This window comes from Brienomyrus brachyistius, chromosome 5 (assembly GCF_023856365.1).
Source record: "Brienomyrus brachyistius isolate T26 chromosome 5, BBRACH_0.4, whole genome shotgun sequence".
Classification (NCBI taxonomy): domain Eukaryota; kingdom Metazoa; phylum Chordata; class Actinopteri; order Osteoglossiformes; family Mormyridae; genus Brienomyrus; species Brienomyrus brachyistius.
Genome location: NC_064537.1, coordinates 5,422,368 through 5,494,456, shown reverse-complemented (window position 1 = coordinate 5,494,456; position 72,089 = coordinate 5,422,368). Strand labels below are relative to the sequence as shown.

Sequence of the window (72,089 nt, the reverse complement as noted above, 5' to 3'; positions counted from 1 at the left end):
GCCGCTTCGCACTCGGCTGCGAACTGCTCCAATGAGAGCTGAAGGTCACGGCTCGATGAGGCCAACAGAACCACATCATCCGCAAAAAGCAGAGACCTAATCCTGAGGTCACCGAACCGGACGCCCTCAACGCCCTGGCTGTGCCTAGAAATTCTGTCCATAAAAACTATGAACAGAATCGGTGACAAAGGGCAGCCCTGACGGAGTCCAACCCTCACCGGAAACGAGTCCGACTTAATGCCGCCCATGCGGACCAAACTCTGGCACCGGTCATACAGGGACCAAACCGCCCTTAAAAGGGAGCCCCATACTCCCGGAGCACTCCCCACAGGACCCCACGAGGGACACGGTCGAATGCCTTTTCCAAGTCCACAAAACACATGTAGACTGGTCGGGCAAACTCCCATGAACCCTCCAGAACCCTGCTGAGAGTATAGAGCTGGTCCACTGTTCCACGGCCAGGGCGAAAACCACACTGCTCCTCCTGAATCCGAGGTTCGACAATCCGGCGGACCCTCCTTTCCAGGATCCCCGAATAGACCTTACCAGGGAGGCTGAGGAGTGTGATCCCCCTGTAGTTGGAGCACACCCTCCGGTCCCCCTTCTTAAAGAGGGGGACCACCACCCCGGTCTGCCAGTCCAGAGGTACTGCCCCCGATGTCCACGCGATGCTGCAGATGCGTGTCAGCCAGGACAGCCCCGCAGCATCCAGAGCCTTGAGGAACTCTGGGCGAATCTCGTCCACCCCCGGGGCCCGGCCACCGAGGAGCTTTTTGACCACCTCAGCGACCTCCACCCCCGAGATAGGCGAGTCCACCCCCAAGTCCCCACACTCTGCTTCCATATCGGAAGGCGTGTCGGTGGGATTGAGGAGGTCTTCGAAGTACTCCCTCCACCGACCCAAAACGTCCCGAGCTGAGGTCAGCAGCGCACCATCCCCACCATAAATAGTGTTGATGCTGCACCGCTTTCCCGCCCGGAGCCGCCGGATGGTGGACCAGAATCTCCTCGAAGCCGTCCGGAAGTCGTTCTCCATGGCCTCACCAAACTCCTCCCACACCCAAGTTTTTGCCTCAGCGACCGCCAAAGCCGCATTCCGCTTGGCCTGCCGGTAGCCGTCAGCTGCGTCTGGAGTCCCACAGGCCAGAAAGGCCCGATAAGACTCCTTCTTCAGCTTGACGGCATCCCTTACCACCGGTGTCCACCAGCGAGTTTGGGGATTGCCGTCGCGACAGGCACCGACCACCTTGCGGCCGCAGCTCCGGTCAGCCGCCTCCACAATGGAGGCACGGAACATGGCCCATTCGGACTCAATGTCCCCCGCCTCCCCCGGGATATGGGAGAAGTTCTGCCGGAGGTAGCAGTTGAAACTCTCCCTGACAGGGGATTCCGCCAGACGTTCCCAGCAGACCCTCACTATACGCTTGGGCCTGCCAGGCCTGGCCGGCTTCCTCCCCCACCAGCGGAGCCAACCCACCACCAGGTAGTGATCGGTTGACAGCTCCGCCCCTCTCTTCACCCGAGTGTCCAAAACATGCGGCCGCAAGTCCGACGACACGACTACAAAGTCGATCATCGAACTGCGGCCTAGGGTGTCCTGGTGCCAAGTGCACATATGGACACCCTTATGCTTGAACATGGTGTTCATTATGGACAGTCCGTGACGAGCACAGAAGTCCAATAACAAAACACCGCTCGGGTTCAGATCGGGGGGGCCGTTCCTCCCAATCACGCCCCTCCAGGTCTCACTGTCGCTGCCCACGTGAGCATTGAAGTCCCCCAGCAGAACAAGGGAGTCCCCGGGAGGAGCGCTCTCCAACACCCCTTCCAAGGACTCCAAAAAGGGTGGGTATTCCGAACTGCTGTTTGGCGCATAAGCGCAAACAACAGTCAGGACCCGTCCCCCCACCGGAAGGCGGAGGGAGGCTACCCTCTCGTCCACTGCGGTAAACCCCAATGTACAGGCGCCCAGCCAGGGGGCAATAAGTATGCCCACGCCCGCTCGGCGCCTCTCCCCGCGGGCAACTCCAGAGTGGAAAAGGGTCCAACCCCCCTCAAGGAGACTGGTTCCAGAGCCCAAGCCGTGCGTCGAGGTGAGTCCGACTATATCTAGCCGGAACTTCACAACCTCGCGCACCAGCTCAGGCTCTTTCCCCATCAGAGAGGTGACATTCCATGTCCCTAGAGCTAGCTTCTGCAGCCGAGGATCGAACCGCCATGGTCCCCGCCTTTGGCCGCCGCCCAGATCACCTCGCACCCGACCCCTATGGCCCCTCCCATGGGTGGTGAGCCCATTGGAGGGGGGACCCACGTGCCTTGTTCGGGCTGCGCCCGACCAGGCCCCATGGGTGTAGGCCTGGCCGCCAGGCGCTCGCCATCGAGCCCCACCCCCAGGCCTGGCTCCAGGGGGGGGCCCCGGTGACCCGCGTCCGGGCAAGGGAAACCGTGAATCCAAGATTTTTCTCATCATAAAATAATAAAATTTGACGGTAAAATGACATAATTTTAGTTAAGCTTTATAAGTATTATTGCATCACATTTCATATGAATCAGTTTTTGTGTCACTCTCCCATTACATTCTCTCACTGTGACGCTCTCGTGCACAGTAGTACACAGCTGTTTACACACTAAACCTGCCACATATAGTAAAAGGAAGTTTTACCATAAGGACACTTCAGTATTTTACCCAGTAAAAGAGAAAGAGAAAACACTATATAAAACCATAAGTCTTTGACACATTTAAAACGTTTATGTCAATATGATAAAGCCCATGGAGATGACATGGAAAAGCAGATAGAGAAAGTTTATTTACTTATGAACAAACAATTGCTAATATTAAGGATTAAGCTGAACAGAGGGTGGGATCTCATCATTACCACTGCAGCTGTGTTACTGTAAGCATTCTGATAGAAGAGAGCCCTCAGTTACTCTGTAGCTGATGACATCACAGGTGCTTTCATACATCCTACTGAAATATTGAATCTCACAGAGCTTCCATTGTAACACAAAGTCTTTGGCTGATTTGATGGTGAAGTCTGTGTGTTTAGAGGAACCTCATTTATATGACGGGCAGGTGGGTGAATTTGTTTACCTCCCTGGGGGGGTTGAAGGAGCCTCTTTATAAACACAGCAGGTCACACTTTCCTACATATGCCTTCAGAAAGTCATCAGAATTAAGGATCACTGTCAGCACATCCATCTTACAAATGCTTATTTTATTGACGGGGGGGCTGGGGATACGGTACTATATACGGTACGGAAAATTTGTATGTGTTTAAGAATTTTAACCCTAACCTTACTACCAATAATTAGTTATTGATATTGTAATAATTATAATAGATAATACTGCACTGTAAAGTACCACATTCAATAAATATTGCAATACGTTTTCAGGCATATTACCATAAACTCCGTTAATATATTTTAAAATAAGATTTTACTTCAGATATTTTAAAAACGGGTCCTCATACCTTGTACCTGAATTACACCAGTAAATATTTTGCTTTGAAAACTAGGGAGAAATATTAAATTATCACAAAGGATAAAAGTTAAGGAATAAAATTAATTCTGTAATTTTGTCATTTATACACATAATCATAGGTATGTTGAATATAGTGATTAACCTTCAGCTTTTTTGTGAGTAAAACAGTACTGTACATTTATTATATATACATGGGGAACATAGATATTTTCAAATATAGATGTTTTAGCATGAAATTCTGAGGTAGAGTTGAAGGGTAAAGAGGAACAAAGATTCTGAACATGATTAAAATAAAACATAACAAAATAAATAATAATATGACATCCTTATTCTCTGTGAGGAAGTAGTATTTGTACGACTTCCCCACAGCCCCCATCACTGTGACTCTCTGGCACAGTAGTACACAGCCGTGTCTTCAGCTTTCAGGCTGTTCATCTGTAAATACACCTGGTTCCTGCCGTCGTCTCTGGAGATGGTGAATCTGCCCTGAACAGACTGGGAGTAGTAAGTGCTACTACTGCCCGTGTGGATAAAAGCGATCCACTCTAGTCCCTTCCCAGGAGCCTGTCTGACCCAGTTCATATGAGAGCTACTGAATGTGAACCCAGAGGCTGTACATGTCAGTCTGTGTGATTCTCCAGGCTTTTTAACTGCTGGTTCAGACTCAGTCAGAGTCTGTGTATCAACACCTAGAGAAATAGAGAAAAGCAAGAAATGAGAATTACAGACATTTAAAACTGAAATATGAACCTGTTACTGAATATTTACCTGTTAAGTATATAACCATCAGAACTACTGGGAACCTCGTTAAAGATGCCATGACTGACAGAATCAGATCCAGTCACCTCTCAGTGCAGAGAGATAAATATATAATGAAGATGTCAGGATTTGCATGAACTCCTCCTCACTGGGTGGGCAGATATACTGAAGGTAGGTGGCAGAGTCAGAGCAGTGCAGGATCTCAATGTCTGTTTTATACGAGATGTATGTATAAAGTATGAGATGTAAGAAATCTTCATAACAGGAATTAACAAAAATTATCTCTCTGCCTCAGTGGGTTGCACTTGTGCCACAAACCTCCTATGCTAGACATTAGAATCCCACCTCTGCTCTTTCTGTGTGGAGTCTGCATGTTCTCATTTGGTATGAAGGTTTCTACTGGGTACTCTGGTGTCCAAAGACATGCAGTTGGTAGCTGATATCATTAAATATCCCCCAGGAATCCTGTCTAAACCCTGGTATGATCTATCATATGGGCAGCTTCATGGCTGGATTAAGACCTCTACAGGCCCCCAAGCATCAGTACAATAAGGGCCCCCTACCCACTTAGCCTGTCTGAGACAACCCTACAGACAGATACAATCATGCGTGGTCCTACATGGACTAATTAGCTATTTGTCTTACCACTCGCTTCCAGTGATGTAATCAAACTGATAATAAATATTTACACATATGTAGGCATAACCAATAATAAGCATAATAACCTTTTGCAGCAACCAGGGGCTGCGTGCGTCAGAAACGATGCAGCAACTTCCATCCATCTGTTTTCTGAAACCGCTTAATCCCAAATGGGGTCGCGGGGGGGACCGGAACCTATCCAGGAACCACCCCTGGGCAGTCACCAACACACCGCAGGGCAGACTCACTCACAACTACAGGGCCAATGTAGACTCACCAATCAACCTGCCCTGCGGGAAGAAACTGGAGCCCCCGGCAAAAACAGGGAGAGCGTGCAAACTGCACACAGAAAGGATCGGGGACCGAACCCAGGACCTTCTTGCTGTGAGACAGCAGCACTGACCACCACACCAACCATATAGCAACTTACTGTCATATAAAATTTAAACGATAAAAAAATTTGAAACTTGTATAGACTGTCGATAAGGAATGCCGATTGATAGCACACTTCTGCTAATCACATCACAGAAACGAGAGGAATTCTAGCCAGTCATGTGGTAATATTTTAAGAACAGACAACCTACAGCCAAAGAATGCACTGCAAGGTGGAGTGAGTGAGTGGAGCATGCCACATGACAGTGTGTTGGTCTTTTTAAAAGAGGAGATATTTTGGATAAATAAGGTAAAAAGATATTAGTCTGGAGATACTGGAAATCAATTATTATACCCAATAATTATCATTTTAATAGTACTGGGAACAAGGGGCGGTTTGGTGGTGCAGTGGTTAGGGTGAGGGGGCGGTATGGTAGTGCAGTGGTTAGCATTGTTGCCTCACACCTCTGGGACCCAGGTTTGAGTCTCTGCCTGGGTCACATGTGTGTGGAGTTTGCATGTTCTCCCCATGTCGTCGTGGGGTTTCCTCCAGGTACTCCGGTTTCCCCACACAGTCCAAAATCATGCGGAGGCTAATTGGACTTGCTAAATTGCCCATAGGTGTGCGTGTGTGGGTGAATGGTGTGTGAATGTGCCCTGCGATGGGCTGGCCCCCCATCCAGGGTTGTTTCCTGCCTCATGCCCATTGCTTCCGGGATAGGCTCCGGACCCCCCGCGACCCAGTAGGATAAGCGCTTTGGAAAATGGATGGATGGATAGTACTGGGAACATTGTCCTCTACTCCTCTTCAGTATATGTGTTGATAAAATTAATGGCCAACAGCTATTGATGGAGCTGAATATGAATATTTGCATAGACATTCTTACTATTATTATCCCCTTTTCCTCATGTCTTATGTTCTTCCTTCTATCTACATGCATCTCCTACCTCAAAGCAGTGAAGGGGGTCTAAGGGTCTAAGGTTTTTTTTTTGTTCCATTAAATTGTACATTCCTGATCATTCCTGCCTTAAAATGTCATTACTTTATGAAAACAATGTTATATTTTATTCACAGTTATATTCTGCCGCTATGGAGGATTTGACATACACTCTATGGACGTATTGAGTCTGACGTCTTAATCACTGAATTCAGGTCTTTTCTTCAGGCTCATTGCCACAGCTGTATAACATCAAGCACCTAGTCATACAGTCAGGTTTACAAACTTCTGGGAAGGAATGGGATGTTCTGAAGAGCTCAGTGAATTCAGGCGTGATACTGTCACAGGATGCCACCTTTGTAATGAGTCAGGCTGTGAATTGTGACGTGCGGCAACTGCAGCCAATGAGGTACCTAGGGGAGTTTTTTCTTTTTTTCCCTTCTTTTTATATATTCCCTCCACCAAAAAAATATTTTATTTTTAAACTACAGAAACTACAGCAACAATCAACATCTGCACGAATCATAGTGAACATTAAATGTTAAATGTTGTTGAACAGGACACAGAACTAATATTACAATATATGGTTAGAAGCGGGGGCAGCATGGTGGTGCAGTGGTTAGCACTGTTGCCTCACACCTCTGGGACCCACGTTCAAGTCACCGCCTGGGTTACATGTGTGTGGAGTTTGCATGTTCTCCCCATGTCATCGTGGGGTTTCCTCCGGGTACTCCGGTTTCCCCCCCACAGTCCAAAAACATGCTGAGGCTAAACGAAGTTGCTAAATTGCCCTTACAGGTGTGCATGTGTGAGTGAATGGTGTGCGAGTGTGCCCTGCGATGGGATACTGTATTATAGCGTATCTGTTCAGTAATTTAATTTATACAGCACTGTAATTTAAATTGTTCAAAATAGCTAACCTATACTGTACTTTGTAATTATTAATAAAATTAAGTAAATAGGGACACTATCCATTTTATTGGCTTATGTTCATTAAATAACTATACAAATCCCAATTACATGGGTTTCTGCCTGAGACATAAATAAGAAAAACATCGGTCATGATGATTATCCGCTTGTACTGATCATTTTTCCCAGACAGACGTGATTCCTCATCAGTCACGTGTCTCCACTGTCTGACACGCCCCCATTCGCGGCTGTAAACACGTTTGGCTAACAAACTTAAAATTTGGGCATTTCCATGCTGATTAGGAAAATTAGGCAAAATTTGTGTTGCACTTGCATTTTCAGTATTTTTGATAGAAACTAAGGTATTTTTTCAGGAAACAAAAGCTTTTGTTCATGAAAATTTCATTGCTTGAATATTGCAACTGTTTTCATTAATTTTTTCATCACTTTAGATAGGATTTTATGCTATTCTCTGCAGCCTTATTTTTGAAGAAATCTCAAACTTTCACTGTAATGACGTTTTAAGTGGGTCTTGTTCTTAATATTTTCAGAGATAAAAGTTTGTTCTAACATGTACTTTCTCTTTGGCAGTCTTCTTCACCGAGTATAAAAGGTTCTGTAACGCGAGTCACAAAAAAGTACAACTTTTCTCACAAAAAAGAAGCCTATGCTAGTAGCAAACTGAGTGATATATCTGCATCCCTAGCCCTTACTGATGATGGGAAAACCAGCAGCAGGCCTGGTGCCCTCTTAGATAAGTTATTGGGCATTGAATATCTGTAACGCGAGTCACATGTAATGCGAGTCACGAAAAATGGGATCAGGTAACACGAGTCACAATGTTTCAACTGCACTTCATACTGATTCCTTTAATTGTTTCAATCATAATAGCTTTATAGTAGTTTCTAAGATAAACTACAGAGGGAATAGACCTGTAGACCACATATGCAGCATGATACCCAAATTTATGCAGCACTGTTACATCAAAAGGAAGCAGGCCGAATCATACAAGAGAGAAAGGGATGCAGCAGTTGCTGAACACTGAATCTGACAAGGGACTCTTGCAGGTAGACTTTTCAGAGAATTATACCTGTGTTTCTCAGGATGGGATTCAGAGTGCCCACTGGCAGCAGGCACAGCTTAGTCTATTCACTGCCGCATTGTGGTATGAAGGTATTCTCCATCCCTTCATTTTGTCCTCAGATAACCTGACACATTCCAAAGATACAGTTGTAGCATACATGGACCGCATTCTGGATGAAATTCCAAAAACACGTGAAAAAAGTGTCAATTTGGTTTGATGGCCCAGCATCACAGTTTAATAGGTTTATTCTTGCTGTTTTGGCACCACTACAGGTAAAGCATGGAATTGAAATTACATGGAATTTCTTTGCTACATCACAGGGGAAGGGGCCCTGTCGATGGCATTGGTGGGCCAGTGAAACGGGTGGTATGGAATGCAGTGAGAAACAGAAAAGCTATTGTCACAAATGCTTCTACCTTCACTGAGGCAGCCAGGGCAAGCAATGTGCAAGTCATTGAAATGAAGACATCCGACACTGATGGGATCAATAGTGAACTGGGGATAGAAGAGGTATTTACAAATGCTCCCCCAGTTCCTGGCATTGCAAATGTTCACTGCATGAAGTTGGTTAATGGGAAAGCCACCTATTACACCCTCTCTTCAGATGCAGTATTGTGCTGAATCAGATTCAATACTAAGTGAGAGAGGATTAAACACCGACTCTGGAGAGAAGGCTGACACAAACGTCAGAGAAGCCAGTTCTGACAATACATGTATATGTTCTAGTGTCTCGGTGGGCGACTGGTTTGGTGTGGAATATGAAGGGAAGGTTTACCCAGGGGAGGTAAAATGTATTGAAAATGGTGAATACCAAGTTTCTGTAATGACACAAGCTGGCAAATTTTGGAAATGGCCTGTGAAACCAGACGAGATATTTTACACCCATGACAAACTGGTGAGAAGACTGAAGCCCCTTTTACTGTTAACAACCACGGTCACTTTGGTTTTCCTGATTTTAATTCGTAGTCGTCTCTTGCAAGATGTTTGACGAAAAAGAGTAGACTTCAGCATTGCATAAATGTTTATACAAGTATTATATTTAGAAATCAGCAGTACATGTATGACTTGATCTATTTAGTGGGTAAATCATGTACACTAGATTCAGGAAACAAAGGGTTAATGTTTATTTTGATCAAATACAGAGTCCCCTGGAAATTTGCTAGGTCAGAGATTAGTGTAAAATAAAAAATGCTTTTCATCTGGTGACTCAAGTGAACTTTTCCAGTTATAGGAAAAATGTAACGTGAGTCACGGTAACACGAGTCACACCAATTATGCAAGTCCCCAAGAATATTTAGAGAGAAGTATTTTCTATTCCATCTTAATATAAGAGCCTAATGTGTTTCTAATGCATTACAAGAATTCCTTTGTTCCAGTCATTTACCATTGAAGGGGACTTTTTTTAAATGTTGGCTTAGTTTTTTGCCCTTTCCTTTTCGTGTAACGAGAGCCACACTGTAATTAGAAGTAATTAAAAGACTAATTAGAGACTTGTCTTACTTTTTGTTTGTGTCATTTCACACCCATTGCCAATTGGCACATGCATGCAAGAAATGGTGTATAAAAATGTATATGTGTGGGAGGTACATAAAACAATAACTTGAAAACAGACCAAAAAACGTAAGGCGAGTCACATGGAAATGCCCATTTCATATTCAGTGTTCTTTATTCTCAACAAAAACGTAATGTTTTATGTAATCGGTAATAAGCAATTTTCATTACCAAAACACACTAGTAATTTAGGTCTTTAAGAAAGGAAAAGAGTCAAGAACACCACAAAAATGTCACTGACATTTATTTTAAATATGACCAATAAAGTGAAGTGATAAGCAGAATACAGAATCGGTGTACAATGCGTTTATACAGATCCTTCCAGACATCATGTGAAACGTTAGAAACCGTACTTACAAATGTTTCTAAACTTAAACTATATTTGGCCATTGGTTTGTCAGGGCACAGCACACAGTGACAGCCTTATACAGCATTGTGGCTTATTATCCATGCAGGAGAATATACACATACATGCACTGATAAACGTGTCATTACAGTTTTGCTGTTTACTTTTGTCTTTAAAAAACATTCACTACGTAACGCTAAGTTTAACAGGAGCAGATTAACCCATTTCTGTTACCCTCCGTAGTGAGGCTAGCGTAGGTTAAACAACGTGAAAATACCAACTTAAGAAGACAAAAAATGCATATTCAATAATACTACTTAAACAAAAAACATCGTACTTGCATCCATGAAAATGCCGAGAGCAAACGCGCACTAAGGGAGATACCGTGTTGAAAGTGATCTCATTCCGTCTCACCGCTGCGACCCAGGCCATCCGACGCCTCTTCGTTACCTCCTCTACCTGCTGTCCATATCCTCTTTTCCAAGTGGGAAACCGAAGAAATCTCACGTTGTGCTCCACCTTTTTACCATTTCTACCATGTGCCTTAGTATGGCAGCCTCTCACACAGCACGGGTGTCCCATCTCACGAAAGACAATGCCGCAGGCTATCGCTCAGACTTGAACTGTATCCACCCAAAAAGGCGATTCGACCCACAATGCACTGCGGCCATAGCGAAAAAGACCGATATACGCAGTGTCTACCGTAATTTATATATTTACAGTTGTGATTCGAATAAATACGAGTAAAGTCATTAATTGACCGAGTAGTCGTTTTTTTTTTTTTTAAAAAAAAATCTTCTCCTGTCTGCTATGTTGGTTGAATGCATAATCTATAAGACATAAACGGCTATGATAAATATCCATTATCGAATAGAAGCGGTCACCTGATTAGCGCGTGACGTGTGGGTAACATAGAGTCAGAGAAAACGGCGTCGCAACGCTAAGTTGGAGTATATGATCCCTGCATGACTTTTACGGATCTGTTGGGCAAGCCCGCAACTTTAAAAAATAGTTTGTAAGAGTAGAGCGCGATGGAGTACCAACTCCCTACGCTGCTTGTAATACGTGCAAAGTCATAGTCAAATATGCACCTGACTCGGGGACGATTGGCGTGCAGAAACACACTTGTAGCAGCAGATCGCTTGGTAAACGAGTGCAGCCAAAATAACTGGTTTTGTGAAGTGAGAAGTTCCAGAAATTATGAAGATCAGGCTCAGGAACACGATGGCTCGCATGTGGGTGCAAGATTTGAGACCTTTTGTTTTTATAGAAGCACAAGGATTCATCGACATGGCGAAGGAGTTGCTTCACATCGCTGCGACTTATGGGACCAGCATTGAGATCAATGGGGTCTTAGCGAGTGCACAGAGTGTTTCTCGCCATCCAGAGAAGGATTATGAAAAAATAAACAAATTTGTAATAGAACGGCTCCAACAGGTATGCCTGCTTTCAATATATCTGGGCTACGTGTTGTAATTGTTATGCTTATCTAATGAAGTACACGTACTAGACTTGGAATAGGCTTCACTCTAGTACTTTGTCAGCTTTTAAGAGTGCTGGACCAATCATATAAATAACTCTGAACAGTTTAATGATCGCTTATTAGTAATTTATTTTAGTGAAATGCAGATTATATTCAGTACACCTGTCACACAAACGCGTTTTCTCCTAATGCCTTCTTGAATCAATGTGCACATGTGCGCTCCTGCCCTATTCTGTTCTATCTTACGAAGTAAACATGCCTAAATATTTTCTGGTTAATGTGTTGTGTGACCAGTTAGCCGCGGGAAGCCCTCGAGTCACGCGGGAAGCTCGTCGCTGGGAGTCTGGCTGTGGGAACTAATTCTGTGCCTTTTTTACCAGAATAAACGGCTGTGCGAGCCGAAGTGGAAAGGTGTGCGGGTGACTATTTACCTAATAGTCCCCTAATGGAAGTAGTTAATAGTACTATTTATCTGCATAGCATGAATAACAATCTGACATATTTATTCTTATATTCATGATTAACAAATTATTAATTAATTACTCAGAAACTAGTTCCTATGGATAAAGGTGTTATCAGTTGTCTGTGCATGAATAACTTGTGATTGAGTTAGTATTGCTGAGGTAAAGTAGACCCTTCCTTACCAAACACCAAGTAACTAAATCATTATACAATTATGATTCATTAAAAAACTGCTAACTAAACATTAAAATGTTTGTTATGTTACAAGTAAATTTCACCCAGGTGATCACAGGGATATGTGGGTTTCTGGGGTGTGAGGGTCAGGCCAGAATATATTGTGTGTATATGTCCAATTTATGGCACCATTCGTTAGGCAGAGTCAAACTGTTGCTCTCAAACATTGTTCTCTTAATCACCTGAGTCAGTGTACTGTAGAAGGGATTAGGGCTGCAACGATTCATCGAGTAACTCGATTACAAAAAATCCTCGATGCGAATTCTTTGCTTCGATGCTTCAAAAAATGAAAAATGTCTAAAGTTTGGGACCATTTCAATCAAAAGAAAAGCGAACATACTGTACAGTGTGTCCATTGTAAAACCGAATTAGCTTACCACAATAGCACAATGTTAATGATTCAACATCTCAACAGAAAGCACCCAGTCTATACATGCAGTCCATAGAGCAGAGCCAGCATACAAAGTAAGCGAGAGCGCTTCACTCACATTGGCCGCTAAAACAGACATGCGATAGAAACGTATTTATGGGCATATGTGTGAATAAAAAAGTATAACGAGATTCAGCCCAAGCAGTCCTTATTTTCCTCAATAAATACACTGATACAACAACAGTGAAAATGATGCTGTCGTAGTTAATTAACATGGAGCTGGAGCCTGTCTGTATACTAAGAGCAAAGAGACGGTTCCGTTACAGAGATGGTGAACTCAGGTGCAGTGAAGGAAAACAACAGCAGTGCTTGTAATCTCTACTAAACCTGTACTGGTAAAGAGCTGGCGAGAGTCTGTAATCAAACCTGCTGTTCAACAAGCTGAAAGGTGAAGAAAAGCGATGTTTTCAGCTGCTCCCATCCACCGCCGTTTGTCTTCCACAGCAGCAAAGCTACAGTAAAGCTATACAAGTTAAAAATAGAAGCTGTTTGTATGCAGATAAACTGTTAGCTTAGTTTGACACAATATTTAAATTTGGCAACTTGCAGCAGGCTGACAACAGCCGTCACACTTTGTCGCAATGATACCTGAAGCATGCAGGAGTGAGTCTAAGGGGGAGCATGGGGTGTTGTCAGCTAGATCTGTTTCAAGGCCTTAGTAATATTACTCTGTAGCTTGATTAATATGAATAATATTACATAATTATGTTTATAATATATTTCTATTATTATAACATAAACATTAGACCATAACACCCCCCCCCAACAGCCTTGGGCCAGTGAGTCTCTGAGACACTGAATTATCGAACCGCCACATGCTCCTTTAAAGGCTTACATACACACTCATTCTCTAACACACTTAAACACACACACACTCATTCTCTAACACACTTAAACACACACACTCTTACTCACATTCACTTACATACACGAACATGAGCACAGCATTCCTATCTCATCCAGGAGATACAATCCTGTCAGAACTTTTTTATGCCTCCTATAAATGTACAAGAACACAGAAAGTAAAGGCCATTTTAATTCATGCCTTAATTTAAGATATATGTATACTTTTATTTGACATCATTTTATTTATTTTTGCATTTAAGAAAGTGTTTTCTTTTAAAAAGCAAAACAAATATGTACATAAATGCACTAAAAGGGTTTAATTCTTTTGTCAGTTGTTTTATGGAGTTCAGTCATTAAAAATGTTCCTAAAATGGATGGTACTTGCACTCCGTGGTAGAATACGGCAACTGTGAGACACTGTGCAATATTTGTAGCCGGGAGAAGCGCAATTTCGTTCTACTATGCACTCTGGAATTGTATGGTCCGAATGACAATAAAGTTCACTTTGACTTTTCACCGCTCCATCCGACGCTTGGCATTGTGCTTGGTAATGTGAGGCTTGCATGAGCTGCTCGGCCATGGAAGCCTGTTCCACGAAGTACAGTTTGTGTGTTGGAGTTCAGGCCAGAGGAAGCTTGGAAATCTGCAGTTATTGAGTCAGCAGAGCGTTGGCGACTTTTACACACTGTGCACCTCAGCACTTGCTGACCCCGCTCTGTTACTTCACGTGGTCTGCCACTTTATATATATTTATTTATATTTCACAACCGTCACCATCGTCATCATTTTCTGTTTGCTGCTTCCAATGAAGGCTGCAATTTTACTATAACCTGACATAATGCAGTTATCCTCAGTTTGATTTAATGTATAAAAGCACTCGGTGTTCAGAGTGACTAATCTGTGAAAGCCAGTTTATTTTTCCAAACAGTAGAATGAAAAAAGTTTTAAAACTAAGTGATTATAAGAGAAAAACAATAAGGTGTCAAGAGAGAGGAGTGAAGAACAGAGTGAAAGAGATGAAGCACAAGGGTCAAATAGACCCCAACTTTGCTCTTCTTTGATATCATCTTGTCTTTAGTAACTAACGTGTTCCTGTTGACCAGTCGAGAACTGTAGCCCCTTACTGTTAAAAAAAAAAAACATTCCTTTTCCTGAACTAGTACTACATAGTGCATAGAGCTAAGATCCAACCCCCATAGATGCCGAGCTAATTGTTTCATTTGATCAAATGACCAGGGAGATAATTGCTTTAATCTGGCATTAACCGCATAATCAGTGATGTGCTCTTATCTAACCTGAATAACCTGCAGAGAAAACTCCAGCTGGGCAAATGGAGGATCCAGGACTATAATCTGTGCAGATTGTTATTAAATGAGCTTAATGGCTAAGGGCAATTCCCAAAAATGTTGAGTGAAAACTGCTGTAAGTGAAAGTAATATTTCCCCTTGGGGAGGCACCCAACCTTGAACTGTGGCTTCCTGTTTTTTGTTAAGCTACAGAGTCTTATATAACGCATTAATCCAGCCATGAAAGTGCCTCAGTTAATCAAAAATATACATTATTGCGCAACAATACTTTCTCTGTTATTCATTATTAATTTCTTCATCCATAATTAAATTACAGTTATTGTGGGTAATACGAAACAATTTAACTTGAAGTTGTCTCAAACCACATTTCTATGAGTTTTATAGTTAAAATAGCCAATAAAAGACAGATACAATTTTCCAATAAGGAGGTAATATAAAGCTATTTCCATATTGATTTGAGGGTGTGTAAGAACTCCCATAAACAAGATGGATTGTGGTTATTATTTAACAAATCATAGGGCAGATACAGAAACGCATTGAACATGTGACTATCCCTTGATGTTACGCATCTTCAGCGAACCTGTAGCCAGCTTTTTTTTCCTTTGAAGGTACATGAAGCCGTCTTGTGGGCTCACAATCTACAGGATGGAAGGTGGGGGTCAGGAGCAGTGTCATTTGTGCAGCAGGTATGAATGGGAAGGACCCGGATGGATCAGACCTTGGCGATGGACATTGGCGTTGGGAACATGGAAGGTTTCTGGCTGGTAAAGAGGCGGAGCTAGTGTGGGAATGCATATGAGAGTGAATGTTGTGTGAGTGTGCCCTGCGATGGGCTGGCCCCCCATCCTGGGTTGTTCCCTGCCTCGTGCCCATTGTTTCCGGGATAGGCTCCAGACCCCCCGTGACCCAGTAGGATAAGCGGTTTGGAAAATGGATGGATGGATGGATATTCTCCCCCTAATTTCCACTTATGGCCACGAGTTCTAGTATTTAAACTAATATTGAAATAACCATTTGGCTGAACCGCATCCAGACCCGTTAGAATCTTATATAACTGGATCACATCGCCCTTTAGTCTCCTTTGCTCGAGGCTAAACAGATTCAGCTCAGCTAACCTCTACTCATAAGACATTCCTCTAAGACCAGGAATCATTCTTGTAGCCTTACCTTTTCCACGGAAGCAATGCCCTTCTTAAGGTATGGTGACCAAACCTGCATAGAATATTCTAGGTGGGGTCTTACCAAGGAATTATACAATCGTAGCATCACTTCCCTTGTCTTAAACTCCACATACCTAGAGATGTAACCCAACATCCTCATACACTGAAGAGAGTGGGACATGGAAGCATCAACATACACACCGATGTCTTTCTCATAATCAGCTACCTTTATTTCAGTGGAACCCATAAAATATCTGTACTTTATATTTCTGCTCCCTGCATGGATTACCTTACATTTATCTACGTTAAATTTCATCTGCCAGGTATCAGCCCAGTCGCTAATTAAATCCAGATCCCGTTGTAGCTTTGCTGCTGCTAGATCAGTATCTGCTACACCACCCACCTTGGTATCGTCTGCAAATTTAACCAGTTTACTGTACGTATTGGTGTCAATATCGTTAATTTGAATCAGGCACAATAGTGGTCCTAAAATTGAACCCTGCTGCGGTACCCCGCTATGAACGCAGGCCCACTGTGACATTGTGCTACTAATAACTACTCACTGCTTCCTGTCAGATACACAGTTTTCAATCCATGCTGCTAGAGTTCCTAGAATCCCTGCAGCTTTGTATTCTGGAGGTTGTGGGCAAAACGCAGGGAACAGCCCAGGATGGGGCGCCAACCCATTGCAGAATATTAGGTACCTTCCAAGGATATTTTAGCAAAATGTCCAATGGTTCAGAATGCAGATGAGGACCTTTGGGGCAGATTATCCTATTTTTAAAAAGTAGGACCAGGACAATTATCACAACTCTCAGCCTGCCTAGAAAAAGCTAGAGAAGTACTGTAGAGCAGGAATGTGCGGGGCAGGGTGTTTGAAAACCAGAGGCATAACGGAGGGTTAGCGTTAGGGTTAACCCTAACCCACCCCTAGAAAGAATGGATTTATCGTAGACCCACTTAAAAATTTTCGAAAATGTGCATGTGTCAGACGAGAAGTGCATATATGCAGTTATACGGTATAACAGTATACCCACCTACCAAGACAGCATTACACCACTGCTGAGCACCTTCCTGTTCTGCCTCCTTAATGTGAACTCGTGTCTGAGTTTTTAAGGTACCGAGTTCCCCTTTTTTAAAGGTTTCCACAAACACTTGAGAGAAAAGAAGAGTGTGAACTGGATAAAGTTTAAGAAACTGCTGTGATACCCTTAAAGAACACAGATCTTTGAAGTGCATTCATTGAGAATAAATGAAGCAGCCATGGATAAAACCATTAATATAAGCAAAGGATAAATCCTGCTAAAGAATCAATATTTTATCTGTCCTGATGCCAACAGAACAGCGACAAAAGTTACAGTTGTGCGATGTACATAAATACAACCAGACAACAATACAGTAGGGTGCAAGATTTTACTGAAAGCACATTTTATTTACAATATACTGCAACTGACCACGGGGCGGCATGGTGGTTGCAGTGGTTAGCACTGTTGCCTCACACCTCTGGGACCTGGGTTCGAGTCTCCGCCTGGGTCACATGTGTGCGGAGTTTGCATGTTCTCCCCATGTCGTCGTGGGGCTTCCTCCGGGTACTCCGGATTCCCCCCACAGTCCAAAAACATGCTGAGGCTACCACGACCCAGTAGGATAAGCGGTTTGGAAGATGGATGGATGGATGGATGGATGGATAGATGTAACTGACCACAGGGTAACCACAGTTGTTGCTCCTTCACAGGGTTACGGGGATATTTACATCCCATAAGTGCAGCCCAAAAATTAGGCTGCAAAGAGGCTGCGGAGGAGGACTTTGGCTGCCCTTGGTCTGGTGGTAGGAGAAAATGGATGGATGGATGTAACTAGCCACAGTTCTTACTCCTTCGCAGGGTTACGGGGATATCTTCATCCCATAAGTGCAGCCCAAAAATTAGGCTGCAAAGAGGCTGCGGAGGAGGACTTTGGCTGCCCTTGGTCTGGTGGTAGGAGAAAATGGATGGATGGATGTAACCAGCCACAGTTCTTACTCCTTCGCAGGGTTACGGGGATATCTTCATCCCATAAGAGCAGCCCAAAAATTAGGCTGCAAAGAGGCTGCGGAGGAGGACTTTGGCTGCCCTTGGTCTGGTGGTAGGAGACAGTCCTAGGTTGGACATGGAGCCCGTCGTTTCTTGATATTCTGTAGTGAACAGAGCCAACACCAACCATCAGACTAGTGTTACCTGAAGCATAATAAACTCCTAATACATCCGGCACCATTTTAACTCCTCAAAACCAAGCCTAGTACCTTGAGCAGCATCTTTGGGATCTTCCAGAAGGATCTGAAGAAAGAAACGATCCTCCCATGTCTGCTGCCCAAAATGATATCTGGGGCCTCGGGGTCTCCTTCACCGTCTGCACCACCTGAAAACAATAATGCGGGGTGAGTATACAGGCCTTTTTACCACTTTCCATTACCTTCTTCTTGAGCTTGGGCCATGGGCATATGCTAATCACTCTGTTGAAAGGTGTGCGATCCGCAGGTGATGCAGTACCTGTCGCAGCTGCTGTGGCTGGGCTGCAGCACGTATCCTGGACCGCAAGTGTGCATGGTTCCTCACCATGCGGTAAGTTGCGGTCCAGGTGGAGGAACTTTAAGGAAATATTTTTGAGCAGAGCCTGGCCAGACTCACTCAGTTTATCAGCCATCGGCAGAACAACAAAGCACCTTGTCTTGCTTCTATGTATTCTGAAGCAGACACTATCTGCTTTACCCTGCTCTTCAAAGTGTACCTCCACGTGCCAGACTGCATTCATTTTAGTGCACATTTTAGTGTTTGAAAGATTATTAAAAATAATAAGATCACTAATCTTTATTATCTTATTCAGAGAAGTGTAGGTAACAGAACTAGACACAGTGCTAAAAGATATCGTACTGACACTCGGGAACTGCGCCTCAGAATTTATACAAGGCTATTGCTTACGTAGTCTTGGAACGTACAATCGTCTCCATGGAAATATAATTCAGCGGGACAGCCAATGAGATACCTAGCTACTGCAGCCAATGAAATGCCTAGTTGTGACAGCGATGGCGTGCCTACGGGAAGTTTAACATAAAATTTCCATCCTCACAATGACTTTCTTTTCAGTCGGAATGGATCCAATAACAAGGTCTCCTGTACCGACGTTAATAATCTGTTCCGGCCAAACAACCGTGACGACAAAAATCGGCCACGGTCTTACAATGAGGTGAAATTTGACCATGGGGGGGGGGGTTGCCGGCTGATTAACAATGTTGTGTTGTGAAAATGCGCTGTTAATAAAATTGAATTGAATATTTATCTACAGCGATACTGTATTGTATTATAGCGTATCCGAATAACACAGTTCAGTAATTTAATTTATACAGCACTGTAAGTTGAAAATTGTTCGAAATAGCTAGCCTATACTGTACTTTGAAATTATTAGTAAAATTAAGTATATGGCAACGCTGTCCATTTGATTGGTTTATGTTCATTAAATAACTATATAAATCTCAATTACATGGGTTTCTGCCTTACATATAAAGAAGAAAAAGATCGGTTATGAAGATCAATTTTTCACAGACAGACGCGATTCCTTGTCAGTCACGTGTCTGCACTGTCTGACACGCCCCCATTCGCGGCTGTAAACACGTTTGGTTAGCAAACTTAAAATTTCATATTCAGTGTTCTTTATTCTCCACAAAAACGTAATGTTTTATGTAATCAGTAATAAGCAATTTTCATTACCAAAACACACTCGTAATTTAGGTGTTTCAGATAGGAAAAGAGTGAAGAACACCACATAAATGTCACTGCCTGAACATATATTTTATTTTAAATATGACCAATAAAGTGAAGTGGCAAGCAGAATACAGAATCGGTATACAATGCGTTTATACAGATCCTTCCAGACATCATGTGAAACGATAGAAACCGTACTTGTAAATGTTTCTAAACTTAAACTATATTAGGCCATTGGTTTGTCAGGGCACAGCACACAGTGACAGCCTTATACAGCATTGTGGCTTATTATCCATGCAGGAGAATATACACATACATGCACTGATAAGCGTGTCATTACAGTTTTGCTGTTTACTTTTGTCTTTAAAAAGCATTCACTACGTAACGCTAAGTTTAACAGGAGCAGATTAACCCATTTCTGTTACCCTCCGTAGTGAGGCTAGCGTAGGTTAAACAACGTGAAAATACCAACTTAAGAAGACAAAAAATGCATATTCAGTAATACTACTTAAACAAAAAACATCTTACTTGCATCCATGAAAATGCCGAGAGCAAACGCGCACTAAGGGAGATACCGTGTTGAAAGTGATCTCATTCCGTCTCACCGCTGCGACCCAGGCCACCCGACGCCTCTTCGTTACCTCCTCTACCTGCTGTCCATATCCTCTTTTCCAAGTGGGAAACCGAAAAAATCTCACGTTGTGCTCCACCTTTTTACCATTTCTACCATGTGCCTTAGTATGGCAGCCTCTCACACAGCACGGGTATCCCATCTCACGAAAGACAATGCCGCAGGCTATCGCTCGGACTTGAACTGTATCCACCCAAAAAGGCGATTCGACCCACAATGCACTGCGGCCATAGCGAAAAAGACCGATATACGCAGTGTCTACCGTAATTTATATATTTACAGTTGTGATTCGAATAAATACGAGTAAAGTCATTAATTGACCGAGTAGTCGTTTTTTTAAAAAAAAATCTTCTCCTGTCTGCTATGTTGGTTGAATGCATAATCTATAAGACATAAACGGCTATGATAAATATCCATTATCGAATAGAAGCGGTCACCTGATTAGCGCGTGACGTGTGGGTAACATAGAGTCAGAGAAAACGGCGTCGCAACGCTAAGTTGGAGTATATGATCCCTGCATGACTTTTACGGATCTGTTGGGCAAGCCCGCAACTTTAAAAAATAGTTTGTAAGAGTAGAGCGCGATGGAGTACCAACTCCCTACGCTGCTTGTAATACGTGCAAAGTCATAGTCAAATATGCACCTGACTCGGGGACGATTGGCGTGCAGAAACACACTTGTAGCAGCAGATCGCTTGGTAAACGAGTGCAGCCAAAATAACTGGTTTTGTGAAGTGAGAAGTTCCAGAAATTATGAAGATCAGGCTCAGGAACACGATGGCTCGCATGTGGGTGCAAGATTTGAGACCTTTTGTTTTTATAGAAGCACAAGGATTCATCGACATGGCGAAGGAGTTGCTTCACATCGCTGCGACTTATGGGACCAGCATTGAGATCAATGGGGTCTTAGCGAGTGCACAGAGTGTTTCTCGCCATCCAGAGAAGGATTATGAAAAAATAAACAAATTTGTAATAGAACGGCTCCAACAGGTATGCCTGCTTTCAATATATCTGGGCTACGTGTTGTAATTGTTATGCTTATCTAATGAAGTACACATACTAGACTTGGAATAGGCTTCACTCTAGTACTTTGGTCCAGCACTCTTAAAAGCTGACAATCATATAAATCACTCTGAACAGAATAACGATGGACCACACTTTGCTTATTAGTAGTTAATTTTAGTCAAACGCAGATTACATTGGTCTACATTGAGTACTTAATAACTGTTCCTAGTTCATTTTTTGACGCCGATTTCAGATTTGTAGTTGAAATTCAGCTAACATGTCAGGTTTCAGAGATGCACATTGCTGACGTTTTAGACAAATTGCCATATCGGCACAATATTACGAGTATGAACTATGTCATACCAAACTTGTGTTAAAGGGTTACTGTGAAAACAGTCATGAACACGCATACAGACAGATGCTACAGCATACATCTATAGCTCTCTTAACTCACAAAAAGTGATGTCAGCATGTTCAGAAATGTTTGAGACACTTGCTTTTACGCTTGTACTGTGCATTAGTGTCTCTTTGCAAGAACCAACAGTAGTCTCCCATCATACTGGGATTGAACTTTCCCTGATATCTGCTTTCCATCGGCTTCATATCTTGATGAAATCTTTCCCCATGCTCATCACTTACATCGCCAAGACTGGATGGAAAGAAGTCAAGGTGCGAATGCAGGAAGTGCATCTTCAGTGACATTCGGGCACCTATTGCCTGATAGGCTGTCAACATGTTCTCCACCAGCGCACAATCCTTGATTTATTCTTCTTTGTAAATCCAGCAATGTTTGTCATACAAAAATAACAGTCTGAGTGATGGTCTGTTGGTTCACGCCACACCATTGGCACAGTGAATGGCATTTTCTGTCGTTTGCCATTCAGCCACTGTGTTAAACCGGAATAGCAGACAGTGTAGTATACATGAGGTGCCCATGCTTTATTCTGATCGGCAACTTTGCAGCCAAAATAATGGTAGTATGCACTTCTAAATATGCTGGACATATTCTTTCGCTGATCTTGTGCAGTAAATTGTCCGCAGACGTAACAGAAGTTATCGGGATGGTTCACACAACCTCGCCTATTCATATTGTCTATGAAAATGGAAACAAAGGTAAAAAGTAAGCACAATGACGTACATTTGTAAACCAGTAGTATTAGTAGTAAATTTATCAATGAGATGTCCAAAAATGGAATATAATATTACACACAGTAAAGTACCGATGCTTCACGGCAGCGTTAACGACGAAAATGGTATAAACACAAACCGGCGCATAACTTGCGCATAACCGACGTGATGGACAAAAACGGTTTTCAGATTTAGAATTAGCATGTCGAATTTTATAAGGTACAGGTGACAGACTTCCATTAGTAAAATGACTGCTGACCAGTGTTAATTACACCTTTCACACAAACGCGTTTTGTCCTAATGCCTTCTTGAATCAGTGTGCACACGTGCGATCCTGCCCTATTTTGTTCTACCTTACGAAGTAAACATGTCTTAAATATTTTCTGGTTAATGTGTTGTGTGACCAGTTCACCGCGAGGAGCCCTCGAGTCATGCGGGAAGCTTGCGAAATAGTCATTTGAGGACAAAATGCATGTGATGAAAGATGCACAGTAATCTCGTTAATGAAATACATTCTGTGCATATTTTCTGAATCACAAAATGAATTTCGCCCCCTTTAATGTTCAATTTCTAAGCCACAAAATGCACTTCGTCCCTGAAGTGAACTTGTCATGCAGGCAATGCTTTTGTGGAACCACAAAACGTTTCTTCTTTTTTTTCTGAATCATGAAAGGCACGTAGTAGGTTGGAGTAGTAACTTCCAATGACCAGCAGGTGGAGTGATTTCTGCAGATTTATGCAATCCCAGTTTACTGAATAATGTCTTCAGGATGTCCTCTGAACATTCGCACGAACATTTGTCTGTGGAGTCCTTTAAAGGTATTTAGGATATTATCAGAGGACGTCCAGTGAGCATTTGGAGGCTTTGAGGGAAACTCATTCACCATGTAAACTCACTACTTTAAAAATAAATTAAAAGAGAAATGTCAGGGAGTTTCAAAACTTTGGAGCCTCAGTCATCAACATCATTTTAATTATATGTCAACATCCATCCAACCATGCACTTTCTGTAGCCAGTTGTCCGATTCAGGTTAGCGCGGGGTCCAGAGCCTTACATCAGCATCATTCTCATCATTGTAGGGCAGATTACTAGTATGTACTATTATGGAGGACTTCACATACGCTATGTAGACAAAAGTATTGGGACACACCTTTTAATCACTGAATTCTGCAGGTTCATTCAGGCTTATTCCCACAGGTGTATAAAATCAAACACCTATCGATGCAGTCAGGCTTACAAACATTTGTGAAAGAATTGGTCATTCTGAAGAGCTCAGTGAATTCAAGCGTGATACGGTCATGTGCTGAGGTGCATGGTGTGTAAAAGTCGCCGACATTCTTTTGACTCAATAACTGCAGATTTCCGAACTACTAGGATTAACTCCAGCACAAAATCAGTGCACCGGGAACTTCATGGATTGGGCTAATATAGTTGAATAGCTGAATGCAAGCCTCACGCCACCAAGCGCAATGCCAGGCGTTGTCAGGGTCAGCGCCTGTCCACCCCATCCTTTGTGTCTGTATTGCATTTGACCAGCAGGTGTTGCTGACCATCCCACCTATTCAATCCTTATCTAACACTTGTTTGTTTCCCCTGCTCCCCAGACTGCTGCATGGCTCAGTGGGTTGAGTGTGTGGCTCAGAGACTGTATTCCCCCCACCATTTATTATTTTTCATTTGTTTCCCAGTCTTAGGTTCGCCATGCTCATTCCTGTTGTCTCCTACTGTAATCCTGTTTGCATTATTTTCCTTATCTTAGTGTAGTCTTCCCAGTTTGTTTCTAGCTTCAGTGCTTGTTAATTTTTCCATCTGTTCTCTTTGTCCTGTGCCCTTTGTCATTGGTTGATTGTCTGATGATCCACACCTTGCCCCTCTCATTAGCCCAGTTGCGTATTGTATTAAAGTGCCTGCCCCCTGCTCACTTCTTTAGTCGATAGTTGTGTACTATGTTCCTGCATGGCAGTTGTGCTCATACTATTGAGTGTTTGTGGTTCTGCCTGATTCCTAGTCCTGCCCCTAGTTTTTGCTTCAGTTCCCTGATGAATGTTTGTTTTCTATGTGGTTAAATTAGTCACTTGTATCACTTGTTTTGGTTCTTACCCCTTGTGTTCAGTTTTTGTTAATGAACCGCTTTTGTCTTGGAGCTGCAAATAGATTGTTCACTCTCTTTCCCACCTGCGCTGTGCTGCGTCATAACAAGCACATGATGGAGTGTGTAAAGCATGTTGCCACTGGACTCTGGAGCACTGGAAACGTGTTCTGTGGGGTAACGAGTCCCATTTCTCTGTCTAGCAGCCTGATGGAAGAGTCTGGGGTTGGCAGGTGCCAGTAGAATGTTACCTGCCTGACTGCATTTTGCCAACTGTACAATTTGGTGGAGGAGGGCTAATGAAAAGGGGTTTTTCAGTGGTCAGGCCAGGCCCCCTAGTTCCAGTGTAGGGGACTCTTAATGCTTCAGCATGACAAGACATTTTGGGCAGTTTTGTGCTTCCAATTTTGTGGGAACCTTTTGGGGAAGGTCCATTTCTGTTCCACCCTGACTGTGCCGCAGTGCACAAAGCTTTAAAGAGAATTTAGAGTCAATAATGTGCTGTTTAAATGAGGAGTGAGGAAGGAAACAGTGACTCATTTATACAGGGGTGGAGTATGACATGCCCTTTGTAGTATTAAAGTGCTGTTCATTGGGTTAAGATGCTGTCTGTGTGACCAGAGGGTCCCAGGTTACAATCCCTGGGTCAGAAGAGTGATGTCACTGTCGGGCCCATGACCCTAATTGCCCCAGGGACTGACTGGCCCGGATTTCTCAGTTGTATGTTGTTTGTGGGTAAAAGCATCTGCAAAATAAATGTAATTTACTCAGTGAGACTCTGTTCAGAATCCAGATTATTTTTTTCACTTATATGGTAATTACTGTATTGAATAAAGTACTCAGGGGTTTCTAGTCAATCTTAAATTTTGTTTCCACATGCCCAGCCTGGCATAACAGTATTAAAAAAAAAAAAAAAAAAAAATATATATATATATATATATATATATATATATATTTTTTTACACAATATCAAAATAACTGAAATGGAAAGGAAAACTTGAGAATTTTAAAAACATCCTTATTCTGTGAGGAAGTAGTATTTGTACGGCTTCCCCACAGCCCCCATCACTGTGACTCTCTGGCACAGTAGTACACAGCCGTGTCTTCAGCTTTCACGCTGTTCATCTGTAAATACAGCTGGTTCCCGCTGTTATCTCTAGCGATGGTGAATCTCCCCTGAACAGACTGGGCATAGTATATGTGGCTACTGCCCGTGTGGATAAAAGCAACCCACTCCAGTCTCTTCCCAGGAGCCTGTCTGACCCAGTGCATATGATAGCTACTGATTGTGAACCCAGAGGCTGTACATGTCTATCTGTGTGATTCTCCAGGCTTTTTAACTGCTGGTTTCGACTTAGTCTGTGTATCAACACCTAGAGAAATGAGAAAAACAAGTTGCTGTTGCTGAATATTTACTTAAGTATATAACCATCAGAACTACTGGGAATCATGTTAAAGACGCCACATTCAGATCCATTCACCTCTCAGTGCAGAGATAAGTATATGATGATGTCAGGTTTTGCATGAACTCCTCCTCAGATATACCTAAAGGTAGGTGGCAGAGTCAGGGCAGTGTGGGATCTCAAATGAGAAACAGGATCTGTACTATTTTACAGGGACTCATATGAGAAACAGGATCTGTACTATTATATAGGGACTTGTGTGATAGTACAGATCCTGATTTCTCACAAGGTGTTACGGTCCAGTCTAGGGTTGGAATGCAACAGAAAGGGAAGAGGGAAAAACAGGACAATCAGGGACGGAGGAAAGAGAACACAGGACACAAAGGGATATTTTTTTAGTTTTTTTATATTTTATACACACTTTCACAACATTGGGTGTATCAGACTTCAGGAGTGACCACGGCCAAAATAATAAACAAAACGCCACTACCGCACGAATGCCCAAACTAAGCTAATCATAACTGAGAAAACAAAATACAAACAAAACGACAATACTAATACCTAACTCCCTACCCAAATTAACAATAACACATCACGTTGCGCAAAAGCAAACTGGCAGTCACTCCTTACACACCAAGACACGAACTCACAAGAAACACAAAATCTGGTGACAGTACAGAAGGGCAAAAGCAAACGGACAGTCAGAAAATGCAGGCAAAGGGTCAAACCAAGGAAACAACAAACCAGAGCAAAAGTACCAAAAGAGGGCGAAGCCGAAATCAGAAACCAAAACAGTCATACACGGGCAAGCAAACCAATACAGTAAACCAATAAGCAGAGCTCCCGAGGTTGTCTAGCCGCCATCTTCTCTTCTCAGGACCCGGAAATGACGAGCGGTGCATCGGACGAGTCGTGGGCGGGGTCTGGATGGAGAGGCGGAGCCGAAGGTGCAGCCAGCGAATCGGGACGAGGGCAGGAAGGCACGTATCACCCCCCACACACACACAAGAGCGAACCCGGCAGGTGTTCACAGTCCCAATCGGGTCATACAAGGAAAAGCACCCAAACACAAAAGAACACAGAACCAAGAAAAACAGAAACCATCTGTGAATAACTGAAGGTGATGAGGTGTCAAGTTCTGGAGAGGGCCATTTCCTCATCAGCACTTGGTTACGATAGAAGTATGCAGTGGGGTGGTCTTTCAAGTCGGCCTTGTCCACAACAGAGGCACGACAAACCTCCAAGGAGGAGTCTGTCGTTTGTGCAGTGATCAGAGCGTCCGTAGTGGAGGGGACCTCTGGGGAAACAACAAGTTTCACAGGGACCCGCGATTCAGGATCACCTGTCGAAGTAGGCGCTGGGTCGGACATACATTTCTCGTGCCAGATTAATGTCGGTGAACTTGCGTCGCTGGGCCCACGTTAAAACACAAGCTGGAAACACCTGGGACAAATCCGCTGCAACATCATTTGCGCAGATCTCTGGTTCTGGAGCAACTTCAGGTAGGGGAACAATCCTCTTCCCCGCAATGTCATTCGCCAGGATGAACGTGAGCCCAGGAACAGGTAACTGGGTCTGGACCACAACACGTACAAATCCCGAAAAGTCAGGAGTACATAGATAAACAGTATGCAAAGGAACTACAGCCACACATATATCGATACCCTGCACCAATACGTCGGTGCCACAGTAAGTTGTACCATCTAAAGGTTCAATTAAGAAAGACTGAGCCGCTCCCGTATCCCGTAGGATAGTCGCAGGGTGACGTACCTTGCCTTCACCAAGCGACACAGAAGCAGGAAACAGAACATTGGATCAACAATACTAATTGAATTACCATCAGGACAGGCAACAACATGTACTTTCTTAGTTACAGCACGAGCATTCTTACGCTTTAGCGCGGGACAAACAGAAATGATGTGACCCACCTCGTAGCAATAGAAGCATTCTCTCTTCTCTACAGGTGGTGAAGAAGAAGCGGACGGAGACGATGTCACAGGATGGGGACCAAGTTTGTGAGGCAGAGGGGTTGGGGTGAACAGTCTTATGGTCAATACAAATTCGTCAGCAAGGGTGGCAGCTTCGGCTAAACAAGTTACCTTCTGTTCATTTAGGTACGCCACTACACAATTGGGAACACAATTCTAAAATTCTTCTAATAACAATTCCTTGAGCTGCTCAAAGTGAGAGACACCATTTGTCAAACAACAAAGCTTTCTCACGAGCAAACTCAACATGGGTTTGGCTGGCGGTTTTATCCAGCTTTCCGAAATTCTGCCGGTAAGTCTCAGGTACTAGTTCATACGCCCATAGCACAGTAGCCTTAACGATGTCATAATCTAGGCTCTGTTCTAATGCCAGAGCTGAGCAAACTTCCTGCGTCTTCCCCTCTAACTTGCATTGTAGCAGCAGCGACCACAGATGTCTAAGCCAGTTCAAGGTCGTAGCAATCCTCTTGAAAATAGCGAAGCAAGCATCCACCTCATGTTCCCGAAACACAGGAACGAGACTGATATGGCAACGTTAAAGCCTGAATTTTCACCTCCAATTCCCTGGGAGACTGGTGAACCTGAGGGAGAACGAAGACTAGATTTGAGGAGCGTCTAGGGCACCAGCCCGGTCACGGGTGGGCAGGCCGGCTTGAGGGGTCGTACTCGGTGAGTGTACCTTATGTGGAAGGGGCACAGGTTTTTGTTCACCCATGCTAATCCTCTGTAATGCCACCTCCTTGTCAGCCTCGACTTCCAATGCCCGGACACGGAGTAGCTGAGCCTGGTACTCCTGCTTTTTAATCTCCAGTTCCAGCTCCCTAAACCGAATTGTCAGCAGCAGGTCCTCCCTGGTTGAGCTAGTATTGCCGAGATCAACGCCGCTGGCTGCCGCTGCAGCCGCCAACCGCACGGGAGCGGACGCAACACTCGGCGAGCCCCCCAACTCAGGTAGGATACCCTGTCGAATTAGGTCGTCCAACAACACTTGCTTCATAACCTGCTTAGAGGTTTCAGCGGGGACCAAAACATTAAAGAACTCTGCTATTCCTAGCAGGACGTCCTTACGGCACTTATCGAACTGTTTGAGTGTGGGGTAGAGAGTGAAAGCAACAAGGTCGAACTGAGCCATTCCTACTAACACCACTACAACACCCCCCTCCCCCCACAAAAAAAAACCTCCAAACAAACACCAGAAAAGAGAAAGAAACGGATGAGCCCCCAATTTCTGTTATGGTCCAGTCTAGGGTTGGAGCGTAGCAGAAGGGACAGGCAATAGGGAAAAGGAGAAACAGGACAACCAGGGGCGGAGGAAAGGGAACACGGGACATAAAGGGATTTTTTTTTATATAGTTTTTTTTTTTTATAATTTTATATACATTTTCACAACATTAGGTGCAACAGACTTCGGGAGTGACACGGGCCAAAACAATAAACAAAACACCGTTACCGAACGATTCCCCAATCTAAGATGAACCTAAGTGAAAAAAACACAAACAAAAACGACAATACTAAGTCCTATCTCCCTAGCCAAACCAACCATTAAGCAACCCATCACGCAGAACAAAAATGGCGGCCACTCCATACGCATCACAGCACAACACACAGGAAACACAAAAGCCAAAATGACAGTGTCCGAGGGGGCAAGCAAAAGAATAGTCAACAAGCAGGCGGGAGATCAAGACCAAAGAAACAATCAAAGCCGGGGCGAAGGTACCGGGAAAGGGCGAGGTGAAAATATGAAACCAAGAAACAAAACTGCCATACACAAGTAATCCAAACATAATACAGCAAACCAATAACCAAAAGCAATGAGCAAGAGCTCTCAAGGTTTGTGAGCTGTGGCCTTATCTCTCCCAGACACAGGAAGTAGCGCTGAAGGCAGGGGGCGTGGCCAGGAGCGGGAGGCAAAGCTGAAAGTGCAGCTGGCGAATGGTGACGAGCGGAAGGTCCGAAGAATCTGCTTGGACCTCCTGCAAACACTTACGGCACGTAACAGTGCTGTATTAATTAAATTACTGAACACTATAATACAATACAGTATCACTGTACATAAATATTCAATTCAATTTTATTAACAGCGCATTTTCACGACGCTACATTGCCTCAAAGCGTTTATTGTAGTTTCGCTGCTGCATCTCGGTGGCTGGTTTTTGGCAGCTAATCATAAGCTTTGATGAGCCTATGCTTGTTACTGAGAGAAAATGACTTTCTTGTCATGTTTTCTGTGCACGCCGCATTAGCCTCGGATAGCCAGTGAGAAGCAGACGGGCTCCCGCAAGGTAGGATGATCAAAGTAAAAAAAAAAAAAGAAAACGCTGTTTTAATATATAACGTTTAAAAAGACCCGAAACAAACTCTGTAAGCGGACTACTTGATTACTATAGGTGAGTTATTTAAACAGAATTTGTACAGTAATGATTTTGTCGCAAGCTTTTTGAGCTATATATGCGACTGATCACTATTACCGGGATCACTATACGCAGTTTCCACTGAATTTATAAATATATTATGATTCCCGGTCCCGATGCTCCCCTTTGGATACAATTTCAGTCCCATCCCCAATCTAGGGGAAAGTAATGATTAATCAGCCGGCAACCACCCCGCACCCCAATGGTCAAATGTCACCTCATTGTAAGACCGTGGCCGATTTTTGTCGTCACGGTTGTTTGGCCGGAACAGATTATCAACGTCGGTACAGGAGACCTTGTTATTGGATCCATTCCGACTGAAAAGAAAGTCATTGTGAGGATGGAAATTTTATTATGTTAAACTTCCCGTAGGCACGCCATCGCTGTCACAACTAGGCATTTCATTGGCTGCAGTAGCTAGGTATCTCATTGGCTGTCCCGCTGAATTATATTTCCATGGAGACGATTGTACGTTCCAAGACTACGTAAGCAATAGCCGTGTATAAATTCTGAGGCGCAGTTCCCGAGTGTCAGTACGATATTTTGTAGCACTGTGTCTAGTTCCGTTCACTACACTTCATTGAATAAGATAAAGATTAGTGATCTTATTATTTGAAATAATCTTTCAAGCACCCCAAAATGTGCAGCAAAATGAATGCAGTCTGGCACGTGGAGGTGCACTTTGAACAGCAGGGTAAAGCAGAGAGTATCTGCTTCAGAATACATCGAAGCAAGAAAAGGTGCTTTGTTGTTCTGCCGATGGAAGATGATAAACTGAGCGAGTCTGGCCAGGCTCTGCTCAGAAATGTTGCATCAAAGTTCCTCCACCTGGACCGCAACTTACCTCATGGTGAGGAACCATGCACCCCTGCGGTCCAGGATACATGCTGCAGCCCAGCCACAGCAGCTGCGACAGGTACTGCATCACCTGCGGATAGCACACCTTTCAACAGAGTGATTAGCATATGCCCATGGCCCAAGCTCAAGAAGAAGGTAATGGAAAGTGGTAAAAAGGCCTGTATACTCACCCTACATTATTGTCTTCAGGTGGTGCAGACTATGAAGGAGACCCCGAGGCCCCAGATGTTATTTTGGGCAGCAGACATGGGAGGATCAGTTCTTTCATTAGATCCTTCCTGAGGATTCCAAAGATGCTCCTCAAGGTACTGGGCTTAGTTTTGAGGAGTTAAAATGGTGCTGGACGTATGGGCAACAAAACGAAAGAAGTCTGGCACGTTCATTTCGTGCATTTCGAACAGCGGGGCAAGACAAATTGTCAGCTTCAGCATTTATCGAAGCAAGAATAGGTGCTTCGTTGTTCTGCTGGAGTTGTTATGCTTCAGGTAACACTAGTCTGATGGTTGGTGTTGGCTCTGTTCACCACAGAATATCAAGAAACGACGGGCTCCATGTGCAAGCTAAGACTGTCTTATGGACGGAGCAAGAACTGTGGCTACCATGTGGTCAGTTACAGTATATTGTAAATACTGTAAAATGTGCTTTCAGTAAAATCTTGCACCCTACTGTATTGTTGTCTGGTTATATTTATGTACAATCGCACAACTAACTTTTATCGCTGTTCTGTTGGCATCAGGACAGGTAAAATATTGATCCTAAGCAGGATTTATCCTTTGCTTATATTAATGGTTTATCCATGGCTGCTTCATTTATTCCCAATGAATGCACTTCAACGATCTGTGTTCCTTAGGGATATCGCAGCAGTTTCTTGAACTTTATCCAGTTCACACTCTTTTCACTCAAGTGTTTGTGGAGAGTCTTCCCTAATTTACTGCAAAAAGTTACTTAATTGTTAGTTGTAGTTAATTGTTAATTGTAAAAAGTTACACTGTCAAAGTTACTTAAGCTTCACTATAAAATGTCCTGACATCTTCAAGAACTTATCACTAATGTTCCCTCAAAGCCTCCAAATGCTCACTGGACGTCCTCTGATAATATCTTAAATACCTTTAAAGGACTCCACAGACAAATGTTCGTGCGAATGTTCAGAGGACATCCTGAAGACATTATTCAGTAAACTGGGATTGCATAAATCTGCAGAAATCACTCCACCTGCTGGTCATTGGAAGTTACTACTCCAACCTACTACGTGCCTTTCATGATTCAGAAAAAAAAGAAGAAACGTTTTGTGGTTCCACAAAAGCATTGCCTGCATGACAAGTTCACTTCAGAGACGAAGTGCATTTTGTGGCTTAGAAATTGAACATTAAAGGGGGCGAAATTCATTTTGTGATTCAGAAAATATGCACAGAATGTATTTCATTAACGAGATTACTGTGCATCTTTCATCACATGCATTTTGTCCTCAAATGACTATTTCGCAAGCTTCCCGCATGACTCGAGGGCTCCTCGCGGTGAACTGGTCACACAACACATTAACCAGAAAATATTTAAGACATGTTTACTTCGTAAGGTAGAACAAAATAGGGCAGGATCGCACGTGTGCACACTGATTCGAGAAGGCATTAGGACAAAACGCGTTTGTGTGAGAGGTGTAAATAACACTGGTCAACAGTCATTTTGCTAATGGAAGTCTGTCACCTGTACCTTATAAAATTCGACATGCTAATTCTAAATCTGAAAACCGTTTTTGTCCATCACGTCGGTTATGCGCAAGTTATGCGCCGGTTTGTGTTTATACCATTTTCGTCGTTAACGCTGCCGTGATGCATCGGTACTTTACTGTGTGTGTAATATTATATTCCATTTTTGGACATCTCATTGATAAATTTACTACTAATACTACTGGTTTACAAATGTACGTCATTGTGCTTACTTTTTACCTTTGTTTCCATTTTCATAGACAATATGAATAGGCGAGGTTGTGTGAACCATCCCGATAACTTCTGTTACGTCTGCGGACAATTTACTGCACAAGATCAGCGAAAGAATATGTCCAGCATATTTAGAAGTGCATACTACCATTATTTTGGCTGCAAAGTTGGCGATCAGAATAAAGCATGGGCACCTCATGTATGCTACACTGTCTGCTATTCCGGTTTAACACAGTGGCTGAATGGCAAAGGACAGAAAATGCCATTCACTGTGCCAATGGTGTGGCGTGAACCAACAGACCATCACTCAGACTGTTATTTTTGCATGACAAACATTGCTGGATTTACAAAGAAGAATAAATCAAGGATTGTGCGCTGGTGGAGAACATGTTGACAGCCTATCAGGCAATGGGTGCCCGAATGTCACTGAAGATGCACTTCCTGCATTCGCACCTTGACTTCATTCCATCCAGTCTTGGCGATGTAAGTGATGAGCATGGGGAAAGATTTCATCAAGATATGAAGCCGATGGAAAGCAGATATCAGGGAAAGTTCAATCCCAGTATGATGGGAGACTACTGTTGGTTCTTGCAAAGAGACACTAATGCACAGTACAAGCGTAAAAGCAAGTGTCTCAAACATTTCTGAACATGCTGACATCACTTTTTGTGAGTTAAGAGAGCTATAAATGTATGCTGTAGCATCTGTCTGTATGCGTGTTCATGACTGTTTTCACAGTAACCCTTTAACACAAGTTTGGTATGACATAGTTCATACTCGTAATATTGTACCGATATGGCAATTTGTCTAAAACATCAGCAATGTGCATCTCTGAAACCTGACATGTTAGCTGAATTTCAATTACAAATCTGAAATCAGCGTCAAAAAATGAACTAGGAACAGTTATTAAGTACTCAATGTAGACCAGTGTAATCTGCGTTTGACTAAAATTAACTACTAATAAGCAAAGTGTGGTCCATCGTTATTCTGTTCAAAGTGATTTATATGATTGTCAGCTTTTAAGAGTGCTGGACCAAAGTACTAGAGTGAAGCCTATTCCAAGTCTAGTACGTGTACTTCATAAGACAAGCATAACAATTACAACACATAGCCTAGATATATTGACAGCAGGCATACCTGTTGGAGCCGTTCTAAATTGCTTTATTTTTTTCGTAATCCTTCTCAAGATGGCGAGAAACACTCCGTGCACTCACCAAGACTCCTTCGATCTCAATGCTGGTCCCATAAGTCGCAGCGATATGAAGCAACTCCTTCGCAATGTCGATGAATCCTTGTCCTTCTATAAAAACAAAAGGTCTCAAATCTTGACCCCCACATGCGAGCCACTGTGTTTCTGAGCCCGACCTTCACAATTTCTGGAATTTCTCGCTTCACAAAACTAGTTATTTTTGCCTGCACTTCATTACCAAACGATCTGCTGCTACAAGTGTTGGTATGTGATGAATCCAGCATTCAGCGGCGGTCATTTTCTCCGCACTTGCTGCTAACGAACTGTTGTGTCACGCAGAGGGGTATCCCAGGAAAAACGGAATTACAATCGGTTCGTGTTTGGTATTCCACGGAGATCCTTAGCATGACGCAAAGATCCCTATCTATCGCCTTGATTTCGAAATTTTCAATTCATGTTTTTCAAGTTGATCGATTTCTTTAAACTTATACGACAAATTCAGCGGCCAAACACAACCTTGCGAAATATATGGGACTATTCTAAGGTAAGTTGAGATCATTAACTATGTTTCAACTATAAACTGATGAAGTTTCATAGAGATCTGAAGATCAGAAACGAAGAATTTTGCTCAGGTCAAATGTTGTCTCCGAGTATGCGGGGCAGCCGCCATCTCAGAACAATAAAAAAAATCCATGAAAAATAAGGTTCAAAATCGGGCGTGATTAAATGATTCGAGTAATGTAAAAATGTTAATAATACTTTTAATATATTTTAAAGCACGACAAAGCAATAAGCTTAATAACGGGTCGTGCTAATTAATTAATTAAAACTATAATTAACAGACATTGTGAATCCGTTTTCATAATAATATATTCTCACTGTCCTGGAAATTTCACTTTAAAATAGAGAAACAAAAAAAATTGTGATAAATTTTCTGTAATTTTAAGCAATTCGCGATCACAGTGTTCACATTAAACAAAAAAGGCCGTACAAATCAAAAGTAAAATTAGTGTAACTTTTTTGTTTCTCAACCGATTTTCAAAATCTTGGTGTATTTATTTAGCTCTATCGTGTCATACTATTCATAATTTTTTTGGAACATGTTAATTTTTTTTGTCACATACCTACAAGTGTGTTTCTGCATGCCAGTCGTCCCCGAGTCAGGTGCATATTTGACTATGACTTTGCACGTATAACAAGCAGCGTAGGGAGTTGGTACTCCGTCGCACTCTACTCTTACAAACTTTTTTAAAATTGCGGGCTTCCCCAAGAGATCCGTAAAAGTCATGCAGGGATCATAAACTCCTACTCCGCGTTGCGACGCCGTTTTCACTAACTCCATGTTTCTTACTGACTGGCGCCGGCTGTTACCCACATGTCACGCGCTAATCAGGTGACCGCTTCCATTCGATCATGGATATTTATCATAGCAGTTTATGCCTTATAGGTTATGTATTCAACCAACATAGCAGACGGGAGATTTTAAAAAACGACTACTCGGTCAATTAATGACTTTACTCATATTTATTCGAATCACAAGTGTAAATATATAAATTATGAAGGAAACCGCTTATATCATTCTCTTTCAGCTATGGCCGCAGTGCATTGTGGGTCGAATCGCCATTTTGGGTGAATACAACTCAAGTGCAAACGTTAGCCTGCGGCATTGTCTTTCGTGAGAGGCACGTGGTAGAAATGGTAAAAAGTTGGAGCACAACATGAGTTTTTTTCGGTTTCCCACTTGGAAAAGAGGATATGGACAGCAGGTAGAACGAAGAGGCGTCGGGTGGCCTGGGTCGCAGCGGTGAGATGGAATGAGATCACTTTCAACACGGTATCTCCCTTAATGCGTGTTTGCTCTCGGCATTTTCTTGGGTTCAAGTAAGATGTTTTTTGTTTAAGTAGTATTACTGAATATGCATTTTTTTGTCTTCTTAAGTTGGTATTTTCACGTTGTTTAACCTGCGCTAGCCTCACTACGGAGGGTAACAAAAATAGGTTAATCTGCTCCTGTTAAACTTAGCGTTACAGAGTGAATGTTTTTTAAAGACAAAAGTAAACAGCAAAACTGTAATGACACGTTTATCAGTGCATATATGTGTATATTCTCGTGCTTGGATTATATGCCACAATGCTGTATAAGGCTGTCACTGTGTGCTGTGCCCTGACAAACCAATAGCCAAATATAGTTTAAGTTTAGAAACATTTACAAGTACGGTTTCTAACGTTTCACATGATGTCTGGAAGGATCTGTATAAACGCATTGTACACCGATTCTGTATTCTGCTTGCCACTTCACTTTATTGGCCATATTTAAAATAAAATATATGTTCAGGCAGAGACATTTTTGTGGTGTTCTTTACTCTTCTCCTATCTGAAACACCTAAATTACGAGTGTGTTTTGGTAATGAAAATTGCTTATTACTGATTACATAAAACATTACGTTTTTGTGGAGAATAAAGAACACTGAATATGAAATTTTAAGTTTGCTAACCAAACGTGTTTACAGCCGCGAATGGGGGCGTGTCAGACAGTGCAGACACGTGACTGACAAGGAATCGTGTCTGTCTGGGAAAAATTGATATTCATAACCGATCTTTTTCTTCTTTATATGTAAGGCAGAAACCCATGTAATTGAGATTTATATAGTTATTTAATGAACATAAACCAATCAAATGGACAGCGTTGCCATATACTTAATTTTACTAATAATTTCAAAGTACAGTATAGGCTAGCTATTTCGAACAATTTTCAACTTACAGTGCTGTATAAATTAAATTACTTAACTGTGTTATTCGGATACGCTATAATACAATACAGTATCGCTGTAGATAAATATTCAATTCAATTTTATTAACAGCGCATTTTCACAACACAACATTGTTAATCAGCCGGCAACCCCCCCCCCCCCCCCCATGGTCAAATTTCACCTCATTGTAAGACCGTGGCCGATTTTTGTCGTCACGGTTGTTTGGCCGGAACAGATTATTAACGTCGGTACAGGAGACCTTGTTATTGGATCCATTCCGACTGAAAAGAAAGTCATTGTGAGGATGGAAATTTTATTATGTTAAACTTCCCGTAGGCACGCCATCGCTGTCACAACTAGGCATTTCATTGGCTGCAGTAGCTAGGTATCTCATTGGCTGTCCCGCTGAATTCTATTTCCATGGAGACGATTGTACGTTCCAAGACTACGTAAGCAATAGCCTTGTATAAATTCTGAGGCGCAGTTCCCGAGTGTCAGTACGATATCTTTTAGCACTGTGTCTAGTTCTGTTACCTACACTTCTCTGAATAAGATAATAAAGATTAGTGATCTTATTATTTTTAATAATCTTTCAAACACTAAAATGTGCACTAAAATGAATGCAGTCTGGCACGTGGAGGTGCACTTTGAAGAGCAGGGTAAAGCAGATAGTGTCTGCTTCAGAATACATAGAAGCAAGACAAGGTGCTTTGTTGTTCTGCCGATGGCTGATAAACTGAGTGAGTCTGGCCAGGCTCTGCTCAAAAATATTTCCTTAAAGTTCCTCCACCTGGACCGCAACTTACCGCATGGTGAGGAACCATGCACACCTGCGGTCCAGGATACGTGCTGCAGCCCAGCCACAGCAGCTGCGACAGGTACTGCATCACCTGCAGGATCGCACACCTTTCAACAGTGATTAGCATATGCCCATGGCCCAAGCTCAAGAAGAAGGTAATGGAAAGTGGTAAAAAGGCCTGTATACTCACCCTGCATTATTGTTTTCAGGTGGTGCAGACGGTGAAGGAGACCCCGAGGCCCCAGATATCATTTTGGGCAGCAGACATGGGAGGATCGTTTCTTTCTTCAGATCCTTCTGGAAGATCCCAAAGATGCTGCTCAAGGTACTAGGCTTGGTTTTGAGGAGTTAAAATGGTGCCGGACGTATTAGGAGTTATTATGCTTCAGGTAACACTAGTCTGATGGTTGGTGTTGGCTCTGTTCACTACAGAATATCAAGAAACGACGGGCTCCATGTCCAACCTAGGACTGTCTCCTACCACCAGACCAAGGGCAGCCAAAGTCCTCCTCCGCAGCCTCTTTGCAGCCTAATTTTTGGGCTGCTCTTATGGGATGAAGATATCCCCGTAACCCTGCGAAGGAGTAAGAACTGTGGCTGGTTACATCCATCCATCCATTTTCTCCTACCACCAGACCAAGGGCAGCCAAAGTCCTCCTCCGCAGCCTCTTTGCAGCCTAATTTTTGGGCTGCACTTATGGGATGAAGATATCCCCGTAACCCTGCGAAGGAGTAAGAACTGTGGCTAGTTACATCCATCCATCCATTTTCTCCTACCACCAGACCAAGGGCAGCCAAAGTCCTCCTCCGCAGCCTCTTTGCAGCCTAATTTTTGGGCTGCTCTTATGGGATGTAAATATCCCCGTAACCCTGCGAAGGAGCAACAACTGTGGCTACCCTGTGGTCAGTTACATCTATCCATCCATCCATCCATCCATCCATCCATCCATTTTCCAAACCGCTTATCCTACTGGGTCGCGGTAGCCTCAGCATGTTTTTGGACTGTGGGGGGAATCCGGAGTACCCGGAGGAAGCCCCACGACGACATGGGGAGAACATGCAAACTCCGCACACATGTGACCCAGGCGGAGACTCAAAGCCATGTCCTAGAGGTGTGAGGCAACAGTGCTAACCACTGCACCACCATGCCACCCCGTGGTCAGTTGCAGTATATTGTAAATAAAATGTGCTTTCAGTAAAATCTTGCACCCTACTGTATTGTTGTCTGGTTATATTTATGTACATCGCACAACTCTAACTTTTGTTGCTGTTCTGTTGGCATCAGGACAGATAAAATATTGATCCTAAGCAGGATTTTTCCTTTGCTTATATTAATGGTTTATCCATGGCTGCTTCATTTATTCTCAATGAATGCACTTCAAAGATCTGTGTTCTTTATGGGTATCACAGCAGTTTCTTAAACTTTATCCAGTTCACACTCTTCTTTTCTCTCAAGTGTTTGTGGAAAGTCTTCCCTAACTTACTGCAATTAACACGCTTCATACCAGAGTGACTTAGTACATAGGTTTGAAGCTATACACATTTGTAAAATTTTTGCCACAGTGCTGTGCTTGCCACTGTTTCAGACTTTAGACCTGAATCTTTATATCTGAAATAAATATTAAATACATACTGAAAAAAATATAACCTTCAATCAACTTTGTTGATTTGAAGAATTCACAACTAACATTATATATTGAATTAATTTAAACAGCTATTTTTATTTAAACTAGATCTTTAAATTAGATCCACGGACCAATCTAATTATTTCAAGTTGTGCTACGTAAAAAAAAAAGTTGGCTTTATTGACATAAAGTAAATAACACATTTAATATTATCCGAAATGTTTAATTGTACAAATTAATTATTCTAAATTCTCAGATATAAAATATTCATTTGAAATGATTAGCTAAATTAAAAATGTTTTACAGTAAATGCATATTGATCAATGAGTACTCAAAACATTATTTTAGAACAAATGTTATTTTATCCATAAACGTACGTTAAAAACATACAGTGGGGTAGGGTGTGCAGCAATGTAAAAATATTAACTGCTACAACAAGATATATAAACAGTCCACATAACTTCCCCAAGTACACATGGCCTACCTGGCCCTGTGAGATTGGTGGTCTGAACAGTGACAAGGTAAGTGCAGCTTCCAACATCAACATCTGTTACAAAATCCGATTGCTGAGGTAAAGTAGACCCTTCCTTACCAAACACCAAGTAACTAAATCATTATACAATTATGATTCATTAAAAAACTGCTAACTAAACATTAAAATGTTGGTTATGTTACAAGAAAATTTCACCCAGGTGATCACAGGGATATGTGGGTTTCTGGGGTGTGAGGGTCAGGCCAGAATATATTGTGTGTATATGTCCAATTTATGGCACCATTCGTTAGGCAGAGTCAAACTGTTGCTCTCAAACATTGTTCTCTTAATCACCTGAGTCAGTGTACTGTAGAAGGGATTAGGGCTGCAACGATTCATCGAGTAACTCGATTACAAAAAATCCTCGATGAGAATTCTTTGCTTCGATGCTTCAAAAAATGAAAAAATGTCTAAAGTTTGGGACCATTTCAATCAAAAGAAAAGCGAACATACTGTACAGTGTGTCCATTGTAAAACCGAATTAGCTTACCACAATAGCACAATGTTAATGATTCAACATCTCAACAGAAAGCACCCAGTCTATGCATGCAGCACACAGAGCAGAGCCAGCATACAAAGTAAGCGAGAGTGCTTCACTCACATTGGCCGCTAAAACAGACATGCGATAGAAACGTATTTATGGGCATATGTGTGAATAAAAAAGTATAACGAGATTCAGCCCAAGCAGTCCTTATTTTCCTCAATAAATACACTGATACAACAACAGTGAAAATGATGCTGTCGTAGTTAATTAACATGGAGCTGGAGCCTGTCTGTATACTAAGAGCAAAGAGACGGTTCCGTTACAGAGATGGTGAACTCAGGTGCAGTGAAGGAAAACAACAGCAGTGCTTGTAATCTCTACTAAACCTGTACTGGTAAAGAGCTGGCGAGAGTCTGTAATCAAACCTGCTGTTCAACAAGCTGAAAGGTGAAGAAAAGCGATGTTTTCAGCTGCTCCCATCCACCGCCGTTTGTCTTCCACAGCAGCAAAGCTACAGTAAAGCTATACAAGTTAAAATAGAAGCTGTTTGTATGCAGATAAACTGTTAGCTTAGTTTGACACAATATTTAAATTTGGCAACTTGCAGCAGGCTGACAACAGCCGTCACACTTTGTCGCAATGATACCTGAAGCATGCAGGAGTGAGTCTAAGGGGGAGCATGGGGTGTTGTCAGCTAGATCTGTTTCAAGGCCTTAGTAATATTACTCTGTAGCTTGATTAATATGAATAATATTACATAATTATATTTATAATATATTTCTATTATTATAACATAAACATTAGACCATAACACCCCCCCCCAACAGCCTTGGGCCAGTGAGTCTCTGAGACACTGAATTATCGAACCGCCACATGCTCCTTTAAAGGCTTACATACACACTCATTCTCTAACACACTTAAACACACACACACTCATTCTCTAACACACTTAAACACACACACTCTTACTCACATTCACTTACATACACGAACATGAGCACAGCATTCCTATCTCATCCAGGAGATACAATCCTGTCAGAACTTTTTTATGCCTCCTATAAATGTACAAGAACACAGAAAGTAAAGGCCATTTTAATTCATGCCTTAATTTAAGATATATGTATACTTTTATTTGACATCATTTTATTTATTTTTGCATTTAAGAAAGTGTTTTCTTTTAAAAAGCAAAACAAATATGTACATAAATGCACTAAAAGGGTTTAATTCTTTTGTCAGTTGTTTTATGGAGTTCAGTCATTAAAAATGTTCCTAAAATGGATGGTACTTGCACTCCGTGGTAGAATACGGCAACTGTGAGACACTGTGCAATATTTGTAGCCGGGAGAAGCGCAATTTCGTTCTACTATGCACTCTGGAATTGTATGGTCCGAATGACAATAAAGTTCACTTTGACTTTTCACCGCTCCATCCGACGCTTGGCATTGTGCTTGGTAATGTGAGGCTTGCATGAGCTGCTCGGCCATGGAAGCCTGTTCCACGAAGTACAGTTTGTGTGTTGGAGTTCAGGCCAGAGGAAGCTTGGAAATCTGCAGTTATTGAGTCAGCAGAGCGTTGGCGACTTTTACACACTGTGCACCTCAGCACTTGCTGACCCCGCTCTGTTACTTCACGTGGTCTGCCACTTTATATATATTTATTTATATTTCACAACCGTCACCATCGTCATCATTTTCTGTTTGCTGCTTCCAATGAAGGCTGCAATTTTACTATAACCTGACATAATGCAGTTATCCTCAGTTTGATTTAATGTATAAAAGCACTCGGTGTTCAGAGTGACTAATCTGTGAAAGCCAGTTTATTTTTCCAAACAGTAGAATGAAAAAAGTTTTAAAACTAAGTGATTATAAGAGAAAAACAATAAGGTGTCAAGAGAGAGGAGTGAAGAACAGAGTGAAAGAGATGAAGCACAAGGGTCAAATAGACCCCAACTTTGCTCTTCTTTGATATCATCTTGTCTTTAGTAACTAACGTGTTCCTGTTGACCAGTCGAGAACTGTAGCCCCTTACTGTTAAAAAAAAAAAACATTCCTTTTCCTGAACTAGTACTACATAGTGCATAGAGCTAAGATCCAACCCCCATAGATGCCGAGCTAATTGTTTCATTTGATCAAATGACCAGGGAGATAATTGCTTTAATCTGGCATTAACCGCATAATCAGTGATGTGCTCTTATCTAACCTGAATAACCTGCAGAGAAAACTCCAGCTGGGCAAATGGAGGATCCAGGACTATAATCTGTGCAGATTGTTATTAAATGAGCTTAATGGCTAAGGGCAATTCCCAAAAATGTTGAGTGAAAACTGCTGTAAGTGAAAGTAATATTTCCCCTTGGGGAGGCACCCAACCTTGAACTGTGGCTTCCTGTTTTTTGTTAAGCTACAGAGTCTTATATAACGCATTAATCCAGCCATGAAAGTGCCTCAGTTAATCAAAAATATACATTATTGCGCAACAATACTTTCTCTGTTATTCATTATTAATTTCTTCATCCATAATTAAATTACAGTTATTGTGGGTAATACGAAACAATTTAACTTGAAGTTGTCTCAAACCACATTTCTATGAGTTTTATAGTTAAAATAGCCAATAAAAGACAGATACAATTTTCCAATAAGGAGGTAATATAAAGCTATTTCCATATTGATTTGAGGGTGTGTAAGAACTCCCATAAACAAGATGGATTGTGGTTATTATTTAACAAATCATAGGGCAGATACAGAAACGCATTGAACATGTGACTATCCCTTGATGTTACGTATCTTCAGCGAACCTGTAGCCAGCTTTTTTTTCCTTTGAAGGTACATGAAGCCGTCTTGTGGGCTCACAATCTACAGGATGGAAGGTGGGGGTCAGGAGCAGTGTCATTTGTGCAGCAGGTATGAATGGGAAGGACCCGGATGGATCAGACCTTGGCGATGGACATTGGCGTTGGGAACATGGAAGGTTTCTGGCTGGTAAAGAGGCGGAGCTAGTGTGGGAATGCATATGAGAGTGAATGTTGTGTGAGTGTGCCCTGCGATGGGCTGGCCCCCCATCCTGGGTTGTTCCCTGCCTCGTGCCCATTGTTTCCGGGATAGGCTCCAGACCCCCCGTGACCCAGTAGGATAAGCGGTTTGGAAAATGGATGGATGGATGGATATTCTCCCCCTAATTTCCACTTATGGCCACGAGTTCTAGTATTTAAACTAATATTGAAATAACCATTTGGCTGAACCGCATCCAGACCCGTTAGAATCTTATATAACTGGATCACATCGCCCTTTAGTCTCCTTTGCTCGAGGCTAAACAGATTCAGCTCAGCTAACCTCTACTCATAAGACATTCCTCTAAGACCAGGAATCATTCTTGTAGCCTTACCTTTTCCACGGAAGCAATGCCCTTCTTAAGGTATGGTGACCAAACCTGCATAGAATATTCTAGGTGGGGTCTTACCAAGGAATTATACAATCGTAGCATCACTTCCCTTGTCTTAAACTCCACATACCTAGAGATGTAACCCAACATCCTCATACACTGAAGAGAGTGGGACATGGAAGCATCAACATACACACCGATGTCTTTCTCATAATCAGCTACCTTTATTTCAGTGGAACCCATAAAATATCTGTACTTTATATTTCTGCTCCCTGCATGGATTACCTTACATTTATCTACGTTAAATTTCATCTGCCAGGTATCAGCCCAGTCGCTAATTAAATCCAGATCCCGTTGTAGCTTTGCTGCTGCTAGATCAGTATCTGCTACACCACCCACCTTGGTATCGTCTGCAAATTTAACCAGTTTACTGTACGTATTGGTGTCAATATCGTTAATTTGAATCAGGCACAATAGTGGTCCTAAAATTGAACCCTGCTGCGGTACCCCGCTATGAACGCAGGCCCACTGTGACATTGTGCTACTAATAACTACTCACTGCTTCCTGTCAGATACACAGTTTTCAATCCATGCTGCTAGAGTTCCTAGAATCCCTGCAGCTTTGTATTCTGGAGGTTGTGGGCAAAACGCAGGGAACAGCCCAGGATGGGGCGCCAACCCATTGCAGAATATTAGGTACCTTCCAAGGATATTTTAGCAAAATGTCCAATGGTTCAGAATGCAGATGAGGACCTTTGGGGCAGATTATCCTATTTTTAAAAAGTAGGACCAGGACAATTATCACAACTCTCAGCCTGCCTAGAAAAAGCTAGAGAAGTACTGTAGAGCAGGAATGTGCGGGGCAGGGTGTTTGAAAACCAGAGGCATAACGGAGGGTTAGCGTTAGGGTTAACCCTAACCCACCCCTAGAAAGAATGGATTTATCGTAGACCCACTTAAAAATTTTCGAAAATGTGCATGTGTCAGACGAGAAGTGCATATATGCAGTTATACGGTATAACAGTATACCCACCTACCAAGACAGCATTACACCACTGCTGAGCACCTTCCTGTTCTGCCTCCTTAATGTGAACTCGTGTCTGAGTTTTTAAGGTACCGAGTTCCCCTTTTTTAAAGGTTTCCACAAACACTTGAGAGAAAAGAAGAGTGTGAACTGGATAAAGTTTAAGAAACTGCTGTGATACCCTTAAAGAACACAGATCTTTGAAGTGCATTCATTGAGAATAAATGAAGCAGCCATGGATAAAACCATTAATATAAGCAAAGGATAAATCCTGCTAAAGAATCAATATTTTATCTGTCCTGATGCCAACAGAACAGCGACAAAAGTTACAGTTGTGCGATGTACATAAATACAACCAGACAACAATACAGTAGGGTGCAAGATTTTACTGAAAGCACATTTTATTTACAATATACTGCAACTGACCACGGGGCGGCATGGTGGTTGCAGTGGTTAGCACTGTTGCCTCACACCTCTGGGACCTGGGTTCGAGTCTCCGCCTGGGTCACATGTGTGCGGAGTTTGCATGTTCTCCCCATGTCGTCGTTGGGCTTCCTCCGGGTACTCCGGATTCCCCCCACAGTCCAAAAACATGCTGAGGCTACCACGACCCAGTAGGATAAGCGGTTTGGAAGATGGATGGATGGATGGATGGATGGATAGATGTAACTGACCACAGGGTAACCACAGTTGTTGCTCCTTCACAGGGTTACGGGGATATTTACATCCCATAAGTGCAGCCCAAAAATTAGGCTGCAAAGAGGCTGCGGAGGAGGACTTTGGCTGCCCTTGGTCTGGTGGTAGGAGAAAATGGATGGATGGATGTAACTAGCCACAGTTCTTACTCCTTCGCAGGGTTACGGGGATATCTTCATCCCATAAGTGCAGCCCAAAAATTAGGCTGCAAAGAGGCTGCGGAGGAGGACTTTGGCTGCCCTTGGTCTGGTGGTAGGAGAAAATGGATGGATGGATGTAACCAGCCACAGTTCTTACTCCTTCGCAGGGTTACGGGGATATCTTCATCCCATAAGAGCAGCCCAAAAATTAGGCTGCAAAGAGGCTGCGGAGGAGGACTTTGGCTGCCCTTGGTCTGGTGGTAGGAGAAAATGGATGGATGGATGTAACCAGCCACAGTTCTTACTCCTTCGCAGGGTTACGGGGATATCTTCATCCCATAAGAGCAGCCCAAAAATTAGGCTGCAAAGAGGCTGCGGAGGAGGACTTTGGCTGCCCTTGGTCTGGTGGTAGGAGACAGTCCTAGGTTGGACATGGAGCCCGTCGTTTCTTGATATTCTGTAGTGAACAGAGCCAACACCAACCATCAGACTAGTGTTACCTGAAGCATAATAAACTCCTAATACATCCGGCACCATTTTAACTCCTCAAAACCAAGCCTAGTACCTTGAGCAGCATCTTTGGGATCTTCCAGAAGGATCTGAAGAAAGAAACGATCCTCCCATGTCTGCTGCCCAAAATGATATCTGGGGCCTCGGGGTCTCCTTCACCGTCTGCACCACCTGAAAACAATAATGCAGGGTGAGTATACAGGCCTTTTTACCACTTTCCATTACCTTCTTCTTGAGCTTGGGCCATGGGCATATGCTAATCACTCTGTTGAAAGGTGTGCGATCCGCAGGTGATGCAGTACCTGTCGCAGCTGCTGTGGCTGGGCTGCAGCACGTATCCTGGACCGCAGGTGTGCATGGTTCCTCACCATGCGGTAAGTTGCGGTCCAGGTGGAGGAACTTTAAGGAAATATTTTTGAGCAGAGCCTGGCCAGACTCACTCAGTTTATCAGCCATCGGCAGAACAACAAAGCACCTTGTCTTGCTTCTATGTATTCTGAAGCAGACACTATCTGCTTTACCCTGCTCTTCAAAGTGCACCTCCACGTGCCAGACTGCATTCATTTTAGTGCACATTTTAGTGTTTGAAAGATTATTAAAAATAATAAGATCACTAATCTTTATTATCTTATTCAGAGAAGTGTAGGTAACAGAACTAGACACAGTGCTAAAAGATATCGTACTGACACTCGGGAACTGCGCCTCAGAATTTATACAAGGCTATTGCTTACGTAGTCTTGGAACGTACAATCGTCTCCATGGAAATATAATTCAGCGGGACAGCCAATGAGATACCTAGCTACTGCAGCCAATGAAATGCCTAGTTGTGACAGCGATGGCGTGCCTACGGGAAGTTTAACATAATAAAATTTCCATCCTCACAATGACTTTCTTTTCAGTCGGAATGGATCCAATAACAAGGTCTCCTGTACCGACGTTAATAATCTGTTCCGGCCAAACAACCGTGACGACAAAAATCGGCCACGGTCTTACAATGAGGTGAAATTTGACCATGGGGGGGGGGGGGGGTTGCCGGCTGATTAACAATGTTGTGTTGTGAAAATGCGCTGTTAATAAAATTGAATTGAATATTTATCTACAGCGATACTGTATTGTATTATAGCGTATCCGAATAACACAGTTCAGTAATTTAATTTATACAGCACTGTAAGTTGAAAATTGTTCGAAATAGCTAGCCTATACTGTACTTTGAAATTATTAGTAAAATTAAGTATATGGCAACGCTGTCCATTTGATTGGTTTATGTTCATTAAATAACTATATAAATCTCAATTACATGGGTTTCTGCCTTACATATAAAGAAGAAAAAGATCGGTTATGAAGATCAATTTTTCCCAGACAGACGCGATTCCTTGTCAGTCACGTGTCTGCACTGTCTGACACGCCCCCATTCGCGGCTGTAAACACGTTTGGTTAGCAAACTTAAAATTTCATATTCAGTGTTCTTTATTCTCCACAAAAACGTAATGTTTTATGTAATCAGTAATAAGCAATTTTCATTACCAAAACACACTCGTAATTTAGGTGTTTCAGATAGGAAAAGAGTGAAGAACACCACATAAATGTCACTGCCTGAACATATATTTTATTTTAAATATGACCAATAAAGTGAAGTGGCAAGCAGAATACAGAATCGGTATACAATGCGTTTATACAGATCCTTCCAGACATCATGTGAAACGATAGAAACCGTACTTGTAAATGTTTCTAAACTTAAACTATATTAGGCCATTGGTTTGTCAGGGCACAGCACACAGTGACAGCCTTATACAGCATTGTGGCTTATTATCCATGCAGGAGAATATACACATACATGCACTGATAAGCGTGTCATTACAGTTTTGCTGTTTACTTTTGTCTTTAAAAAGCATTCACTACGTAACGCTAAGTTTAACAGGAGCAGATTAACCCATTTCTGTTACCCTCCGTAGTGAGGCTAGCGTAGGTTAAACAACGTGAAAATACCAACTTAAGAAGACAAAAAATGCATATTCAGTAATACTACTTAAACAAAAAACATCTTACTTGCATCCATGAAAATGCCGAGAGCAAACGCGCACTAAGGGAGATACCGTGTTGAAAGTGATCTCATTCCGTCTCACCGCTGCGACCCAGGCCACCCGACGCCTCTTCGTTACCTCCTCTACCTGCTGTCCATATCCTCTTTTCCAAGTGGGAAACCGAAAAAATCTCACGTTGTGCTCCACCTTTTTACCATTTCTACCATGTGCCTTAGTATGGCAGCCTCTCACACAGCACGGGTATCCCATCTCACGAAAGACAATGCCGCAGGCTATCGCTCGGACTTGAACTGTATCCACCCAAAATGGCGATTCGACCCACAATGCACTGCGGCCATAGCGAAAAAGACCGATATACGCAGTGTCTACCGTAATTTATATATTTACAGTTGTGATTCGAATAAATACGAGTAAAGTCATTAATTGACCGAGTAGTCGTTTTTTTAAAAAAAAATCTTCTCCTGTCTGCTATGTTGGTTGAATGCATAATCTATAAGACATAAACGGCTATGATAAATATCCATTATCGAATAGAAGCGGTCACCTGATTAGCGCGTGACGTGTGGGTAACATAGAGTCAGAGAAAACGGCGTCGCAACGCTAAGTTGGAGTATATGATCCCTGCATGACTTTTACGGATCTGTTGGGCAAGCCCGCAACTTTAAAAAATAGTTTGTAAGAGTAGAGCGCGATGGAGTACCAACTCCCTACGCTGCTTGTAATACGTGCAAAGTCATAGTCAAATATGCACCTGACTCGGGGACGATTGGCGTGCAGAAACACACTTGTAGCAGCAGATCGCTTGGTAAACGAGTGCAGCCAAAATAACTGGTTTTGTGAAGTGAGAAGTTCCAGAAATTATGAAGATCAGGCTCAGGAACACGATGGCTCGCATGTGGGTGCAAGATTTGAGACCTTTTGTTTTTATAGAAGCACAAGGATTCATCGACATGGCGAAGGAGTTGCTTCACATCGCTGCGACTTATGGGACCAGCATTGAGATCAATGGGGTCTTAGCGAGTGCACAGAGTGTTTCTCGCCATCCAGAGAAGGATTATGAAAAAATAAACAAATTTGTAATAGAACGGCTCCAACAGGTATGCCTGCTTTCAATATATCTGGGCTACGTGTTGTAATTGTTATGCTTATCTAATGAAGTACACATACTAGACTTGGAATAGGCTTCACTCTAGTACTTTGGTCCAGCACTCTTAAAAGCTGACAATCATATAAATCACTCTGAACAGAATAACGATGGACCACACTTTGCTTATTAGTAGTTAATTTTAGTCAAACGCAGATTACATTGGTCTACATTGAGTACTTAATAACTGTTCCTAGTTCATTTTTTGACGCCGATTTCAGATTTGTAGTTGAAATTCAGCTAACATGTCAGGTTTCAGAGATGCACATTGCTGACGTTTTAGACAAATTGCCATATCGGCACAATATTACGAGTATGAACTATGTCATACCAAACTTGTGTTAAAGGGTTACTGTGAAAACAGTCATGAACACGCATACAGACAGATGCTACAGCATACATCTATAGCTCTCTTAACTCACAAAAAGTGATGTCAGCATGTTCAGAAATGTTTGAGACACTTGCTTTTACGCTTGTACTGTGCATTAGTGTCTCTTTGCAAGAACCAACAGTAGTCTCCCATCATACTGGGATTGAACTTTCCCTGATATCTGCTTTCCATCGGCTTCATATCTTGATGAAATCTTTCCCCATGCTCATCACTTACATCGCCAAGACTGGATGGAAAGAAGTCAAGGTGCGAATGCAGGAAGTGCATCTTCAGTGACATTCGGGCACCTATTGCCTGATAGGCTGTCAACATGTTCTCCACCAGCGCACAATCCTTGATTTATTCTTCTTTGTAAATCCAGCAATGTTTGTCATACAAAAATAACAGTCTGAGTGATGGTCTGTTGGTTCACGCCACACCATTGGCACAGTGAATGGCATTTTCTGTCGTTTGCCATTCAGCCACTGTGTTAAACCGGAATAGCAGACAGTGTAGTATACATGAGGTGCCCATGCTTTATTCTGATCGGCAACTTTGCAGCCAAAATAATGGTAGTATGCACTTCTAAATATGCTGGACATATTCTTTCGCTGATCTTGTGCAGTAAATTGTCCGCAGACGTAACAGAAGTTATCGGGATGGTTCACACAACCTCGCCTATTCATATTGTCTATGAAAATGGAAACAAAGGTAAAAAGTAAGCACAATGACGTACATTTGTAAACCAGTAGTATTAGTAGTAAATTTATCAATGAGATGTCCAAAAATGGAATATAATATTACACACAGTAAAGTACCGATGCTTCACGGCAGCGTTAACGACGAAAATGGTATAAACACAAACCGGCGCATAACTTGCGCATAACCGACGTGATGGACAAAAACGGTTTTCAGATTTAGAATTAGCATGTCGAATTTTATAAGGTACAGGTGACAGACTTCCATTAGCAAAATGACTGTTGACCAGTGTTAATTACACCTTTCACACAAACGCGTTTTGTCCTAATGCCTTCTTGAATCAGTGTGCACACGTGCGATCCTGCCCTATTTTGTTCTACCTTACGAAGTAAACATGTCTTAAATATTTTCTGGTTAATGTGTTGTGTGACCAGTTCACCGCGAGGAGCCCTCGAGTCATGCGGGAAGCTTGCGAAATAGTCATTTGAGGACAAAATGCATGTGATGAAAGATGCACAGTAATCTCGTTAATGAAATACATTCTGTGCATATTTTCTGAATCACAAAATGAATTTCGCCCCCTTTAATGTTCAATTTCTAAGCCACAAAATGCACTTCGTCCCTGAAGTGAACTTGTCATGCAGGCAATGCTTTTGTGGAACCACAAAACGTTTCTTCTTTTTTTTCTGAATCATGAAAGGCACGTAGTAGGTTGGAGTAGTAACTTCCAATGACCAGCAGGTGGAGTGATTTCTGCAGATTTATGCAATCCCAGTTTACTGAATAATGTCTTCAGGATGTCCTCTGAACATTCGCACGAACATTTGTCTGTGGAGTCCTTTAAAGGTATTTAGGATATTATCAGAGGACGTCCAGTGAGCATTTGGAGGCTTTGAGGGAAACTCATTCACCATGTAAACTCACTACTTTAAAAATAAATTAAAAGAGAAATGTCAGGGAGTTTCAAAACTTTGGAGCCTCAGTCATCAACATCATTTTAATTATATGTCAACATCCATCCAACCATGCACTTTCTGTAGCCAGTTGTCCGATTCAGGTTAGCGCGGGGTCCAGAGCCTTACATCAGCATCATTCTCATCATTGTAGGGCAGATTACTAGTATGTACTATTATGGAGGACTTCACATACGCTATGTAGACAAAAGTATTGGGACACACCTTTTAATCACTGAATTCTGCAGGTTCATTCAGGCTTATTCCCACAGGTGTATAAAATCAAACACCTATCGATGCAGTCAGGCTTACAAACATTTGTGAAAGAATTGGTCATTCTGAAGAGCTCAGTGAATTCAAGCGTGATACGGTCATGTGCTGAGGTGCATGGTGTGTAAAAGTCGCCGACATTCTTTTGACTCAATAACTGCAGATTTCCGAACTACTAGGATTAACTCCAGCACAAAATCAGTGCACCGGGAACTTCATGGATTGGGCTAATATAGTTGAATAGCTGAATGCAAGCCTCACGCCACCAAGCACAATGCCAGGCGTTGTCAGGGTCAGCGCCTGTCCACCCCATCCTTTGTGTCTGTATTGCATTTGACCAGCAGGTGTTGCTGACCATCCCACCTATTCAATCCTTATCTAACACTTGTTTGTTTCCCCTGCTCCCCAGACTGCTGCATGGCTCAGTGGGTTGAGTGTGTGGCTCAGAGACTGTATTCCCCCCACCATTTATTATTTTTCATTTGTTTCCCAGTCTTAGGTTCGCCATGCTCATTCCTGTTGTCTCCTACTGTAATCCTGTTTGCATTATTTTCCTTATCTTAGTGTAGTCTTCCCAGTTTGTTTCTAGCTTCAGTGCTTGTTAATTTTTCCATCTGTTCTCTTTGTCCTGTGCCCTTTGTCATTGGTTGATTGTCTGATGATCCACACCTTGCCCCTCTCATTAGCCCAGTTGCGTATTGTATTAAAGTGCCTGCCCCCTGCTCACTTCTTTAGTCGATAGTTGTGTACTATGTTCCTGCATGGCAGTTGTGCTCATACTATTGAGTGTTTGTGGTTCTGCCTGATTCCTAGTCCTGCCCCTAGTTTTTGCTTCAGTTCCCTGATGAATGTTTGTTTTCTATGTGGTTAAATTAGTCACTTGTATCACTTGTTTTGGTTCTTACCCCTTGTGTTCAGTTTTTGTTAATGAACCGCTTTTGTCTTGGAGCTGCAAATAGATTGTTCACTCTCTTTCCCACCTGCGCTGTGCTGCGTCATAACAAGCACATGATGGAGTGTGTAAAGCATGTTGCCACTGGACTCTGGAGCACTGGAAACGTGTTCTGTGGGGTAACGAGTCCCATTTCTCTGTCTAGCAGCCTGATGGAAGAGTCTGGGGTTGGCAGGTTCCAGTAGAATGTTACCTGCCTGACTGCATTTTGCCAACTGTACAATTTGGTGGAGGAGGGCTAATGAAAAGGGGTTTTTCAGTGGTCAGGCCAGGCCCCCTAGTTCCAGTGTAGGGGACTCTTAATGCTTCAGCATGACAAGACATTTTGGGCAGTTTTGTGCTTCCAATTTTGTGGGAACCTTTTGGGGAAGGTCCCTTTCTGTTCCACCCTGACTGTGCCGCAGTGCACAAAGCTTTAAAGAGAATTTAGAGTCAATAATGTGCTGTTTAAATGAGGAGTGAGGAAGGAAACAGTGACTCATTTATACAGGGGTGGAGTATGACATGCCCTTTGTAGTATTAAAGTGCTGTTCATTGGGTTAAGATGCTGTCTGTGTGACCAGAGGGTCCCAGGTTACAATCCCTGGGTCAGAAGAGTGATGTCACTGTCGGGCCCATGACCCTAATTGCCCCAGGGACTGACTGGCCCGGATTTCTCAGTTGTATGTTGTTTGTGGGTAAAAGCATCTGCAAAATAAATGTAATTTACTCAGTGAGACTCTGTTCAGAATCCAGATTATTTTTTTCACTTATATGGTAATTACTGTATTGAATAAAGTACTCAGGGGTTTCTAGTCAATCTTAAATTTTGTTTCCACATGCCCAGCCTGGCATAACAGTATTAAAAAAAAAATATATATATATATACATATATATATATATTTTTACACAATATCAAAATAACTGAAATGGAAAGGAAAACTTGAGAATTTTAAAAACATCCTTATTCTGTGAGGAAGTAGTATTTGTACGGCTTCCCCACAGCCCCCATCACTGTGACTCTCTGGCACAGTAGTACACAGCCGTGTCTTCAGCTTTCACGCTGTTCATCTGTAAATACAGCTGGTTCCCGCTGTTATCTCTAGCGATGGTGAATCTCCCCTGAACAGACTGGGCATAGTATATGTGGCTACTGCCCGTGTGGATAAAAGCAACCCACTCCAGTCTCTTCCCAGGAGCCTGTCTGACCCAGTGCATATGATAGCTACTGATTGTGAACCCAGAGGCTGTACATGTCTATCTGTGTGATTCTCCAGGCTTTTTAACTGCTGGTTTCGACTTAGTCTGTGTATCAACACCTAGAGAAATGAGAAAAACAAGTTGCTATTGCTGAATATTTACTTAAGTATATAACCATCAGAACTACTGGGAATCATGTTAAAGACGCCACATTCAGATCCATTCACCTCTCAGTGCAGAGATAAGTATATGATGATGTCAGGTTTTGCATGAACTCCTCCTCAGATATACCTAAAGGTAGGTGGCAGAGTCAGGGCAGTGTGGGATCTCAAATGAGAAACAGGATCTGTACTATTTTACAGGGACTCATATGAGAAACAGGATCTGTACTATTATATAGGGACTTGTGTGATAGTACAGATCCTGATTTCTCACAAGGTGTTACGGTCCAGTCTAGGGTTGGAATGCAACAGAAAGGGAAGAGGGAAAAACAGGACAATCAGGGACGGAGGAAAGAGAACACAGGACACAAAGGGATATTTTTTTAGTTTTTTTATATTTTATACACACTTTCACAACATTGGGTGTATCAGACTTCAGGAGTGACCACGGCCAAAATAATAAACAAAACGCCACTACCGCACGAATGCCCAAACTAAGCTAATCATAACTGAGAAAACAAAATACAAACAAAACGACAATACTAATACCTAACTCCCTACCCAAATTAACAATAACACATCACGTTGCGCAAAAGCAAACTGGCAGTCACTCCTTACACACCAAGACACGAACTCACAAGAAACACAAAATCTGGTGACAGTACAGAAGGGCAAAAGCAAACGGACAGTCAGAAAATGCAGGCAAAGGGTCAAACCAAGGAAACAACAAACCAGAGCAAAAGTACCAAAAGAGGGCGAAGCCGAAATCAGAAACCAAAACAGTCATACACGGGCAAGCAAACCAATACAGTAAACCAATAAGCAGAGCTCCCGAGGTTGTCTAGCCGCCATCTTCTCTTCTCAGGACCCGGAAATGACGAGCGGTGCATCGGACGAGTCGTGGGCGGGGTCTGGATGGAGAGGCGGAGCCGAAGGTGCAGCCAGCGAATCGGGACGAGGGCAGGAAGGCACGTATCACCCCCCACACACACACAAGAGCGAACCCGGCAGGTGTTCACAGTCCCAATCGGGTCATACAAGGAAAAGCACCCAAACACAAAAGAACACAGAACCAAGAAAAACAGAAACCATCTGTGAATAACTGAAGGTGATGAGGTGTCAAGTTCTGGAGAGGGCCATTTCCTCATCAGCACTTGGTTACGATAGAAGTATGCAGTGGGGTGGTCTTTCAAGTCGGCCTTGTCCACAACAGAGGCACGACAAACCTCCAAGGAGGAGTCTGTCGTTTGTGCAGTGATCAGAGCGTCCGTAGTGGAGGGGACCTCTGGGGAAACAACAAGTTTCACAGGGACCCGCGATTCAGGATCACCTGTCGAAGTAGGCGCTGGGTCGGACATACATTTCTCGTGCCAGATTAATGTCGGTGAACTTGCGTCGCTGGGCCCACGTTAAAACACAAGCTGGAAACACCTGGGACAAATCCGCTGCAACATCATTTGCGCAGATCTCTGGTTCTGGAGCAACTTCAGGTAGGGGAACAATCCTCTTCCCCGCAATGTCATTCGCCAGGATGAACGTGAGCCCAGGAACAGGTAACTGGGTCTGGACCACAACACGTACAAATCCCGAAAAGTCAGGAGTACATAGTACATAGATAAACAGTATGCAAAGGAACTACAGCCACACATATATCGATACCCTGCACCAATACGTCGGTGCCACAGTAAGTTGTACCATCTAAAGGTTCAATTAAGAAAGACTGAGCCGCTCCCGTATCCCATAGGATAGTCGCAGGGTGACGTACCTTGGCTTCACCAAGCGACACAGAAGCAGGAAACAGAACATTGGATCAACAATACTAATTGAATTACCATCAGGACAGGCAACAACATGTACTTTCTTAGTTACAGCACGAGCATTCTTACGCTTTAGCGCGGGACAAACAGAAATGATGTGACCCACCTCGTAGCAATAGAAGCATTCTCTCTTCTCTACAGGTGGTGAAGAAGAAGCGGACGGAGACGATGTCACAGGATGGGGACCAAGTTTGTGAGGCAGAGGGGTTGGGGTGAACAGTCTTATGGTCAATACAAATTCGTCAGCAAGGGTGGCAGCTTCGGCTAAACAAGTTACCTTCTGTTCATTTAGGTACGCCACTACACAATTGGGAACACAATTCTAAAATTCTTCTAATAACAATTCCTTGAGCTGCTCAAAGTGAGAGACACCATTTGTCAAACAACAAAGCTTTCTCACGAGCAAACTCAACATGGGTTTGGCTGGCGGTTTTATCCAGCTTTCCGAAATTCTGCCGGTAAGTCTCAGGTACTAGTTCATACGCCCATAGCACAGTAGCCTTAACGATGTCATAATCTAGGCTCTGTTCTAATGCCAGAGCTGAGCAAACTTCCTGCGTCTTCCCCTCTAACTTGCATTGTAGCAGCGGCGACCACAGATGTCTAGGCCAGTTCAAGGTCGTAGCAATCCTCTTGAAAATAGCGAAGCAAGCATCCACCTCATGTTCCCGAAACACAGGAACGAGACTGATATGGCAACGTTAAAGCCTGAATTTTCACCTCCAATTCCCTGGGAGACTGGTGAACCTGAGGGAGAACGAAGACTAGATTTGAGGAGCGTCTAGGGCACCAGCCCGGTCACGGGTGGGCAGGCCGGCTTGAGGGGTCGTACTCGGTGAGTGTACCTTATGTGGAAGGGGCACAGGTTTTTGTTCACCCATGCTAATCCTCTGTAATGCCACCTCCTTGTCAGCCTCGACTTCCAATGCCCGGACACGGAGTAGCTGAGCCTGGTACTCCTGCTTTTTAATCTCCAGTTCCAGCTCCCTAAACCGAATTGTCAGCAGCAGGTCCTCCCTGGTTGAGCTAGTATTGCCGAGATCAACGCCGCTGGCTGCCGCTGCAACCGCCAACCGCACAGGAGCGGACGCAACACTCGGCGAGCCCCCCAACTCAGGTAGGATACCCTGTCGAATTAGGTCGTCCAACAACACTTGCTTCATAACCTGCTTAGAGGTTTCAGCGGGGACCAAAACATTAAAGAACTCTGCTATTCCTAGCAGGACGTCCTTACGGCACTTATCGAACTGTTTGAGTGTGGGGTAGAGAGTGAAAGCAACAAGGTCGAACTGAGCCATTCCTACTAACACCACTACAACACCCCCCTCCCCCCACAAAAAAAAACCTCCAAACAAACACCAGAAAAGAGAAAGAAACGGATGAGCCCCCAATTTCTGTTATGGTCCAGTCTAGGGTTGGAGCGTAGCAGAAGGGACAGGCAATAGGGAAAAGGAGAAACAGGACAACCAGGGGCGGAGGAAAGGGAACACGGGACATAAAGGGATTTTTTTTTTATATAGTTTTTTTTTTTTTATAATTTTATATACATTTTCACAACATTAGGTGCAACAGACTTCGGGAGTGACACGGGCCAAAACAATAAACAAAACACCGTTACCGAACGATTCCCCAATCTAAGATGAACCTAAGTGAAAAAAACACAAACAAAAACGACAATACTAAGTCCTATCTCCCTAGCCAAACCAACCATTAAGCAACCCGTCACGCAGAACAAAAATGGCGGCCACTCCATACGCATCACAGCACAACACACAGGAAACACAAAAGCCAAAATGACAGTGTCCGAGGGGGCAAGCAAAAGAATAGTCAACAAGCAGGCGGGAGATCAAGACCAAAGAAACAATCAAAGCCGGGGCGAAGGTACCGGGAAAGGGCGAGGTGAAAATATGAAACCAAGAAACAAAACTGCCATACACAAGTAATCCAAACATAATACAGCAAACCAATAACCAAAAGCAATGAGCAAGAGCTCTCAAGGTTTGTGAGCTGTGGCCTTATCTCTCCCAGACACAGGAAGTAGCGCTGAAGGCAGGGGGCGTGGCCAGGAGCGGGAGGCAAAGCTGAAAGTGCAGCTGGCGAATGGTGACGAGCGGAAGGTCCGAAGAATCTGCTTGGACCTCCTGCAAACACTTACGGCACGTAACAGTGCTGTATTAATTAAATTACTGAACACTATAATACAATACAGTATCACTGTACATAAATATTCAATTCAATTTTATTAACAGCGCATTTTCACGACGCTACATTGCCTCAAAGCGTTTATTGTAGTTTCGCTGCTGCATCTCGGTGGCTGGTTTTTGGCAGCTAATCATAAGCTTTGATGAGCCTATGCTTGTTACTGAGAGAAAATGACTTTCTTGTCATGTTTTCTGTGCACGCCGCATTAGCCTCGGATAGCCAGTGAGAAGCAGACGGGCTCCCGCAAGGTAGGATGATCAAAGTAAAAAAAAAAAAAGAAAACGCTGTTTTAATATATAACGTTTAAAAAGACCCGAAACAAACTCTGTAAGCGGACTACTTGATTACTATAGGTGAGTTATTTAAACAGAATTTGTACAGTAATGATTTTGTCGCAAGCTTTTTGAGCTATATATGCGACTGATCACTATTACCGGGATCACTATACGCAGTTTCCACTGAATTTATAAATATATTATGATTCCCGGTCCCGATGCTCCCCTTTGGATACAATTTCAGTCCCATCCCCAATCTAGGGGAAAGTAATGATTAATCAGCCGGCAACCACCCCGCACCCCGATGGTCAAATGTCACCTCATTGTAAGACCGTGGCCGATTTTTGTCGTCACGGTTGTTTGGCCGGAACAGATTATCAACGTCGGTACAGGAGACCTTGTTATTGGATCCATTCCGACTGAAAAGAAAGTCATTGTGAGGATGGAAATTTTATTATGTTAAACTTCCCGTAGGCACGCCATCGCTGTCACAGCTAGGCATTTCATTGGCTGCAGTAGCTAGGTATCTCATTGGCTGTCCCGCTGAATTATATTTCCATGGAGACGATTGTACGTTCCAAGACTACGTAAGCAATAGCCGTGTATAAATTCTGAGGCGCAGTTCCCGAGTGTCAGTACGATATTTTGTAGCACTGTGTCTAGTTCCGTTCACTACACTTCACTGAATAAGATAAAGATTAGTGATCTTATTATTTGAAATAATCTTTCAAGCACCCCAAAATGTGCAGCAAAATGAATGCAGTCTGGCACGTGGAGGTGCACTTTGAACAGCAGGGTAAAGCAGAGAGTATCTGCTTCAGAATACATCGAAGCAAGAAAAGGTGCTTTGTTGTTCTGCCGATGGAAGATGATAAACTGAGCGAGTCTGGCCAGGCTCTGCTCAGAAATGTTGCATCAAAGTTCCTCCACCTGGACCGCAACTTACCTCATGGTGAGGAACCATGCACCCCTGCGGTCCAGGATACGTGCTGCAGCCCAGCCACAGCAGCTGCGACAGGTACTGCATCACCTGCGGATAGCACACCTTTCAACAGAGTGATTAGCATATGCCCATGGCCCAAGCTCAAGAAGAAGGTAATGGAAAGTGGTAAAAAGGCCTGTATACTCACCCTACATTATTGTCTTCAGGTGGTGCAGACTACGAAGGAGACCCCGAGGCCCCAGATGTTATTTTGGGCAGCAGACATGGGAGGATCAGTTCTTTCATTAGATCCTTCCTGAGGATTCCAAAGATGCTCCTCAAGGTACTGGGCTTAGTTTTGAGGAGTTAAAATGGTGCTGGACGTATGGGCAACAAAACGAAAGAAGTCTGGCACGTTCATTTCGTGCATTTCGAACAGCGGGGCAAGACAAATTGTCAGCTTCAGCATTTATCGAAGCAAGAATAGGTGCTTCGTTGTTCTGCTGGAGTTGTTATGCTTCAGGTAACACTAGTCTGATGGTTGGTGTTGGCTCTGTTCACCACAGAATATCAAGAAACGACGGGCTCCATGTGCAAGCTAAGACTGTCTTATGGACGGAGCAAGAACTGTGGCTACCATGTGGTCAGTTACAGTATATTGTAAATACTGTAAAATGTGCTTTCAGTAAAATCTTGCACCCTACTGTATTGTTGTCTGGTTATATTTATGTACAATCGCACAACTAACTTTTATCGCTGTTCTGTTGGCATCAGGACAGGTAAAATATTGATCCTAAGCAGGATTTATCCTTTGCTTATATTAATGGTTTATCCATGGCTGCTTCATTTATTCCCAATGAATGCACTTCAACGATCTGTGTTCCTTAGGGATATCGCAGCAGTTTCTTGAACTTTATCCAGTTCACACTCTTTTCACTCAAGTGTTTGTGGAGAGTCTTCCCTAATTTACTGCAAAAAGTTACTTAATTGTTAGTTGTAGTTAATTGTTAATTGTAAAAAGTTACACTGTCAAAGTTACTTAAGCTTCACTATAAAATGTCCTGACATCTTCAAGAACTTATCACTAATGTTCCCTCAAAGCCTCCAAATGCTCACTGGACGTCCTCTGATAATATCTTAAATACCTTTAAAGGACTCCACAGACAAATGTTCGTGCGAATGTTCAGAGGACATCCTGAAGACATTATTCAGTAAACTGGGATTGCATAAATCTGCAGAAATCACTCCACCTGCTGGTCATTGGAAGTTACTACTCCAACCTACTACGTGCCTTTCATGATTCAGAAAAAAAAGAAGAAACGTTTTGTGGTTCCACAAAAGCATTGCCTGCATGACAAGTTCACTTCAGAGACGAAGTGCATTTTGTGGCTTAGAAATTGAACATTAAAGGGGGCGAAATTCATTTTGTGATTCAGAAAATATGCACAGAATGTATTTCATTAACGAGATTACTGTGCATCTTTCATCACATGCATTTTGTCCTCAAATGACTATTTCGCAAGCTTCCCGCATGACTCGAGGGCTCCTCGCGGTGAACTGGTCACACAACACATTAACCAGAAAATATTTAAGACATGTTTACTTCGTAAAGTAGAACAAAATAGGGCAGGATCGCACGTGTGCACACTGATTCGAGAAGGCATTAGGACAAAACGCGTTTGTGTGAGAGGTGTAAATAACACTGGTCAACAGTCATTTTGCTAATGGAAGTCTGTCACCTGTACCTTATAAAATTCGACATGCTAATTCTAAATCTGAAAACCGTTTTTGTCCATCACGTCGGTTATGCGCAAGTTATGCGCCGGTTTGTGTTTATACCATTTTCGTCGTTAACGCTGCCGTGATGCATCGGTACTTTACTGTGTGTGTAATATTATATTCCATTTTTGGACATCTCATTGATAAATTTACTACTAATACTACTGGTTTACAAATGTACGTCATTGTGCTTACTTTTTACCTTTGTTTCCATTTTCATAGACAATATGAATAGGCGAGGTTGTGTGAACCATCCCGATAACTTCTGTTACGTCTGCGGACAATTTACTGCACAAGATCAGCGAAAGAATATGTCCAGCATATTTAGAAGTGCATACTACCATTATTTTGGCTGCAAAGTTGGCGATCAGAATAAAGCATGGGCACCTCATGTATGCTACACTGTCTGCTATTCCGGTTTAACACAGTGGCTGAATGGCAAAGGACAGAAAATGCCATTCACTGTGCCAATGGTGTGGCGTGAACCAACAGACCATCACTCAGACTTATTTTTGTATGACAAACATTGCTGGATTTACAAAGAAGAATAAATCAAGGATTGTGCGCTGGTGGAGAACATGTTGACAGCCTATCAGGCAATGGGTGCCCGAATGTCACTGAAGATGCACTTCCTGCATTCGCACCTTGACTTCTTTCCATCCAGTCTTGGCGATGTAAGTGATGAGCATGGGGAAAGATTTCATCAAGATATGAAGCCGATGGAAAGCAGATATCAGGGAAAGTTCAATCCCAGTATGATGGGAGACTACTGTTGGTTCTTGCAAAGAGACACTAATGCACAGTACAAGCGTAAAAGCAAGTGTCTCAAACATTTCTGAACATGCTGACATCACTTTTTGTGAGTTAAGAGAGCTATAAATGTATGCTGTAGCATCTGTCTGTATGCGTGTTCATGACTGTTTTCACAGTAACCCTTTAACACAAGTTTGGTATGACATAGTTCATACTCGTAATATTGTGCCGATATGGCAATTTGTCTAAAACATCAGCAATGTGCATCTCTGAAACCTGACATGTTAGCTGAATTTCAATTACAAATCTGAAATCAGCGTCAAAAAATGAACTAGGAACAGTTATTAAGTACTCAATGTAGACCAGTGTAATCTGCGTTTGACTAAAATTAACTACTAATAAGCAAAGTGTGGTCCATCGTTATTCTGTTCAAAGTGATTTATATGATTGTCAGCTTTTAAGAGTGCTGGACCAAAGTACTAGAGTGAAGCCTATTCCAAGTCTAGTACGTGTACTTCATAAGACAAGCATAACAATTACAACACATAGCCTAGATATATTGACAGCAGGCATACCTGTTGGAGCCGTTCTAAATTGCTTTATTTTTTTCGTAATCCTTCTCAAGATGGCGAGAAACACTCCGTGCACTCACCAAGACTCCTTCGATCTCAATGCTGGTCCCATAAGTCGCAGCGATATGAAGCAACTCCTTCGCAATGTCGATGAATCCTTGTCCTTCTATAAAAACAAAAGGTCTCAAATCTTGACCCCCACATGCGAGCCACTGTGTTTCTGAGCCCGACCTTCACAATTTCTGGAATTTCTCGCTTCACAAAACTAGTTATTTTTGCCTGCACTTCATTACCAAACGATCTGCTGCTACAAGTGTTGGTATGTGATGAATCCAGCATTCAGCGGCGGTCATTTTCTCCGCACTTGCTGCTAACGAACTGTTGTGTCACGCAGAGGGGTATCCCAGGAAAAACGGAATTACAATCGGTTCGTGTTTGGTATTCCACGGAGATCCTTAGCATGACGCAAAGATCCCTATCTATCGCCTTGATTTCGAAATTTTCAATTCATGTTTTTCAAGTTGATCGATTTCTTTAAACTTATACGACAAATTCAGCGGCCAAACACAACCTTGCGAAATATATGGGACTATTCTAAGGTAAGTTGAGATCATTAACTATGTTTCAACTATAAACTGATGAAGTTTCATAGAGATCTGAAGATCAGAAACGAAGAATTTTGCTCAGGTCAAATGTTGTCTCCGAGTATGCGGGGCAGCCGCCATCTCAGAACAATAAAAAAAATCCATGAAAAATAAGGTTCAAAATCGGGCGTGATTAAATGATTCGAGTAATGTAAAAATGTTAATAATACTTTTAATATATTTTAAAGCACGACAAAGCAATAAGCTTAATAACGGGGTCGTGCTAATTAATTAATTAAAACTATAATTAACAGACATTGTGAATCCGTTTTCATAATAATATATTCTCACTGTCCTGGAAATTTCACTTTAAAATAGAGAAACAAAAAAAATTGTGATAAATTTTCTGTAATTTTAAGCAATTCGCGATCACAGTGTTCACATTAAACAAAAAAGGCCGTACAAATCAAAAGTAAAATTAGTGTAACTTTTTTGTTTCTCAACCGATTTTCAAAATCTTGGTGTATTTATTTAGCTCTATCGTGTCATACTATTCATAATTTTTTTGTCACATACCTACAAGTGTGTTTCTGCATGCCAGTCGTCAGGTGCATATTTGACTATGACTTTGCACGTATAACAAGCAGCGTAGGGAGTTGGTACTCCGTCGCACTCTACTCTTACAAACTTTTTTAAAATTGCGGGCTTCCCCAAGAGATCCGTAAAAGTCATGCAGGGATCATAAACTCCTACTCCGCGTTGCGACGCCGTTTTCACTGACTCCATGTTTCTTACTGACTGGCGCCGGCTGTTACCCACATGTCACGCGCTAATCAGGTGACCGCTTCCATTCGATCATGGATATTTATCATAGCAGTTTATGCCTTATAGGTTATGTATTCAACCAACATAGCAGACGGGAGATTTTAAAAAACGACTACTCGGTCAATTTATGACTTTACTCATATTTATTCGAATCACAACTGTAAATATATAAATTATGAAGGAAACCGCTTATATCATTCTCTTTCAGCTATGGCCGCAGTGCATTGTGGGTCGAATCGCCATTTTGGGTGAATACAACTCAAGTGCAAACGTTAGCCTGCGGCATTGTCTTTCGTGAGAGGCACGTGGTAGAAATGGTAAAAAGTTGGAGCACAACATGAGTTTTTTTCGGTTTCCCACTTGGAAAAGAGGATATGGACAGCAGGTAGAACGAAGAGGCGTCGGGTGGCCTGGGTCGCAGCGGTGAGATGGAATGAGATCACTTTCAACACGGTATCTCCCTTAATGCGTGTTTGCTCTCGGCATTTTCTTGGGTTCAAGTAAGATGTTTTTTGTTTAAGTAGTATTACTGAATATGCATTTTTTTGTCTTCTTAAGTTGGTATTTTCACTTTGTTTAACCTGCGCTAGCCTCACTACGGAGGGTAACAAAAATAGGTTAATCTGCTCCTGTTAAACTTAGCGTTACAGAGTGAATGTTTTTTAAAGACAAAAGTAAACAGCAAAACTGTAATGACACGTTTATCAGTGCATATATGTGTATATTCTCGTGCTTGGATTATATGCCACAATGCTGTATAAGGCTGTCACTGTGTGCTGTGCCCTGACAAACCAATAGCCAAATATAGTTTAAGTTTAGAAACATTTACAAGTACGGTTTCTAACGTTTCACATGATGTCTGGAAGGATCTGTATAAACGCATTGTACACCGATTCTGTATTCTGCTTGCCACTTCACTTTATTGGCCATATTTAAAATAAAATATATGTTCAGGCAGAGACATTTTTGTGGTGTTCTTTACTCTTCTCCTATCTGAAACACCTAAATTACGAGTGTGTTTTGGTAATGAAAATTGCTTATTACTGATTACATAAAACATTACGTTTTTGTGGAGAATAAAGAACACTGAATATGAAATTTTAAGTTTGCTAACCAAACGTGTTTACAGCCGCGAATGGGGGCGTGTCAGACAGTGCAGACACGTGACTGACAAGGAATCGCGTCTGTCTGGGAAAAATTGATATTCATAACCGATCTTTTTCTTCTTTATATGTAAGGCAGAAACCCATGTAATTGAGATTTATATAGTTATTTAATGAACATAAACCAATCAAATGGACAGCGTTGCCATATACTTAATTTTACTAATAATTTCAAAGTACAGTATAGGCTAGCTATTTCGAACAATTTTCAACTTACAGTGCTGTATAAATTAAATTACTTAACTGTGTTATTCGGATACGCTATAATACAATACAGTATCGCTGTAGATAAATATTCAATTCAATTTTATTAACAGCGCATTTTCACAACACAACATTGTTAATCAGCCGGCAACCCCCCCCATGGTCAAATTTCACCTCATTGTAAGACCGTGGCCGATTTTTGTCGTCACGGTTGTTTGGCCAGAACAGATTATTAACGTCGGTACAAGGGATCTTGTTATTGGATCCATTCCGACTGAAAAGAAAGTCATTGTGAGGATGGAAATTTTATTATGTTAAACTTCCCGTAGGCACGCCATCGCTGTCACAACTAGGCATTTCATTGGCTGCAGTAGCTAGGTATCTCATTGGCTGTCCCGCTGAATTATATTTCCATGGAGACGATTGTACGTTCCAAGACTACGTAAGCAATAGCCGTGTATAAATTCTGAGGCGCAGTTCCCGAGTGTCAGTACGATATCTTTTAGCACTGTGTCTAGTTCTGTTACCTACACTTCTCTGAATAAGATAATAAAGATTAGTGATCTTATTATTTTTAATAATCTTTCAAACACTAAAATGTGCACTAAAATGAATGCAGTCTGGCACGTGGAGGTGCACTTTGAAGAGCAGGGTAAAGCAGATAGTGTCTGCTTCAGAATACATAGAAGCAAGACAAGGTGCTTTGTTGTTCTGCCTATGGCTGATAAACTGAGTGAGTCTGGCCAGGCTCTGCTCAAAAATATTTCCTTAAAGTTCCTCCACCTGGACCGCAACTTACCGCATGGTGAGGAACCATGCACACCTGCGGTCCAGGATACGTGCTGCAGCCCAGCCACAGCAGCTGCGACAGGTACTGCATCACCTGCAGGATCGCACACCTTTCAACAGTGATTAGCATATGCCCATGGCCCAAGCTCAAGAAGAAGGTAATGGAAAGTGGTAAAAAGGCCTGTATACTCACCCTGCATTATTGTTTTCAGGTGGTGCAGACGGTGAAGGAGACCCCGAGGCCCCAGATATCATTTTGGGCAGCAGACATGGGAGGATCGTTTCTTTCTTCAGATCCTTCTGGAAGATCCCAAAGATGCTGCTCAAGGTACTAGGCTTGGTTTTGAGGAGTTAAAATGGTGCCGGACGTATTAGGAGTTATTATGCTTCAGGTAACACTAGTCTGATGGTTGGTGTTGGCTCTGTTCACTACAGAATATCAAGAAACGACGGGCTCCATGTCCAACCTAGGACTGTCTCCTACCACCAGACCAAGGGCAGCCAAAGTCCTCCTCCGCAGCCTCTTTGCAGCCTAATTTTTGGGCTGCTCTTATGGGATGAAGATATCCCCGTAACCCTGCGAAGGAGTAAGAACTGTGGCTGGTTACATCCATCCATCCATTTTCTCCTACCACCAGACCAAGGGCAGCCAAAGTCCTCCTCCGCAGCCTCTTTGCAGCCTAATTTTTGGGCTGCACTTATGGGATGAAGATATCCCCGTAACCCTGCGAAGGAGTAAGAACTGTGGCTAGTTACATCCATCCATCCATTTTCTCCTACCACCAGACCAAGGGCAGCCAAAGTCCTCCTCCGCAGCCTCTTTGCAGCCTAATTTTTGGGCTGCTCTTATGGGATGTAAATATCCCCGTAACCCTGCGAAGGAGCAACAACTGTGGCTACCCTGTGGTCAGTTACATCTATCCATCCATCCATCCATCCATCCATCCATCCATTTTCCAAACCGCTTATCCTACTGGGTCGCGGTAGCCTCAGCATGTTTTTGGACTGTGGGGGGAATCCGGAGTACCCGGAGGAAGCCCCACGACGACATGGGGAGAACATGCAAACTCCGCACACATGTGACCCAGGCGGAGACTCAAAGCCATGTCCTAGAGGTGTGAGGCAACAGTGCTAACCACTGCACCACCATGCCACCCCGTGGTCAGTTGCAGTATATTGTAAATAAAATGTGCTTTCAGTAAAATCTTGCACCCTACTGTATTGTTGTCTGGTTATATTTATGTACATCGCACAACTCTAACTTTTGTCGCTGTTCTGTTGGCATCAGGACAGATAAAATATTGATCCTAAGCAGGATTTTTCCTTTGCTTATATTAATGGTTTATCCATGGCTGCTTCATTTATTCTCAATGAATGCACTTCAAAGATCTGTGTTCTTTATGGGTATCACAGCAGTTTCTTAAACTTTATCCAGTTCACACTCTTCTTTTCTCTCAAGTGTTTGTGGAAAGTCTTCCCTAACTTACTGCAATTAACACGCTTCATACCAGAGTGACTTAGTACATAGGTTTGAAGCTATACACATTTGTAAAATTCTTGCCACAGTGCTGTGCTTGCCACTGTTTCAGACTTTAGACCTGAATCTTTATATCTGAAATAAATATTAAATACATACTGAAAAAAATATAACCTTCAATCAACTTTGTTGATTTGAAGAATTCACAACTAACATTATATATTGAATTAATTTAAACAGCTATTTTTATTTAAACTAGATCTTTAAATTAGATCCACGGACCAATCTAATTATTTCAAGTTGTGCTACGTAAAAAAAAAAGTTGGCTTTATTGACATAAAGTAAATAACACATTTAATATTATCCGAAATGTTTAATTGTACAAATTAATTATTCTAAATTCTCAGATATAAAATATTCATTTGAAATGATTAGCTAAATTAAAAATGTTTTACAGTAAATGCATATTGATCAATGAGTACTCAAAACATTATTTTAGAACAAATGTTATTTTATCCATAAACGTACGTTAAAAACATACAGTGGGGTAGGGTGTGCAGCAATGTAAAAATATTAACTGCTACAACAAGATATATAAACAGTCCACATAACTTCCCCAAGTACACATGGCCTACCTGGCCCTGTGAGATTGGTGGTCTGAACAGTGACAAGGTAAGTGCAGCTTCCAACATCAACATCTGTTACAAAATCCGATTGCTGAGGTAAAGTAGACCCTTCCTTACCAAACACCAAGTAACTAAATCATTATACAATTATGATTCATTAAAAAACTGCTAACTAAACATTAAAATGTTGGTTATGTTACAAGAAAATTTCACCCAGGTGATCACAGGGATATGTGGGTTTCTGGGGTGTGAGGGTCAGGCCAGAATATATTGTGTGTATATGTCCAATTTATGGCACCATTCGTTAGGCAGAGTCAAACTGTTGCTCTCAAACATTGTTCTCTTAATCACCTGAGTCAGTGTACTGTAGAAGGGATTAGGGCTGCAATGATTCATCGAGTAACTCGATTACAAAAAATCCTCGATGAGAATTCTTTGCTTCGATGCTTCAAAAAATGAAAAAATGTCTAAAGTTTGGGACCATTTCAATCAAAAGAAAAGCGAACATACTGTACAGTGTGTCCATTGTAAAACCGAATTAGCTTACCACAATAGCACAATGTTAATGATTCAACATCTCAACAGAAAGCACCCAGTCTATGCATGCAGTCCACAGAGCAGAGCCAGCATACAAAGTAAGCGAGAGTGCTTCACTCACATTGGCCGCTAAAACAGACATGCGATAGAAACGTATTTATGGGCATATGTGTGAATAAAAAAGTATAACGAGATTCAGCCCAAGCAGTCCTTATTTTCCTCAATAAATACACTGATACAACAACAGTGAAAATGATGCTGTCGTAGTTAATTAACATGGAGCTGGAGCCTGTCTGTATACTAAGAGCAAAGAGACGGTTCCGTTACAGAGATGGTGAACTCAAGTGCAGTGAAGGAAAACAACAGCAGTGCTTGTAATCTCTACTAAACCTGTACTGGTAAAGAGCTGGCGAGAGTCTGTAATCAAACCTGCTGTTCAACAAGCTGAAAGGTGAAGAAAAGCGATGTTTTCAGCTGCTCCCATCCACCGCCGTTTGTCTTCCACAGCAGCAAAGCTACAGTAAAGCTATACAAGTTAAAATAGAAGCTGTTTGTATGCAGATAAACTGTTAGCTTAGTTTGACACAATATTTAAATTTGGCAACTTGCAGCAGGCTGACAACAGCCGTCACACTTTGTCGCAATGATACCTGAAGCATGCAGGAGTGAGTCTAAGGGGGAGCATGGGGTGTTGTCAGCTAGATCTGTTTCAAGGCCTTAGTAATATTACTCTGTAGCTTGATTAATATGAATAATATTACATAATTATATTTATAATATATTTCTATTATTATAACATAAACATTAGACCATAACACCCCCCCCCAACAGCCTTGGGCCAGTGAGTCTCTGAGACACTGAATTATCGAACCGCCACATGCTCCTTTAAAGGCTTACATACACACTCATTCTCTAACACACTTAAACACACACACACTCATTCTCTAACACACTTAAACACACACACTCTTACTCACATTCACTTACATACACGAACATGAGCACAGCATTCCTATCTCATCCAGGAGATACAATCCTGTCAGAACTTTTTTATGCCTCCTATAAATGTACAAGAACACAGAAAGTAAAGGCCATTTTAATTCATGCCTTAATTTAAGATATATGTATACTTTTATTTGACATCATTTTATTTATTTTTGCATTTAAGAAAGTGTTTTCTTTTAAAAAGCAAAACAAATATGTACATAAATGCACTAAAAGGGTTTAATTCTTTTGTCAGTTGTTTTATGGAGTTCAGTCATTAAAAATGTTCCTAAAATGGATGGTACTTGCACTCCGTGGTAGAATACGGCAACTGTGAGACACTGTGCAATATTTGTAGCCGGGAGAAGCGCAATTTCGTTCTACTATGCACTCTGGAATTGTATGGTCCGAATGACAATAAAGTTCACTTTGACTTTTCACCGCTCCATCCGACGCTTGGCATTGTGCTTGGTGATGTGAGGCTTGCATGAGCTGCTCGGCCATGGAAGCCTGTTCCATGAAGTACAGTTTGTGTGTTGGAGTTCAGGCCAGAGGAAGCTTGGAAATCTGCAGTTATTGAGTCAGCAGAGCGTTGGCGACTTTTACACACTGTGCACCTCAGCACTTGCTGACCCCGCTCTGTTACTTCACGTGGTCTGCCACTTTATATATATTTATTTATATTTCACAACCGTCACCATCGTCATCATTTTCTGTTTGCTGCTTCCAATGAAGGCTGCAATTTTACTATAACCTGACATAATGCAGTTATCCTCAGTTTGATTTAATGTATAAAAGCACTCGGTGTTCAGAGTGACTAATCTGTGAAAGCCAGTTTATTTTTCCAAACAGTAGAATGAAAAAAGTTTTAAAACTAAGTGATTATAAGAGAAAAACAATAAGGTGTCAAGAGAGAGGAGTGAAGAACAGAGTGAAAGAGATGAAGCACAAGGGTCAAATAGACCCCAACTTTGCTCTTCTTTGATATCATCTTGTCTTTAGTAACTAACGTGTTCCTGTTGACCAGTCGAGAACTGTAGCCCCTTACTGTTAAAAAAAAAAAACATTCCTTTTCCTGAACTAGTACTACATAGTGCATAGAGCTAAGATCCAACCCCCATAGATGCTGAGCTAATTGTTTCATTTGATCAAATGACCAGGGAGATAATTGCTTTAATCTGGCATTAACCGCATAATCAGTGATGTGCTATTATCTAACCTGAATAACCTGCAGAGAAAACTCCAGCTGGGCAAATGGAGGATCCAGGACTATAATCTGTGCAGATTGTTATTAAATGAGCTTAATGGCTAAGGGCAATTCCCAAACATGTTGAGTGAAAACTGCTGTAAGTGAAAGTAATATTTCCCCTTGGGGAGGCACCCAACCTTGAACTGTGGCTTCCTGGTTTTTGTTAAGCTACAGAGTCTTATATAACGCATTAATCCAGCCATGAAAGTGCCTCAGTTAATCAAAAATATACATTATTGCGCAACAATACTTTCCCTGTTATTCATTATTAATTTCTTCATCCATAATTAAATTACAGTTATTGTGGGTAATACGAAACAATTTAACTTGAAGTTGTCTCAAACCACATTTCTATGAGTTTTATAGTTAAAATAGCCAATAAAAGACAGATACAATTTTCCAATAAGGAGGTAATATAAAGCTATTTCTATATTGATTTGAGGGTGTGTAAGAACTCCCATAAACAAGATTGATTGTGGTTATTATTTAACAAATCATAGGGCAGATACAGAAACGCATTGAACATGTGACTATCCCTTGATGTTACGCATCTTCAGCGAACCTGTAGCCAGCTTTTTTTTCCTTTGAAGGTACATGAAGCCGTCTTGTGGGCTCACAATCTACAGGATGGAAGGTGGGGGTCAGGAGCAGTGTCATTTGTGCAGCAGGTATGAATGGGAAGGACCCGGATGGATCAGACCTTGGCGATGGACATTGGCGTTGGGAACATGGAAGGTTTCTGGCTGGTAAAGAGGCGGAGCTAGTGTGGGAATGCATATGAGAGTGAATGTTGTGTGAGTGTGCCCTGCGATGGGCTGGCCCCCCATCCTGGGTTGTTCCCTGCCTCGTGCCCATTGTTTCCGGGATAGGCTCCAGACCCCCCGTGACCCAGTAGGATAAGCGGTTTGGAAAATGGATGGATGGATGGATATTCTCCCCCTAATTTCCACTTATGGCCACGAGTTCTAGTATTTAAACTAATATTGAAATAACCATTTGGCTGAACCGCATCCAGACCCGTTAGAATCTTATATAACTGGATCACATCGCCCTTTAGTCTCCTTTGCTCGAGGCTAAACAGATTCAGCTCAGCTAACCTCTACTCATAAGACATTCCTCTAAGACCAGGAATCATTCTTGTAGCCTTACCTTTTCCACGGAAGCAATGCCCTTCTTAAGGTATGGTGACCAAACCTGCATAGAATATTCTAGGTGGGGTCTTACCAAGGAATTATACAATCGTAGCATCAC

General features: G+C 42.4%; 3 long non-coding RNA genes across 5 annotated transcripts; all 3 read right to left on the bottom strand.

Moving 5' to 3' along the window:
• Positions 1 to 26,383: 26,383 nt before the first annotated feature.
• LOC125741988 (uncharacterized) lies at positions 26,384 to 35,702 on the bottom strand. Of its 2 annotated transcripts, XR_007397954.1 has the most exons (3): positions 35,500 to 35,702; positions 27,368 to 34,486; positions 26,384 to 27,292 (listed from the first exon to the last, which is right to left on the bottom strand). It is a non-coding gene; the product is annotated as an uncharacterized LOC125741988 (long non-coding RNA). The 2 variants fall into 2 exon arrangements; XR_007397953.1 differs by having other exon boundaries at positions 26,384 to 34,486.
• Positions 35,703 to 54,456: 18,754 nt separating this feature from the next.
• LOC125741995 (uncharacterized) lies at positions 54,457 to 56,104 on the bottom strand. Its single transcript, XR_007397963.1, has 2 exons — positions 55,441 to 56,104; positions 54,457 to 55,365 (listed from the first exon to the last, which is right to left on the bottom strand). It is a non-coding gene; the product is annotated as an uncharacterized LOC125741995 (long non-coding RNA).
• Positions 56,105 to 58,237: 2,133 nt separating this feature from the next.
• LOC125741991 (uncharacterized) lies at positions 58,238 to 63,795 on the bottom strand. Of its 2 annotated transcripts, none has more exons than XR_007397958.1 (2): positions 63,561 to 63,795; positions 58,238 to 62,566 (listed from the first exon to the last, which is right to left on the bottom strand). It is a non-coding gene; the product is annotated as an uncharacterized LOC125741991 (long non-coding RNA). The 2 variants fall into 2 exon arrangements; XR_007397959.1 differs by lacking the exon at positions 63,561 to 63,795 and adding an exon at positions 62,694 to 62,802.
• Positions 63,796 to 72,089: the final 8,294 nt, after the last annotated feature.